The sequence below is a fragment of the Chiloscyllium plagiosum genome, unplaced genomic scaffold (genome assembly GCF_037043375.1).
Source record: "Chiloscyllium plagiosum isolate Xiang-an unplaced genomic scaffold, Cpla_swu_hap1 HiC_scaffold_16, whole genome shotgun sequence".
NCBI lineage: Eukaryota > Metazoa > Chordata > Chondrichthyes > Orectolobiformes > Hemiscylliidae > Chiloscyllium > Chiloscyllium plagiosum.
This window is the reverse complement of record NW_028270154.1, coordinates 71,866,387-71,938,475: the sequence shown is the minus strand read 5'-3', so window position 1 is coordinate 71,938,475 and position 72,089 is coordinate 71,866,387. Positions and strand designations below refer to the sequence as shown.

The following is a 72,089-nucleotide window of genomic DNA, read 5'->3' as shown; positions in this document are numbered from 1 at the left end:
GTCTGTACAAGCTTTATAGTATTTTTCACTCTAGTTGCTTTAAGTTCCTTCAGACAGACTTAGCACTGGCATTGTTTTGCAGCCTGTTAAAATTGTTTTTAAATTGTCTCTTCTAGTGCCACACCTTTTGACTCAAAATTGTTTTTAAATCAGCCTGTTCAGAGATATTATGGCAGAGCTCTGAACAGGGAGGACTTGTATCCAGGGCTCCTTGCTCAAATATAAGGATATGACCACTGTGCCACACAAATTTCTTGCAGCTTATTTAACTGCTGTCTGCTGCATTCACAGTAGCTGACTGGCTCTGTGAGATTTGGAACTGCTAAATATTTAATGATACACCCAGTTTTTTGACTGGATAGTTTTCTTCCTCAATAACTGTGGCTTTTGTAGGTCTAAAAATTTCCTTAGAAAATCACCAGCATCCATATATTGTACAAGGCAGTGGTGTCCCTTGCAGTTTCTGTGGAATATGAGGCTAAATTCACCCCTCCGTCAATATGGCATACATTGTGATCATGGTTAAAAATCACACAACACCAGGTTATAGTCCAACAGGTTTAATTGGAAGCACACTAGCTTTCGGAGCGATGCTCCTTCATCAGGTGATTGTGGAGGGCTCGATCGTAACACAGAATTTATAGCAAAAATTTGCAGTGTGATGTAACTGAAATTATACATTGAAGAATTGATTGTCTGTTAAGCCTTTCATCTGTTAGAATACAGTGATAGTTTCACTTCTTTCATGTGTAAATCACAAAACCCTTTTTTTAAAGTTGCATTCTCGGGTTAGCTGTTAACAATGATGATAGCTAGACAATATGTTGAAGGTGTTAGCTCCCTGTGTTCTCTGTCTATGACCTGATGTTTAGATTGATTCCAATCTAAAAAGTGAAATAACAGAGTTTTACATAAATTCATGCAGTTTTTGAGCTCAGAGTTCGACATGAATCTATGTGGTTTTTGAGCAAAGTGCAATGTAACTCTGAAAGTACCAAAAAAAATTCACCACACACAATATATACGTGTGCATGTGGGTCTTTGTCTGTCTGTGTGTGTGTCTGTCTGGGGTGGGGGTTGTGAGTGTGAGAAAGTGTGTGTGTGTGTGTGTGTGTGTGTGTGTAGTGAGTCCAGAGTGTCTTAAGTCTGTGAGGGGGTGCATGTGTGGGAGTCTGTGTGTCTATAAGGGTGTGTGTGGGTGTCTGTGTCCATGTGCATGTGAGAGTGTGTGTGTGTGTAGGAATATCTGTGTGTGTGTGTGTAGTGCAATGGTGATCACCTGTAATGTGACATGAACCCAAGGTCCCGGTTGAGGCCCTCTCTATGGGTACCGAACTTAGCTATCAGCCTCTGCTCGGCCACTTTCCTCTGCTGCCTGTCCCGAAGTCCACCTTGAAGGATGGTCACCCGAAGGTCCGAGGCTGAATGTCCTGGACCACTGAAGTGTTCCCCAACTGGGAGGGAACCCTCCTGTCTGTTGATTGTTGTGCGGTGCCCATTCATCCGTTGTCGTAGTCTCAAAACCATCTCAGATGCCTTGGATAGATTAGATTAGATTAGATTACAGTGTGGAAACAGGCCCTTTGGCCCAACAAGTCCACTCCGACCCGCCGAAGCGCAACCCACCCATACCCCTACATTTACCCCTTACCTAACACTACGTGCAATTTAGCATGGCCAATTCACCTGACCTGCACATCTTTGGACTGTGGGAGGAAACCGGAGCACCCGGAGGAAACCCACGCAGACACGGGGAGAACGTGCAAACTCCATAGTCAGTCGCCTGAGGCGGGAATTGAACCCGGTCTCCAGCGCTGTGAGGCAGCAGTGCTAACCACTGTGCCACCATGCCGCCCACTAATTCACTACCACTAATCCTTCTTTTAGGTATTTGTGGCAATACCAAGTAGGGAAGGATGTGCAGATGACAGACCTGATTTTGTTAAACAATATAGTTACATCATGCCTGTCTTTCTTTATTCATTCATGGGATTTGAGCAACTGGCTGAGCCAGTATTTCTTGCCCATCCCTAAATGAACAAATAGTGAACCCCGCTGCTATGTGGGTGTGGAGTTACATGGGGCAAGACTAGGTAAGGGTGGCAGATTTCCTTCCTTAAAGGGTGTTAATGAACTGGGTGGATGATAACAACAATTGACATGGTCACCATTAGCCCAGCTGCAGCTTCTAGATTTTTTATTGAATTCAGGTTTCACCATCTGTGGGATTTGAATCCAAGTCTTTAGTTAGATTACTTACAGTGTGAAAACAGGCCCTTCGGCCTAACAAGTCCACACCGACGCGCAACCCACCCAGACCCATTCCCCTACATGTACCCCTTCACCTAACACTGCGGGCAATTTAGCGTGGCCAATTCACCTAACCTGCACGTTTTGTTTTGTTTTGGACTGTGGGAGGAAACTGGAGCACCCGGAGGAAACCCACGCAGGCACGGGGAGAATGTGCAAACTCCACACAGTCCCCTGAGGTGGGAATTGAACCCGGGTCTCTGGCGCTGTGAGGCAGCAGTGCTGACCACTGAGCTGCCGGCTGAACATAAGCCTGAGTCTCTGGATTAATAAAGTCAAAGGTCACAAGACACCAGGTTATAGTCTAATAGGTCTATTTGAAATTATGGGCTGATGAAGGGACAGCACACAGAAAGCTTGTGATTTCAAATAAACCTGTTGGATGTCATGTGATGTCATGTGACTTTTGGTCTTGCTCACCCCAGTCCAACACCAGTACCTCCAAATCTGGATTAATTCAGTGATATTGCACTACTCCACCATCTCCTTAAGAGTAAATACACAATATTATAATACACAGATTTAGCACCATATTGGAAACCAACTGAACTAGAACTAGAACTCCTTCTTTAGAGACTGCAACTTCCCTTCCTATGTGGTTAAAGATGCCCTCCAATGCATCTCATCCACATCCCGCACCTCCGCCCTCAGACCCCACCCCTCCAACCATAACAAGGACAGAACCCCCCTGGTGCTAACCTTCCACCCTACCAACCTTCGCATAAACCAAATCATCCGCCGACATTTCCGCCACCTCCAAACGGACCCCACCACCAGGGATATATTTCCCTTTCCACCTTCCGCAAAGACCATTCCCTCCGTGTCTACCTGGTCAGGTCCACGCCCCCCTACAACCCTCCTATCCTGGCACCTTCCCCTGCCACCGCAGGAATTGCAAACCCTGCGCCCACACCTCCTCCCTCACCTCCATCCAAGGCCCTAAAGGAGCCTTCCACATCAATCAAAGTTTTACCTGCACATCCACCAATATCATTTATTGTATCTGTCGCTCCCAATGCGGTCTCCTCTACATTGGGGAGACTGGACGCCTCCTAGCAGAGCGCTTGAGGGAACATCTCTGGTACACCCACACCAATCAACCACACCACCCTATGGCCCAACATTTCAACTCCCCCCTCCCACTCTGCCGAGGACACGGAGGTCCTGGGCCTCCTTCACCGCCGCTCCTTCATCACCCAACGCCTGGAGGAAGAACGCCACATCTTCCGCCTTGGAACACTTTAACCCCAGCGCATCAATGTGGACTTCAACAGTTTCCTCATTTCCCCTTCCCCCACCTCACCCCAGTTCCAAACTTCCAGCTCAGCACTGTCCCCATGTGATGTCATGTGACTTTTGGTCATGCTCACCCCAGTCCAACACCAGTACCTCCAAATCTGGATTAATTTAATGATATTGCACTACCTGTCCTACCTGTCTATCTTCTTTTCCACCTATCCACTCCACCCTCCTCTCTGACCTATCACCTTCATCCCCTCCCCCACTCACCTATTGGACTCTATGATACTTTTTCCCCACCCCCACCCTCCTCTCATTTATCTCTCCACCCTTCAGGCATTCTGCCTGTATTCCTGATGAAGGGCTTTTGCCCGAAACGTCAATTTTACTGCTCCTCAGATGTTGCCTGAACTGCTGTGCTTTTCCAGCACCACTAATCCAGAATCTGGTTTCCAGCATCTGCAGTCATTGTTTTTACCAGCTAGAACTTGGGTTGGAACAGGGTAGCTTCTCCCAGAGAAACAAAAATCTATATTCTCAATGACAGAGTTTATCTTACAATGTCAGTTCTGAAGAAGGTTCACTGGATACAAAAAGTTGACTCTGCTTTCTGTCGACAGATGCTGCCACACTGCTGAGTTTCTCTAGCAATTTCTGTTTTGTTTTGGACCAACTGCAAAAGATATTTTGCTCCAAAACCTTGCCAGGTCAGGAGCAAGGTTACAGTGTAGATTATGGATCTTAAGGATTGTGCAATCATTCAACATATACCAAATCAGCGATAGTCACATCTCATTAACACCACAGTAAGAATGTTGCTTTGTAACCACAGATGCTTTGCTTTATAAAAGAATGATAAGCATTACTGCTGCAGTTGGATGAACCTAATAAACAGAACCAAAAGCCTGAGAAGCCACCATCAACTCAACCGCAAGACCAGGAGAAAGTGAGGACTGCAGATGCTGGAGATCAGATTTAAAAAGTGTGTCGCTGGAAAAGCACAGCTGCTCAGGCAGCATCTAAGGAGCAGTAGAGTTGACATTTCGAGCATAAGCTTTTCATCGGGAATGTCAGTCGACTCTCCTCAGATGCTGCCTGACAAGCTGTGCTTTTCCAGCACCACCCTATTTGACTCAACTACAAGACCAACAACTAAATTAAGTATCCACAAATGACCAAAGAATCAGACCTCCCTGTCCAACGTATACTTGATCAGGAAGGAAAGTTGAGTTCCAGATTGGCCACAGTGATAAAGCCAGAGACTTGAATGAGCTAGAATTATGGTTAACGTACTTGAATCGTTTGAATCAACTGCATTTTTTAAAAAAATCATGAACCAGAAAATAAATTTGGGGAAGGGGAGATGTTACATATGGGAGAGAGTCCCTAAGAGGAGACCAAATCTAATGCCAGTTTTTACTCTTTGATAAGAGAACCAAAACTCTTCATAATGCTCCAGCTGTGTCTGTTCAGTGTCTTGTGTAGTTTTAGCATATGCATGCACAAAGACTCCCAAATCCCTCTGTGCTGCAGATTCCTGCAGACTTTCTCCATTCAAATAATACTCAGCTCCTCAATTCTTCCCACCAAAGTGCATAATCTCACATTTTCCTCACACTACATTCCATTTGCCAAGTTTTTGCTACTCACTTAGCCTGGCTATATCGCTCTGCAGATTCCTTATATCATCCTCACCACTTGCCTTCCCACCTATTTTTGTGTCATCCTCAAACCTAGCTATAGTACATTCACTTCCCTCATCAAAATCATTAATGAGTATTATGAAAGAGTTGTGGCCCCAGCACTGATCCCTGTGGTGCTCCATTGGTCACAGGTTGCTATCCTGAAAATACCCCCTGATCCCAACTCTCTGTCATCTATTAGTTAGCCAATCCTTGACCTACTCTAATATACAAGCCCATACACAATGTGCTCTTATTATGTACAGTACTTTATCAAATGCTTTTTGGAAATCAAAATGTATTCTATCCACTGATTCCCCTTTGTCTCCTGAAAGAACTGCAATAAATGTATCAGGCATGATTTACCCTTCACAAAGCCATACTCTGCTTGATCATTTCATTTTTACATGCTGTGTTGTTATATTCCTTAGTGTACTTTTTTCTCAGTCACAGATACTTAGCTCCTTTCAAAGTCTCCCTTTTAGCTCAGCTGTAATGTAACTAGCAATTAGGTGGTATGTAATAAATGTAATCTGCTAACTCTCAACATTTGCTCAGAATTTCATGTGGGCATCCCTTCCAAATGGCAGCTGTAATTTAGACTAAAACCAATAAAAAGAATTGATGGCAAGGAGTCTGCCCAAGGCATCCCAGATGATTCTATTAGTCACAATGACAACAGATACTATGCTGGCAGTGCTGGGATTCAATAATATACTGTGTGGTCATCCCTCAGTACTGACCAACCAACAGCACAGTGCACCCACAGTACTAACTCTTCAATACTGACAGTCTGACAGTGCAGTACTTCCTCACACTGAATCTGATACTGCAGCACTCCCTCAGTACTGACACTCCAACAATACAGCATTCCCTCAGCACTGACATTCCAACTATATGTCACTCCCTCAGTACTGACCCTCCAACAGTGCAGAATTCCCTCAGCACTGTCCCTCCAACAGTGTGACAATCCCTCAGTATTGATCCTCGGGGAGTGCAGCACTCTCTCAACTGGTTGTACATTTTGGAAAAGCAAATCAAAGCAGGACATGTGCACTTTATGGTAAGGTCCTAGGGAGTGTTGCTGAACAAAGAGACCTTGGAGTGCAGGTTCATTGCTCCTTGAAAGTAGAGTCGCAGGTAGATGGGATAGTGAAGAAGATGTTTGGTATGTTTTCCTTTATTGGTCAGAGTATTGAGTACAGGAGTTGGGACATCTTGGTACAGAACATTGGTTAGGCATTGCTGGAATATTGTGTGCAATTCTGGTCTCCTTCGAATAGGAAAGATTCTGTGAAACTTGAAAGGGTTCAGAAAAGATTTACAAGGATGTTGCCAGAGTTGGAGGATTTGAGCTATAGGGAGAGGCTGAATAGGCTGGGGCTGTTTTCCCTGGAACGTCGGTGGCTGAGGGGTGACCTTTTAGTGGTTTATAAAATCATGAGAGGCATTGATAGGATAAATAGACAAAGTCTTTTCCCTGGGTGGGGGAGTCCAGAATTAGAGCGCATAAGTTTAGAGCGAGAGGGGAAAACTTTAAAAGGGACCTAAGGGATAACTTTTTCAAGCAGAGGGTGGTGCATGTGTGGATTGAGCTGCCAAAGAAAGTGGTGGAGGCTAGTACAATTACAACATTGAAAAGGCATCTGGATAGATATATGAATAGGAATGGTTTAGACAGATATGGGCCAAGTGCTGGCAAATGGGGCTAAATTTGGCTGTGATATCTGGTCAGCATAGACAAGTTGCATCAATGTGTTTGTTTCCGTGCTGTATATCTCTATGACCCTCTGAAGTACAGCTTTCCCTCAGTACCAATCCCCTGACAGTGCACCGCGCTTTCTGTAATGAACCTCTATACATGCAACACTCTCTTCATTCTGAGCATATGACAGCATAGCACTTGTTTAGCACTGAATGTCTGATAATTCAGCTTTCCCATAGTACTTACTCTGCGAGAGTGTGGAAACCCTCAGTACTGAGCCTCAGGCAGCGCTTCCTCAGTCTTGCCTGCCAACATTTCCTCTGTACTGATATTCCAACAGCATACCATTCTCCCAGTACTGACAAACTGACACTGCAACATTTCCTCAGTACTGACCCTCTGACAGCGTGGTACACGCTCAGTGCTGATCATCTGACAGTACAGTACATTTTCACTACTGATCCTCCAACACTACAGTGCTTCCTCAGCACTGATCCCCTGACAGAACCACACTTCTGCAGCATTGACCATCCAACAGTGCCACACTCCCTTAGTATTGATCCTTTGATAGAGCAGCAGTTCCTTATTACTGACCTCTTCACAGTGCAGCACTCCCTCAGTATTTTGCCCCTAACAGAGTAGCACTCCCTCAGCACTGATGCTCTGCCAGAGCAGCACTCCCTCAGTTCTGACCCTCGAACTGTGCAGCATTCCCTCTGTAATGACCCTCTGACAGCGCAGCACTTCCTTCAGTAGTGACCCTCTGACAGTACAGAGCTTCTACAGCACTGATCCTGACAATGTGGCACTCCCTCAATGCTGACTGTCCCAGTCCTCAGTACTGAAGCACCAACAATGCAACATTCCCTTGTACTGACCAATCAACAGTGTAGCACTTCCTCAGTATTGACTCATTGACAGTGCATCACTCCCTCAGTTATAACCATCTGACAGTGCATCACTCCCTCAGTTATGACCATCTGACAGTGCAGCACTTCCTCAGTATTGACTCATTGACAGTGCATCACTCCCTCAGTTATGACCATCTGACAGTGCGGCACTCCCTCAGATACTGACCATATGTCACCATAGAACTAACCTAGTCTAACAGTGCAGCTTTATGCCAGTACTGACTTTCTGACAGTGTAGCCACTGAGCTTCCAGAAGAGCACCACTTTCTCAGTGCTCACCCCCAACAGTTCATCATTCTTTCCGTACTGACGCTCCGATTATGTAGCATTCTTTCAGTACTGACAAGACTGATACTGCAACAATTCCTCAGTATTGACCTTCCAAACTGCAGCACTCTCTAGTACTGACTCTCAGGTATTGCAGTATTCACATACTACTGAATCTCTGACAATGCCATTTTCCTTCAGTACTGACCCTCCAATAGTGTGGGACACCCTCAGTACTGAGTATCAGACAGGACAGCACTTCTTCAGTATTAACTTTCTGACAGTACAGCACTCCCTCAGTACTGACCCTCTGTCAGTGCAGTACTCCGTCAGTACAGAACCTCAAAGTTTGTACCATGACAAAGTCTTTTCAATGGATGCCCACTTTGAAGAAGTTCTCTGCCTCCCTAAGACGTGAGTCCCTTTCTCACTGAGACAGTGCTGTGACCTCTTCAACCCTTCAGCTCTTCCAGCTGCCAACCGCCTTCATTCCTCCCATCGACCAACCAAGTAGTACCCACCACCTGTATTCACCTATCCTTACCTCATCACTCCGCCTCTCTCTGCATAACCCTTCCCCACCTACCTTTATGTGGAGCTCCTCTTACCCCCACCTTCATTCCTGAAGAAAGATTATAACCCAAACGTCGACTTCTCCACCTCCTGATGCTACCTGGCTTGCTGTGTTGTTCCAGGCTCCTGCTTGTCTGCTTTGGATTCCAGCATCTGCAGTATTTTTGCCCTTATCAGAGCAGCATTCAGTAGTTGCTGATAAACTGATGTCGAAGAATCATGCACAAATGGAGCTTTGGTTGACAACAAGTAGCTGATTGGTCTGTGGACTTGTGACAATGACAAAGGTCCTCTCCTTGTCAATAGCTAGATGATTGGTTCTCATGTAGCTGAACTGCTTGGGTCTGTGAAGAAGATACAGAGAAGCATCTACTGTTCTGAGACTCACTCTCTGCTCTGCGCTGTATGCCACTTTAAGCCAGAACAAAAAGTCAAACTTACTTTCTGCAGTTGATGTTAAGCTATGATATTTAATTACTGAACCAAAAAGCTTTTATAAGTGAACAAACCACCTGTGCCTCTAGCAAACCAGCAGTAGCATCTGAGAAGGACAGTGGGAAAGCAGCATTCTGACCACCACAAGAATCATAAGAATTGTCTCTTGTGAATGAGAACCACTGAAGTGTGTGTGTGTCTGCGTATGTCTGTGCCTGTGGATGTATTTGAAAGGGGATTAGAGTTTTAATTAGTGTTTTTTGCCAATGGTTTATAAATGTATATCTGTAATTAGAATTAATTTACTTGTAAAAAGTAGTAATTCTAATTAAGTACAGAAACCTGATCAGTGCTTTCTGTCAACTTGGGTCTGAAAGTCAGGTGAACTCGGCAATTTTCTGAACTTTAAAAACCTTTAACTTAGAATCATAGAGATATACAGCACGGAAACAGGCCTCTCGGTCCAACTTGTCCATGTCGGCCAGATGTTCTAATTTAATCTAGTCCCATTTGCCAGCATTTGACTCATATCCCTTTAAAACCTGCCTATTGATATACCCATCCAGATGCCTTTTGAATGTTGCAATTATACCAGCCTCCACCACTTCCTGTGGTAGCTCATTCCATAATACACACACCACCCTCTGCATGAAAAGGTTGTCCCTTAAATCCCTGTTATATCTTTCCCCACTCATTTCAATCCTATGCCCTCTAGTTTAGGACTCCGCCATCCCTGGGAAAAAACCTTGTCTATTTAACCTATCCATGCCTCTCATGATTTTGTAAACCTCTATAAGGCCACCCCTCAGCTCCTGATGCTCCAGGAAAAATAGCCCCAGCCTGTTCAGCCTCTCCCTATAGCTCAAACCCTCCAATTCTGGCAACATCTTTGTATATCTTTTCTGAACCCTTTTAAGTTTCATAACATTCTTCCTATATCAGGGAAACCAGAATTGTACACTAATGTTCTGTACACGTGCAACATGACCTCCCAACTCCTGTAATCAATGCTCTGACCAATAAAGGCAAGCATGCCAACGCCTTCTTCATTATCCAGTTTACCTGCGACTCCACTTTCAAGGAACTATGAACCTGCACTCCAAGATCTCTTTGTTCAGCAACACTCCCCAGGACCTTACCATTAAATGTATAAATCCTGGCCTTTCCAAAGTGCAGCTCCTCGCATCTATCTAAATTAAACTCCATCTGCCACTCCTTGGCCCATTTGCCCAACTGATGAAGGTCCCTTTATAATCTGAGATAACCTTTGTCGCTGTCCATTACACCTCCAATTTTGACGTCATCTGTAAGCTTACTAACCATATCTCCTATGTTTACATCCAACTCATTTAGAAAAATAACAAAAAGCAGTGGACCCAGCATTGATTCTTGTGGCACAAGGATCTAGTTTGAAAAACAACTCTCCACCACGACCTTCTGTCTTCTACCTTTGAGCCAGTTCTGTATCCAAATGGCTAATTCTCCCTGTATTCCATGAGATCTAACCTTGCTAATCAGTGTATCATGCTGAACCTTGTCAAATGCCTTTCTGAAGTCCAAATAGATCACATCCACTGCTCTTCCCTCATCAAACCTCTTTGTTAAATCTTCAAAAAATTCAATCAAGTTAGTGAGACATGATTTCCCATGCATAAAGGTATGTTAGCTATCCCTAATCAGTCCTTGCCTTTCCAGATACATGTAGTTCCTGTCCCTCAGGATTCCATCCAACAACTTGCCCATCACTGATGTCAGGCTCATCGGTCTATGGTTCCCTGGCTTTTCCTTACCACCTTTCTTAGCCAATCTCCAGCCTTCCAGCACCTCACATGTGACTATCAATGCTAGAAATATCTCAGCAAAGGGCCCATCAATCACTTCCCTAGCTTCCCATAGAGTTCTAGGGTATACCTGATCAGGTCCTGGAGTCGCAGGTAAACTGGATAGTGAAGGAGGCGTTGGCATGCTTGCCTTTATTGGTCAGAGCATTGAGTACAGGAGTTGGGAGGTCATGTTGCACGTGTACAGAACATTAGTGTTCAATTCTGGTTTCCCTGCTATAGGAAGAATGTTATGAAACTTGAACTTTTATGCATTTAATACATCCAGTATCTCCTCCTCTGTAATATGGACATTTTTCAAGATGTCAGTATTTATTTCCCCATGTCCTCTAACTTCCATATCCTTCTCCACAGTAAACACTAAAATCTCTTTGGATTCTCCTTAACCCTATTTGCCAAAGCTAGCTTATGTCCCCTTTTTGCCCTTTTAAGTATATTCCTATTGCCTTTATACTCTTCACTTGATCTCTTCTGTCTATACCTGACATATGCTTCCTTCTTATTCTTAACTAAATCCTCAATGTCCCTAGTCATCCAGCATTTTCTACATCTACCAGCCTTGCCTTTCAGCCTAACACACACTGTCTCTGGACCCTTGTTATCTCATTTTTGAAGGTTTCCCATTTTCCAGCCGCCCCTTTGCTGTGAACGTCTGCCCCAATCAACTTCTGAAAGTTCTTGCCTCACACTGTCAAAATTGACCTTCCTTATATTTAGAACTTCATATGGATATTGGCTCTAAAGTGCTCCCCCACTGACCCGTCAGCCACTTGTCATGCCTTATTTCCCAAGCGTAGGTCAGGTTTTGCACCTTCTCTAGTAGATGCATCCACAGACTGCATAAAACATTTCTTGTGCACACTTAACAAATTCCTCTCTGTCCAAGCCCTTAACACTATGGCAGTCCCAGTCTATGTTTGGAAAGTTAAAATCCCCTACCATAACTACCCTGTTATTCTTCCAGATAACTGAGATCTCCTTACAAATTTATTTCTCAGGAGCTGATGAAGGATTCCTGATGAAGGGCTTTTGCCTGAAATGTCGATGTTCCAACTCCTCGGATGATGCCTGACCTGCTGTGCTTTTTCAGCACCACTATAATTAGTGTTCCCAAGAATATCCTCGCTAAGTGCAGCTGTAATGTTATCCCTTATCAAAAGTGCCACTCCCCCTCCTTTCTTGACCCCTTGCCTATCCTTCCCATTGCATGTATACACTGGAACATTAAGCTGCCAGTCCTGTCCATCCCTGAGCCATGTCTCTGTAATGGCTATGATATCCAAGTCCCATGTTTCCAACCATGCCCTGAGTTAATCTGCCTTACCTGTTATGCTTCTTGCATTCTATGACAACTCCAAGAATTGTATGGATTGATTTTCAGCACATTACCCCAGTAAGGCTTGACAAAACTAGTGATGAAACTTAATAAGGCCATTAGGACACACAAGGTGAATTTCTGAAAGAGAAGGGAAGGTTTTGCTGAACTTGTTCTTAACCTTGGTTACAACATATGCACAGTATTCTGTCCAGTTCCGTTCACCATGTTGTAAAAAAGATAAAAGGCCCTGCAGAGAGTGTGAAATAGATTGACAAGAGTGATATCAGAGCCTAGGTAAAAACAATGACTGCAGATGCTGGAAACTAGATTCTGGATTAGTGGTGCTGGAAGAGCACAGCAGTTCAGGCAGCATCCAAGGAGCAGTAAAGTCCAGGTTTCAGGCAAAAGCCCTTCATCAGGAATAAAGGCAGAGAGCCTGAAGCGTGGAGAGATAAGCTAGAGGGGGGTGGGGGTGGGGAGAAAGTAGCATAGAGTACAATAGGTGAGTGGGGGAGGGGATGAAGGTGATAGGTCGGGGGTGGGGGGAGGGTGGAGTGGATAGGTGAAAAAGATGATAGGCAGGTAGGACAAGTCATGGGGACAGTGCTGAGCTGGAAGTTTGGAACTAGGGTGAGGTGGGGGAAGGGGAAATGAGGAAACTGTTGAAGTCTACATTGATGCCTTGGGGTTAAAGTGTTCCGAGGCGGAAGATGAAGCGTTCTTCCTCCAGGCGTCTGGTGGTGAGGGAGCGGCGGTGAAGGCGGCCCAGGACCTCCATGTCCTCAGCAGAGTGGGAATGGGAGTTGAAATGTTGGGCCACGGGGCGGTGTGGTTGATTGGTGCAGGTGTCCCGGAGATGTTCCCTAAAGCGCTCTGCTAGGAGGCGTCCAGTCTCCCCAATGTAGAGGAGACTGCATTGGGAGCAACGGATATAATAAATGATATTAGTGGATGTGCAGGTAAAACCTTGATGGATGTGGAAGGCTCCTTTAGAGCCTTGGATGGAGTTGAGGGAGGAGGTGTGGGCGCAGGTTTTGCAGTTCCTGCGGTGGCAGGGAAAAGTGCCAGGATGGGAGGGTGAGTTGTAGGGGGGCGTGGACCTGACCAGGTAGTCACGGAGGGAATAGTCTTTGCGGAAGGCGGAAAGGGGTGGGGAGGGAAATATATCCCTGGTGGTGGGATCTTTTTGGAGGTGGCGGAAATGTCGGCAGATGATTTGGTTTATGCGAATGTTGGTAGGGTGGAAGGTGAGCACCAGGGGCGTTCTGTCCTTGTTACAGTTGGAGGGGTGGGGTCTGAGGGCGGAGGTGCAGGATGTGGACGAGATGCGTTGGAGGGCATCTTTAACCACGTGGGAAGGGAAATTGCGGTCTCGAAAGAAGGAGGCCATCTGGTGTGTTCTGCGGTGGAACTGGTCCTCCTGGGAGCAGATACGGCGGAGGCGGAGGAATTGGGAATCTGGGATGGCATTTTTGCAAGAGGTAGGGTGGGAAGAGGTGTAATCCAGGTAGCTGTGGGAGTCAGTGGGTTTGTAAAAAATGTCAGTGTCAAGTCTATTGTCATTAATGGAGATGGAGAGGTCCAGGAAGGGGAGGGAGGTGTCAGAGATGGTCCAGGTAAATTTAAGGTCAGGGTGGAAAGTGTTGGTGAAGTGGATGAATTGCTCAACCTCCTCGCGGGAGCATGAGGTGGCGCCAATGCAGTCATCAATGTAGTGGAGGAAGAGGTGGGGAGTGGTGCCGGGTAATTACAGAAGATCGACTGTTCTACATAGCCAACATAGAGACAGGCATAGCTGGGGCCCATACGTGTGCCCATGGCCACCCCTCTGGTCTGGAGGAAGTGGGAGGATTTGAAGGAGAAATTGTTACGGGTGAGGACCAGTTCAGCCAAATGAATGAGAGTATCGGTGGAAGGGTACTGTTGGGGACGTTGGGAGAGGAAAAAATGAGGAGCTTGGAGGCCCTGGTCATGGCGGATGGAAGTGTAGAGAGATTGGATATCCTTGGTGAAGGTGAGGCGTTGGAGGCTGGGGAAACGGAAGTCTTGGAGGAGGTGGAGGGCGTGGGTGGTGTCTCAAACATATGTTCCTGGACTAGGGGGGGATAGGACAGTGTCGAGGTAGGTAGAGATGAGTTCAGTGGGGCAGGAGCATGCTGAGACAATGGGTCGGCCAGGGTGGTCAGGCTTGTGGATCTTGAGAAGGAGGTAGAACCAGGCAGTGTGGGGTTCCCAGACTATGAGGTTGGAAGCTGTGGGTGGGAGATCTCCTGAGATGATGAGGTTCTGTGTGGTCTGGGAGATGATGGTTTGGTGATGAGGGGTGGGGTCATGGTCGAGGGGGCGGTAGGAAGAGGTGTCCTCGAGTTGGCGTTTGCCTTCAGCGGTGTAGAGGTCAGTGCGCCAGACGACCACTGCGCCCCCTTTATCTGCTGGCTTGATGGTGAGGTTGGGATTGGAGCAGAGGGATTGGAGGGCTGCACGTTGTGAGGGTGAGAGGTTGGAGTGGGGGAGGGGGGTTGACAGGTTGAGGCGGTTAATGTCCCGGCAGCAGTTGGAAATGAAAAGGTCGAGGGCAGGTAATAGGCCAGCGTGGGCTGTCCAGGTGGATGCAGTGTGTTGGAGGTGGGCGAAGGGGTCCTTGGAACGTGGGCGGGAGTCCTGATTGTGAAAGTAAGCTCGGAGGCGGAGGCAGCGGAAGAAGTGTTCGACGTCACGGCGTGTATTAAATTCATTGATGCGTGGACGGAGGGGGATGAAGGTGAGTCCTTTGCTGAGGGGAAGGTCTGGAGGGATGGTGAAAACTCGGCAGGGCTGGGAGCTGGGATCTGGTGTGGGTGTGGAGCTGGGAGTGGGGGCGGAGCCAGTAACTGGAGTGGGTGTGATGGTGGGGAAATGGGGGTGGAGTCATGAGCAGGGATGGTGAACCCCTCAGGGTTCTGGGGGCTGGGAATGGTGACAGTGGGATCTGTGGGGGGCGTGTCAGCAGAATGCAGGTGAGTGGCGTTGGTGGGGGCGGAAGTGGTGGCAGACACGGCAGTAGGGGTGGCAGAAGTCACTGAGCGTGTGACATCAGCGATGATAACAGAGCCTGTCAAAAATGATTAAATCAGTTTGGTCTCTTTTTCTCTTGGAAAGAGAAGGTTGATGGGTGACAAATTAGAGATATTTAAAATATTTTGTAATGAGTTGGTCCTGCTGGGCTGAATAGCCTCATTATGTACAAGATTTCTGGTATTATATATAACTTAGACACACTCAGGGTCAGTGTGTGTTCTTTACAATCTCCAATATGCAGACTGAGTAATCAGAGTCATTAAGCCATATATCTATGGGATGAATAAGAGAAACTGTGATCAAGGACACTCATAAAGTCAATATGACACAGAGATGAGGATAGTTGTCATGTACGCAATAGATGATAGTATCGTAAATTAGCTCAAAGTTTGTTTCAATAACCAACTGGGAAGAAGCAGTTGTGATGAAATGGAGAGGTATAGCATTATCTGTGTGAGGGGAGCTATTTCTGTTTGATATACACACTTGATCATCTGTCACACACTGAACACCTGGAGAGGTGGGCCGAGGGAGACTTCTGCTTTTTGCTTCTTGAGAAACTGCAATGAAGATGTTTGCTGACTGAAAGACTCCAACTTTATCCTCTGCTGATGTTTCCACGATCTCCGTGAAACTATCTTTCTACACAAGGTAAGACTTCCTTTCATGTAGAGCCTGCCATATCTAGCGGTCATCATTTGAAATCTCAGAACTAAAAGTTATTCGTGAATGACAGTTTCACCTTCAATTAGGAGACACAGCAACTCATTTATATAGAGCAAGATCCCTAAAACAGACTCTTGCTTTATTTTGACAATGGCGGAACATTGTAAAACACAGCATTAGCTCACTGCTTTTCCAACAGTGTGGTACTCCATCAGTACTGACCTCTAACGGTGCTGCACACACTCAGTACTGATTGTTCAACAGTGCAGTGCTCCCTCAATGTTAGCGCTCTAAACATTTCATTCCTAATTGGTCTGAGGTAAAGCCCTAGCCTCCTGATGGACAGTGGAGGTTGCTCCCACTGTCTGGGCTTGTCTGTCTGTTACTCTATGGGTTTACATGCAATGTGCTACATGTTGAGTTATCCAGAATTCCAGGCTAATGCTCTGGGAACCTGATTTTGAATCTCTCTATGGCAAATGGTGAAACTTGAATTTATTAAAAATCTGGAATTAAAGGCTAAAAGACCTCAGTGTGCAATTCTGGACTCCTTCCTATAGGAAAGATGTTGTGAAACTTGAAAGGGTTCACAAATGATTTACAAGGCTGTTGCTAGAGTTGGAGGATTTGAGCTATAGGGAGAGGTTGAATAAGCTAGGGCTGTTTTCCCTGGAACGTCAGAGGCTGAGGGGTGACGTTACAGAAGTTTATAGAGGGGCATGGAGAGGATAAATAGACAAGGTCTTTTCCCTGGAGTGGGGGAGTCCAGAACTAGAGGGCATAGGTTTTGGGTGAGAGGAGAAAGATATAAAAGAGACCTAAGGCGCAACTTTTTCACACAGAGGATGGTACGTATATAGAACGAGCTGCCAGAGGAAGTGGTGGAGGCTAGTACAATTGCAACATTTAAAAGGCATCTGGATGGGTATATGAATGGGAAAGGTTTGGAGGGATATGAGCCAAGTGTTGGCAGGTGGGACTAGATTGGGTTGAGATATCTGGTCGGCATGGATGTGTTGGACCAAAGGGTCTGTTTCGGTACTATGCATCCCTATGACTCTATGTAACCACTGTTGATTGTTGTAAAAACTCATCTGGTTCACTAATGTCCTTTGGAAAAGGAAGTCTGCTGTCTTTCTTTAGCCTACATGTGACTTTAGACCCACTGCAACACGGTTGCCCCTTCTCTGTAGAGATAGCCAATTAATGCTAGTCTAATCAGTGATGCCTGTATGTCATAAGCAAATAAAGTCTTGAACATTGCCCCATGTTAAAGTTGAAATGTTGTTCTGTTACAGGAATGCCACTAATGTTTAATGTCTGATCTTCTCACCTGAGAGCGGGAGATAGTTCAGTAAAAACAGTGTCAGTTCACCGAATTATCAAGTCATACAGTAGACATTCAGCCCATCGAGAGTGTGCTGCCTTTCTGAATCAACTGCTGAATGAATCCCATCCTCATATTTGGTCTTCACAACATGAACTAGGGAACTATTTTAATGAAACAAAGAACTGCAGATGTTCAAAATCTGAACGGAAAACAGAAATTTCTGGAGAAACTCAGCAGATCTGACAGCGTTGTGGAGAGAGAAACGGAGTTAACATTTTGAGTCCAGTGATCCTTCCTCAGAAACTGATGCTGCCAACCATGCTGAGCTTCTTTAGTTATTCCTGTTTTGGTTCAGAGCTACTTTACCTTTGGCACCGGCACTTTCAGGGCAAGAGAATTTTTTGTCTCTCAGAGCGACTTTGGAACTCTCTGCTTCAGAAAGTGGCGGGTCATTGAATATGTTGAAGATACAGATAGATTGATTCTTGTAAGGCAGGAAATCAAGAGTTATCAGGGCTAGAGGGGAATGTGGGATTTCAAGCACAAACTGATCAGACATGACCTTTATGAATGGTGGAGCAGTCTCAAGGTGCTGAATGAACTAATTAGCTCCGAATTTGCATGTTCATAAACCAATAAATGCAGCAGTGAAAGGAAATAAGGCCATAAGAACACAAACTAAGGAGAAGGTGAATTTTTGGAGGAATAGAATTGATAGGTTTGTTCTGACCCTTGGTTAGAGCATGCTTGGAGCATTTTGTCCATGTTGTAAACAGGATATAAGGACCCTGCAGGAAGTGTGAAATAGATTGGCAAGAGTGATAACAGAGCCAATCAAAAATGAATGAATTAATTTGGTCTCATTTTCCTTGGAAAGAAGTTGCAAATTGACCAATTACTGATATTTAAAATTATGAAATGTTTGTCATGAGTAGGGTCAAGTGGGCGGAATAGCCTCACTGTATGAAGTCTATCTAATAGTATTAGATATAACTCATACAATAGATGCATCCAGTGTGTGTACTTTACAATCAAATATGTAGACTGAGTAATCAGAGTAATTAAACCACATATCTGTGAGATGAATTACAGAAACTCTGATCAAGGGCACTCAAAGTCAATATGACCCAGGGAAGAGGATCACTGTCATCTATTCAATAGATTTATTCAATGACAGTGTCAGTAAATCAGCTGAAAGTTTGATTCAATAGCCAATTGGAGAAGAAGCAGTTGTAATAAAACAGAGGTAAAGGAATGTATGTGGAAGGGAAGCCGTGTCTGTTTGACACTCCACACATCTAATATCAGTTGGACATAAATTTCAAAACTGGGGAATTCCTCCTGCTTTTTGGCTCCCTCCCTCCTCTCTCCAATTACCTCACCTTCAGGCAAAAGGCTATTAGGTTTGAGAGATTTGCAGAAGTCTGCAGCCTCTGAATGGGACATGGCCCATTACCATCTGCACTGGTTTGAACAGTAACACTGAATGAGGTGTGGCAACATTGAGTGTCTCTGTTACATATGAGACTTCACATTGGCCCAAATGAATAATCCCTCAACGTGGGCCAGATACAGAGAGGCCTGTGAGTGCTGTAATAAGGTTGATGCAGTGGTAATCAGTCCCATGTCACAGTGTAATGGTCACTAACCTTGTCAACCACTGAAGAATAATGTGACACTACAGCTTCTTCCATGTGTTCCTGTTTCTTCACTGAGTAAGCACACACTGCATAGAACCATTAACTACTCCTAAAGAAACTTTAGGAGAGGAGAGCACCTCAGTGACTCCCCATGAGGGTCAAAGGGATATTTGGGACACAATTCAAAAGTTCATTGGGAAGCTGAAAGAGGAATGAGCTTCATCCTCATATCAGTAAATGAAACATTCAGTGAACGTTCCTGTCCCAAATGAAAGGTAAAGTTCCTCATCAAAGCATCAAACAGTCTTACCATTTAACCAGCTTCCTGAATGTGTTGGGGAGAGTTGCATATTGAAGAATGTTTGAGAGGTAGACAGTCGGATATTGAGAAGTTGGGGAGGCAGAGCGTCGGATATTGGGGAGTGAAAGAATCAGATCTTGGAGCGTATTGACGGCACGTTCGGATATTGGAGTTTAAGGGACACAGAGTCAGATGTTGGGAAGTGAGAGACGTGGATACTGGATCATGTTGGCAAGGCACAGTCGGATATTGGAGTGTCGGGGAGACAGAGGGTCAGACGTTGGGAAGTGAGAGAGTTGGATATTGGATCATGTTGGCAAGGGAGAATCAGACATTGGACAGTGTTGGGTAGTGACAGAGTCAGATATTAAGAGAGTAGGAGAGTCAGGTATGGGAATTGCTTCTTTGGGTCCCCAGCAGTTTCCTGGGTTCCCAGCTAAACTTTGACCAACAGCTGAAACAAAAACAGCTTGCGAAGACCAAACCAAACCAAACCAAACCCTGAACCTGGAGAGCTGGCCACACCCCTTTCATTGTTTAAAAAACACTTAAAAGCTTTTTCAAGTAGAAACCTCCAGACATATCAGAACCTCTGCTGTTATAACCCCATTAAAAATAAACAAGGACAACATAATCTTGTTACAGGAGCAGTTTCGTCACAGATTTTGGGAGTGAGAGAGGTGGCTATTAGAGAGTGTCGAGACAGTGAATCAGATATTGGGGAGTGAGAGAGTCTAGATACTGGTATACCTGGTCTGCAGACCCACAGCAACATGGTTGACTCTTAACTGCTCTCTGGGCAATTAGGGATGGGCAATAAATGTAGGTTGAGCTAGCAACGACCTCATGCTGTGAGTGAATAATAAATTAAAAGATATTGGTGAGGTTAGCCAAGGCAGTGTCAGATATTGGTGAGTAAAAGAGTTGGATAATGAGAGTGAGAGGTGGATACTAGGGCATGTTTGAGAGGCAGGGAATCAGATATTTGGAGTGTGAGAGCTAGATATTTGAGAGTGTAGGGGAGACAAAAAGCCAGATACTCGGGAACCAGATGGTCAGACAATGGGGTAGTGAGAGTATCAGTTTTGGGAAATGAGAGAGTCAGATATTGGAGAGGTAGAGAGTCAGATAATGGAGAGTGAGAGAGTTGGATATAGGGAGTGAAAGAGTTGGATATTGGGGAGTGTTGAGACGCAGAAAGTTGGAGTTTTGAGAGTGAAATTCTTGGATATAGGGGAGTGAGAGAGTCAGATATTGTGAAAAGAGAGAGACTGATATTGGAGACTGCTCGTGAGGTAGGGTCAGAGTTTGGGGAGTGTTGGGTAGACAGAGAGTCGGATATTAGGGAATGAGAAAATTGGATGTTGGATAGTATTGGGGAGACAAAAACTCAGATATTTTGGAGTGTTGGGAGTGGGAGTGTCAGATTATTGGAAACATTTGGTATTGGAGAATGTAGGGGAAGCAGAGTCAGATGTTGGGAATTGTTGGGGAGGCAGAGAGTTTGATATTATGGGTGAGAGAGTTGGATACTGGAGAGTGCTTGTGAGACAGAGAGTCTGACATATGGCAGAAATAGAGTAAGATATTGTAGTGATTTCTGGTTAGTGGGTAGATTGTGGCTGTGAGGGAAAGTGCCATGTTGGATGTAGATGATACAGAAGCCAGTGATCAGAAGGTAGAGTGTGGGAGGAGGGTTTATTCCAGTTGAAGATGGTCACAAATACTTCAACTTTATCATTTACACTGATGTGCTGTGCTCCCCCATCACTGAAATGGGCTGTCTCCTCTCCTGAATTATTCAATTGTCCACTATCATTTACTATTGGAGGACTGCAGAGTTTAGATTTCTTGGTTGTGGGGTCACTTACCTCTGTCCCTTTAAAGCTACTTATGTTACTTGGCGAGTAAATCATCCTGTTTTGTAGCTTATTTTAGGCATACCCGGTGCAGCTTCTAGTATGTCTCTCCATTGAACCAGGGTTCAATGTGCACTCCATAGTATGTGCACTCTCCATTGAACCAGGGTTAATTCCCTGGCTTGATGATAATGGCAGAGAATGGAATATCCCAGATCATGTGCTGGAATTCTGCTGGTGCTGATGGCCCACAGCACCAAATAAAGGAGAATGTTCTCAATGTAAAGACAAGACATTATCCCCACAAGGACTGTGTATTTGATTCTATTGTCCTGTGTAATAGAATATAGAACAGTACAGCACAGGAACAGGCCCTTCTGCTCATTATGTCTGCTGACCATGATGCTGTTCTAAACTAATCCCTTCTGCCATGTAGTCCACATCCCTCAATTCTCTGTCTGCTCAGATGTCTGTCTGAATACCTCTTAAACTTTGCTTCAACAACCTCCCTTTTCTGAGTCTTCCAGGCACTTGCAAATCACTATGTTAAAAAAACTTTCCTCGCACATCTCCTTTAAACGTCCTCCCTCTCACCAATGCCCCATAGTATTTGACGTTTCCACCCTGGAAAAGAGATTCTGATTATCCATCCTATTCATGCCTCTCTTAATTTTATATACTTCTGTCAGGTCGCCCCCTCAGCCTCTGACTCCCTAGCAAAAATAATCCAAGTTTGCTTAACCTCTCCTAATAGCTGACAAACTATAAACTAAGCAGCATCCAGGGAACCTCTTCTGCACCATCTCCAAAGCCACCACATCAATCCTATAGTGTAGTGACCAGACTTTGTACAGTACTCCAATTGTGACATGACCAAAATCTAACAGTTGCAAAACGACTTGCCAACTTTTATACTCAGTGCCCTGACTGATGAAATCAAGCATGCCATATGCTATTTTGAAAGTTGCTTGTGATGCCACTGTTGGGGAACTATGGACTTGGACCCTGAGATCCCTGCTGTATCAATGTCCCTAAGCATCCTGCCATTTACAGAATACTTTCCTCTTGCATTTGTCCTCCCATCATGCATCATCTCACATTTGTCCAGATCAAATTCCATCTGCCATTTCTCCATCCAGTTTTCCAGCTGATCTATATCCTGCTACATCCTTTTATATCCTTCCTCACTATCCACAACTCCACCAATTTTTATGCCACCTGCAGACCTATTACTCAGACCACCAATTTTTCATTCAAATCATTTATATACATTACGAACAACAGAGGTCCCAGCACTGATCATTGAGGAACATAACTGGTCTCCAGTCAGAAAAACAATCCTTTTTAACTATCCTCTGTCTTTAATGGCCAAACCAATCTTGTATCCAAATTTCAAACTTACCATAGATCCCGTGCAATTTGATCTTCTGGAACAGCCTACCATAATGGACCTTGTCAAATGCTTCAGTAAAGTCCATGTAGACAATATCCATTATCTTCTCCACATCAGTCATCTTCATAACTTCTTCAAACAACTCAATCATTTGTGAGATAAGACCCCTCCTGCATAAAATCATGCTGACTTTCCCTAATATGTCCATTCATCTCAAAATACAAGTAAATTCTGTCCCTAAGATTTTTCTCCAATAATTTCCATACCACTGATGTAACACTCATCTGCCTATAATTTTCTGGATTATCCCAGATGCGCTTCTTAAACAAAAGGAAAAGATTAGTTAATCTCCAGTCTTGTGGGACCTCACCTGTGGCTAAAGAGGCTACAAAGATCTCTGTCAAGGCCTTGGCATTCTCCTCCTTTGCTTTCCTCTGTATCCTGGGATAGGTCCCATCAGACCCTGTAACGCATCTATCTTAATTTTTATCAAAACACTGAATACCTTCTTCCTAATATTGACATGCCAGAGAAGATCAACATGCTCTTTTCAAACGTTACCATCATCAATGATTTTCTCCTTGGTGAATGCAAAGTAGTCATGAAAGACCTCACCTAATTCCTCTTGCTTCACACATAAATTTCCTCCTTTAAACTTGAATGGAGTTACCCTATTTTATTTGGTTAGAGGACATGGGTTTCACTGGCTGGCCAGCATTTACTGCCAGTCCCTACTTGTCCTTGAGAAGGTGATAGTGAGCTGCCTTCTTGAACCACTGCAATCCACATGCTGTAGGTTGAACCATAATGCTATTAGGGAGGGAATTCCAAAATTTTGACCCAGTGACAGTGAAGAAGTGATTATATATTTCCAAATCAGGATGGTGAGTGGCTTGGAGGGGAACTTGCAGATGGCAGTGTTCCCATGTAACTGCTACCTTTGTCCTTATAGATGGAAGTAATCATGGGTTTGGAAGGTACTATCTAAGGATAGTTGGTGAATTTCTGCAGTGCACCTTGCAGATTGTACACACTGTTGCTGCTGAACATTGGTGGTGGAGGGAGGGAATTTGACCCTTTCCCTACTTACCCTCTTGCTCCTAATATATGTATAAAATATCTTGAGATTCTCCTTAATCTAACTTGCCAAGGACATTTCATAGCCCCTTCTTGCCCTCCTAATTTCTTGTTTACGTTATAGAGTCATAGAGTCACAGAGATGTACAGCATGTAAACAGACCCTTCGGTCCAACCTGTCCATGCCGACCAGATATCCCAACCCAATCTAGTCCCGCTGCCAGCACCTGGCCCATATTCCTCCAAACCCTTCCTATTCATATACCCATCCAAATCCCTTTTAAATGTTGCAATTGTACCAACCTCCACCACATCCTCTGGCAGCTCATTCCATTCACATACCATCCTCTGTGTGAAAAAGTTGCCCCTTAGGTCCCTTTTATATCTTTCCCCTCTCAACCTAAACCTATGTCCTCTAGTTCTGGACTCCCCCAACCCAGGGAAAAGACTTTGCCTATTTATCCTATCCACGCCCCTCATAATTTTGTAAACCTCTATAAGGTCACCCTTCAGTCTCCGACACTCCAGGGAAAACAGCCCCAGCCTGTCAGCCTCTCCCTGTAATTCAAATCCTCCAACCCTGGCAGCATCCTTGTAAATCTTTTCTGGACCCTTTCAAGTTTCACAACATCTTTCCGATAGGAAGGAGACCAGAATTGCACGCAATATTCCAAAAGTGGCCTAACCAATGTCCTGTACAGCCGCAACATGACCTCCCAACTCCTGTATTCAATACTCTGACCAATAAAGGAAAGCATACCAAACGCCTTCTTCACTATCCTATCTACCTGCAACTCCACTTTCAAGGAGCTATGAACTTGCACTCCAAGGTCTTTTTGTTCAGCAACACTCCCTAGGACCTTAACATTAAGTGTATAAATCCTGCTTACATTTGCTTTCCCAAAGTGCAGCACCTCTATTTCCATCATTCTCCTTAAGGGCTTTGTTTGATTTTTTTTCCCTGAACCTCACACATACTTCCTTATTTTTTTCTCTCATCATCCAAGTTTCCCAAATCTTGCCATCCTTATCTTTCATCCTCACATGAACATACTAGTCCTGAACTCTGGTCAACTAGCTTTCAAAAGACTCCCACAAGTCATATATGGATTTAATCTGAAATAGCTGCCCCCTCTCCAATTTTTCCAGTTCCTGCCTAACACTATTGTGATTAGCCTTACCCCAATTTATCACTTTCACCTGTGGACCAGACATATCTTTTTCCATTACTATCTTAAGACTTCAGGTATTATGATCACTCTTCCCAAAATGCTCCTTCCCTGAAACTTTGATCTCTTGGCCAAGCTCATTCACCAATACTGTACAAAGTCTATTATGGCCCCTTCCTGAGTTGGACTATCAACATATTGTTTCAAAAATCCCTCCTGGGTACACTAAATAAATTCTGCCCCTATCTATACCCCTGGCACTAAGGGATTCTCAGTGAATATTGGGGGAATTAAAATCACCCACTACCACAGCCATGTTTATTTAACTTCTTTTGTGATCTGCTTACATATCTGTCCCTCTATCTCTAACTGACTATTGAGAGACCTAAAGTTTAACCCTTTTGAGAGTCATTACACCTCTCTTATTCCTGAATTCTACCCATAGTGCCTTGTTGGATGCTCCCTCAAAAATGTGCTCTTTTAGTTCAACTGTGACATCTTTCTTAACCAGTAATGCAACTTCTCCACCCTTTTATATCCCTCTCTATTTTGCCTGAAGCATGTTAACCCTGGAATGGTGAGCTGCCAGTCCTGCCCTTCTCTCAACCAAGTTTCTGTAATGGTTACCACATTGTACTCCCATGTACTAATCCAGGTTCTAAGCTCATCTGCCTTATCTGTTATCTTCCTTGCATTAAAATAAGTATACACCAGACTGCTAGTCCTGCTGTGATCATTAAACTGGCCCTGCTTTTTCTTCCTCCTTGATTTACTTGATTTAGCCCTTTACACTGCATGCTGATCTATTGCACTGGTTCCTACCCCCCTGCCACACTAGTTAGTGGCACTAACAAACCTTACTGCAAGGATATTGGTACCCTTCCTGTCTAGGTGCAAGCCATCATTCTTGTACAGACTGCACCTGCCCTGGAAGAGATCCCAATGATTCAGATAACTGAATCTCTTCATCTCTACACCAGCTCTTTAGTCATGCATTCAACTGTATTATATTCCTATTTCTGGCCTTGTCATTCAATCATGTCAAAGTGCTGCAAGAAATAATGAAATTCAGCATTCAGCAGGAAATAATGAATAATGAAATAGTGAAATTCAGCTGCACGGCATTGTCCCCCGGATAAATATTGCTTTCCTGGTTCAGAATAAAGGAAGTAAAAGTTCTTGCAACTGCCTCTTTGGTGATGCAGTCATGCAGCCGATGTTATTGTTGAAGAAATGGTTTGAAACCTTGTTTTTGTTCCAGGTTCTCACACAACCTGATAGCTGCCTGCACACACAGGACACCGGATTACAGCCTGAGGATTTAGATTCCCCATTTCCAACTGGGCCACTTTCATGGCGATGACCATGAGCTGTGGAGATACCACTGTGCACCCTGAGGTTGACCGAATCCTCAGTCTGTTCCAAGTGAGCAAGGAGCAGCTACATCTGGTGATGCACAGGCTGAGGGAGGAAATGGAGAGAGGCCTGAGCAGAAACACTTACCAGGAGGCATCGGTCCGCATGTTGCCCACCTTCATACGCTCACTGCCTGCTGGTAAAGGTGAGTTCCAGCCACCCTGAGGAGATGGTGCAGATGAGACTGAGGAATGGATGATGCTGGAGCAAAGAGCAATTCTGTTCAGGGACTTGGGGAGGGTTTACCCTGTCAACTCATAACCAACATTGGTTCAACACAGACTGTGATTTGGGGCGGTGAGAGAGGGCAATCATTGGGAAGTGAAGGTGATGAGAGGGTGAGGGTGATTGAGGGGATCAGGATAATTGAGGAGGACTGAGGGTGATGGCAGTAAGGGTGATTGAGGGGAAATGATGGTGGTCAAGGAGGTGAAGGTGATCAAGGGTTTTTGAAGCATTGAGGATGATTGAGAGGGAGGAAGGGTGCTTGAGAGGGTCAGAGTGATCTGGAGATGATCTGAGGGTCGTGGGCATATCTGGGCTGGTGCAGCCAATCGGAGAGCAAGGCCTAGGGTTGGTCACTGCATTCAGGGACTCTGAGCTGACCCATGACCCTGGCAATGGGTGGAGGAGAGATGCAGACCCAGAGTTGGTACAGACTTCAATTTCTCTCTTTGATCTCCAGTAAATGGCAGCTTCCTGGCCTTGGACCTTGGTGGCACTAATTTTCGAGTCTTACTGGTGAGGTTTGGTTCTGCATGTGAAGATGCTGAGCACATGGTGTCTGAGAGTTACAGAATCCCCCACAAACTGATGCAGGCTTCGGGACAGCAGGTATTCCTGAGAACAACGTCATGACTGTTAATTAGATGACTGGAGATCAATAACATCAAACCGGTAATTTACTGGAACCAATGACAAGAGATGTATTCAACCAGTAATGTATTAAAATTAAAGAATTCAGACCAGCAGTAGACCATTCTGCCCCTTGAGCCTGCTTTGCCAATGAGGAAGACTGTGGCACTCTTGACTCCATTTTCTCGCTGACCCCCCAACCCTTGACTCCCTCATCAATCAAAATTATTGAATTTCAGCCTTGACCCTACACTAAGTGCCACTACACGTTGAGGATATGAATTCCAGAGACTTAAGACCCTCTGTGAGAAGAAATGTCTCCTCACCTCCACCTTAAGTGGGTGACCCTTTATCTTGACACACTGTGCCTCCTAGTTCGAGACTTTCACTTGAGAGGAAGCACCCACTCTGTCAAGCCTTGTCAGAATCCTGTAGGGTTCAATAAGATCTCCTCTCAGTTTTCTAAATTGAATTAATGTTGGCCCAAACTACTCAACCTCTCCTTGTAAGAATGATCCTTAAAAGATTGAAGGATCGAGATAATCAGTTCTGACAAAACCGAAAAACAGAAAGCAGAAGCAAATGTTTGTGGGATTTGTTTATAGAAATAGTAGAGAGAATGTTGGGCACAGTATACATCAGGAAATTAGAGCTTTATGTAATGTGAGTAATACAGTACTAATGGCTGACTTCAATAAAATTGCCTTTTGATTTTAGCAATTATGACATTATGTCAAGCAAATTCTTTGATTTGAGAATTGATCAAGTGGACATCAGACTTTTAATCTATTAGAATTCCTTCTTTGACATTTCTTTTACATTTTATCTTTTCACTCAGTCAGTGAGAAGGGAGAAAGATTTTTTTTTTGGCTCTGGATGGTTCTAGCTGCACTGCTCCTACCAACCTGAAGCAAACTGCAGCTCAACCATTCTAAGGACCATTGTCAGGCAGTTTCTCCACAACTCAAATGTTTCTGGTGTGGTATGTTTTTTATTCACTCGTGGGATGCAGGCATCACTGCCTGGCAGAGGGGTTTTAAGGAGAAACCTTCTCGTCCAGAGGAAGGTGGAGATGTGAAATTGTTATGAAGATGTGGGTGTACGGTACCTTTAAGAGAGTTCACAGCTGGTACAGCTACTTGACACAGCACCAAGTGTTCTCAATAAGGTAACAATGTAATACTTGGTCAAAAGCTAAATTAGCTGGTTGCCTGGAAGCGATAAAACAGATTCAAATTAGGCCAATCAGTTTCAGGGTAAATTATACCCCCCAAAAATACCAATTTCCAAACCAGTTTGAATTGTTTATATTGACAATCTTAAAGGCCAATGACACAATCCAATGATTTGGGGAGAAAAGACCAGGGAAATTTGAATAGTTGAGAGGAGAACAGCCGAACCCCAGCAGGTAAAAAGACTGCCTGAAAATTAGCTCTCTTAAAAGATACCTTTATCAATCAGTAATCTGTGAAGCAGAAATCCCTAAGAAGGAGAAAAGAAGACTAGAATTCAGAGGAAATGAAAGCTGCATGGATTTGAGATAAGAAGTTTTGTTTCATAGATCGTAATCTGGAGTTTTATTGGACTAGTATTAGAGAAGGGAAGGTAAAAGATAGGTTAGAGGAAAGAATTGTAAATAGTCGTTAGTTAATTATTTTCTCTTATACTTTAAGAAATAAAGTTGTTAACTTTTACTTTACGTAGTTCTTGGCCTATCGAATTTTCACAGATTACTGCATGGGATAAAATTAAGCAGGAGGGTTTACCTGTGTGGAGTATAGATGAGGCAGGAAACTTCACAACCTTTAAAAATTATTTGGATGAGCACTTGAAATATTGTAGCATTCAAGGCTATGAGCTCAGCTCAGGGAAATGGGGTATGTATAGGTCATATGTATCTCTGGTGGTGCAGACTTGATGGGCCACAAACACTCTGCTGTACTCTATGATTCTAAGAAAGTGATTATATCTTATTAAGAGAGCTTGACAGGGCAGATACTGACAAGATGTTTTAATTGGATGAAGGGTCTAAAACTGGTTATGATAGTGAGGGGATGAATTCATTGTAAAATGTTTTCTAATCAACCTATTGTTGCAAATCTGTGACTAAGTGGGATTTGAACTTGGGCTTCCTGGCTCAAAGATAGGGGTACCTACCACTATACCACAAGAGCCCTTTTTTCAACTGCAAAGTAGCAGCATGAAAGAACTAAATTCCCTGGTACCTAAAACCTTTGGCATATCTTACTTTTCCAGGATAATTGGAGGGACTTTTCAGGACCAAGAGTTGAGTTTGAGTATTATACAGTAAGAAATTATCTGATCAGGGCATCCATTAACTAACAAAATGGTTTTGACATCCCTATTTCATCATCAAGTTTGTACAGTGGAAAATTAACTAATTGATTCCCAATATGCTTGTTCCCTTCAGCATCTAAGAATTTAACATCGTACTAACAGGATTAGATATTAACAGATTGCTGCCTTTTCTTCTTAACAAAATTTAAGAAAAACAATTCGAAGGAAAAGATGGAAAAAGATAATACATTGATAGTGTAATTATGCAAAATATATGTTTAATAAACTTCATGTTCCATCCTGTCCTGACAAAACTCAAATAAGATTATAACATGAACATTTCTTTGTTCTTCATTAGAACACAAGACATCCCTCTTTAGGGTCAAGTAACCATTTGTTTGGACAAACACTTCCTTTTGCAAAATAATCCAATGACTGATGACTTGCATTGGCTTCATGCTGAGGTGATTCATTTTGTTTGAAGCTAGCCTTATTCTGGGACAGACTAATCTCTGCTCTTTTGTAGCTCTTTGATTACATTGTGGACTGTATCATAAAGTTCCTGTCAAACCGAAACATCAAGGAGCCTCCTCCTCTGGGATTCACTTTCTCCTTCCCCTACCAACAGACTGGCCTAGATCAGGTGAGAACTCAAGTGACTGATGTGTCTGCCTCATTTCTGTCTCACTCAGTACATTCCGACCTGTATCAAGTTATACTCAGAGCTTTACGTACACCCTCTAGGGTGGTGAACATCACATTTCAGATCAGGCTGTAATTAATTTCAACTCTGCTCAACTCTGTAGGGGATCCTGCTAAACTGGACCAAGGGATTCGATATTCCAGACTGTGTAGGAAAGGATGTTGTACAGCTGTTGCGAGAAGCTATTCAACGTCGGCAGGTAATAACTTTCAGTTCAGGTGCTCAGGGTGACAGACCCAGACTCTCTGACCCGGTATCTAACTGACCAGCCACCCTGGTAACTGACTGACCTGATGTCTAACTGACCAGCCACCCTGGTCACTGACTGACCCAATATTTAACTGACCAGCCACCCTGGTAACTGACTGACCCAATATCTAACTGACCAGCCACCCTGGTAGCTGACTGACCTGATAACTGACTGACAGTGTTAACTGACTGATCCATTACCCTCGTAACTGACTGACCTGGTAACTAACTGGTCCAGTAAGTGACTGACCTTCCTAACTGACTGATTGCCTACTCTGATAACAGGCTGACCTAATAACTGACTAACCTACTAACTGACAGACCCTGGCAACTCACCGATAGCTGACTGACTGACCCTGGTAACTGACAGACATAGTATCTGGCAGACTTGCTAACTGATAGACACAGTAACTAACTGACATGCAAACTGACGGACCCAATAACTTAGAGAACTGCTAACTGATTGATCTACTATCCTGATAACTGACTAACCCAGTAATGGAATGACCTTGCTATCTGACTAACCTGGTAACTGACTGACACGGGTAACTCACTGACCCACTATTCTGGTATGACTGATATGTTTCTCTGGTAATTGGATGATATTTTCCTTGTAATAAGTGTGCTTTGCAGGAATTCGACCTGGATGTAGCTGTCATTATAAATGATACTGTTGGGACACTGATGTCATGTGCTTATGAGGATCCAAAGTGTGAAATTGGTCTCATTGTAGGTGAGTGTTGGCTTGAATGTGTCCCAGAGTGCAAGGAGTGATTGATAATACAGATTAGTCAAAGCTCAGGATACAAACAATAGGTGTGTTGGGTGATACTGTGCTGTGTGTGTTGAGTGACACTGGGCTGTGGGTGTTGGGTGACACTGGGCTGTGGATATTGGGTGACACTAGGCTGTGGGAGTGGGTGACACTGGGCTGTGGGTGTTGGGTGACACTGGGCTGTGGGTGTTGGGTGACACTGGGCTGTGAGTGTTGGGTGACACTGGGCTGTGGGTGTTGGGTGACACTGGGCTGTGAGTGTTGGGTGACACTGGGCTGTGAGTGTTGGGTGACACTGGGCTGTGAGTGTTGGGTGACACTGGGCTGTGAGTGTTGGGTGACACTGGGCTGTGAGTGTTGGGTGACACTGGGCTGTGAGTGTTGGGTGACACTGGGCTGTGAGTGTTGGGTGACACTGGGCTGTGAGTGTTGGGTGACACTGGGCTGTGAGTGTTGGGTGAGACTGGGCGGTGAGTGTTGGGTGAGACTAGGCGGTGAGTGTTGGGTGAGACTGGGCTGTGAGTGTTGGGTGAGACTGGGCTGTGAGTGTTGGGTGAGACTGGGCTGTGAGTGTTGGGTGAGACTGGGCTGTGAGTGTTGGGTGATACTGGTCTATGTGTGTTGGGTGAGATTGGGAGTGGGTGTTGGGTGATACTGGTCTGTGGATGTTGGGTGATACTGGTCTATGTGTGTTGGGTGATACTGTGCTGTGTGTGTTGAGTGACACTGGGCTGTGGGTGTTGGGTGACACTGGGCTGTGGATATTGGGTGACACTAGGCTGTGGGAGTGGGTGACACTGGGCTGTGGGTGTTGGGTGACACTGGGCTATGAGTGTTGGGTGACACTGGGCTGTGAGTGTTGGGTGAGACTGGGCTGTGAGTGTTGGGTGAGACTGGGCTGTGAGTGTTGGGTGAGACTGGGCTGTGAGTGTTGGGTGAGACTGGGCTGTGAGTGTTGGGTGAGACTGGGCTGTGAGTGTTGGGTGAGACTGGGCTGTGAGTGTTGGGTGAGACTGGGCTGTGAGTGTTGGGTGAGACTGGGCTGTGAGTGTTGGGTGAGACTGGGCTGTGAGTGTTGGGTGAGACTGGGCTGTGAGTGTTGGGTGAGACTGGGCTGTGAGTGTTGGGTGAGACTGGGCTGTGAGTGTTGGGTGAGACTGGGCTGTGAGTGTTGGGTGAGACTGGGCTGTGAGTGTTGGGTGAGACTGGGCTGTGAGTGTTGGGTGAGACTGGGCTGTGAGTGTTGGGTGAGACTGGGCTGTGAGTGTTGGGTGAGACTGGGCTGTGAGTGTTGGGTGAGACTGGGCTGTGAGTGTTGGGTGAGACTGGGCTGTGAGTGTTGGGTGAGACTGGGCTGTGAGTGTTGGGTGAGACTGGGCTGTGAGTGTTGGGTGAGACTGGGCTGTGAGTGTTGGGTGAGACTGGGCTGTGAGTGTTGGGTGAGACTGGGCTGTGAGTGTTGGGTGAGACTGGGCTGTGAGTGTTGGGTGAGACTGGGCTGTGAGTGTTGGGTGAGACTGGGCTGTGAGTGTTGGGTGAGACTGGGCTGTGAGTGTTGGGTGACACTGGGCTGTGAGTGTTGGGTGACACTGGGCTGTGAGTGTTGGGTGACACTGGGCTGTGAGTGTTGGGTGACACTGGGCTGTGAGTGTTGGGTGACACTGGGCTGTGAGTGTTGGGTGACACTGGGCTGTGAGTGTTGGGTGACACTGGGCTGTGAGTGTTGGGTGACACTGGGCTGTGAGTGTTGGGTGACACTGGGCTGTGAGTGTTGGGTGACACTGGGCTGTGAGTGTTGGGTGAGACTGGGCTGTGAGTGTTGGGTGAGACTGGGCTGTGAGTGTTGGGTGAGACTGGGCTGTGAGTGTTGGGTGAGACTGGGCTGTGAGTGTTGGGTGAGACTGGGCTGTGAGTGTTGGGTGAGACTGGGCTGTGAGTGTTGGGTGAGACTGGGCTGTGAGTGTTGGGTGAGACTGGGCTGTGAGTGTTGGGTTACACTAGGCTGTCGGTGGTGGGTGACACTAGGCTGTCGGTGGTGGGTGACACTGGGCTATGAGTGTTGGGTGACACTGGGCTGTGGGTGTTGAGTGATACTGGATTGTGGGTGTTGTGTGATACTGGGCTGTGGGTGTTGGATGAGACTGGGCTGTGAGGGTTGGGTGACACTGGGCTGTGGGAGTGGGTGACACTGGGCTGTGAGTGTTGGGTGACACTGGACTGTGAGTGTTGGATGACACTGGACTGTGAGTGTTGGGTGACACTGGGCTGTGGGTGTTAGATGACACTGGGCTATGGGTGTTGGGTGACACTGGGCTATGAGTGTTGGGTGACACTGGATTGTGAGTGTTGGGTGACACTGGATTGTGAGTGTTGGATGACACTGGATTGTGAGTGTTGGATGACACTGGGTTGTGAGTGTTGGATGACACTGGATTGTGAGTGTTGGATGACACTGGATTGTGAGTGTTGGATGACACTGGATTGTGAGTGTTGGGTGACACTGGATTGTGAGTGTGGGTGACACTGGGTTGTGAGTGTTGGGTGACACTGGGTTGTGAGTGTTGGGTGACACTGGGTTGTGAGTGTTGCGTGACACTGGGTTGTGAGTGTTGGGTGACACTGGGTTGTGAGTGTTGGGTGACACTGGGTTGTGAGTGTTGGGTGACACTGGGTTGTGAGTGTTGGGTGACACTGGGTTGTGAGTGTTGGGTGACACTGGGTTGTGAGTGTTGGGTGAGACTGGGCTGTGAGTGTTGGGTGAGACTGGGCTGTGAGTGTTGGGTGAGACTGGGCTGTGAGTGTTGGGTGAGACTGGGCTGTGAGTGTTGGGTGAGACTGGGCTGTGAGTGTTGGGTGAGACTGGGCTGTGAGTGTTGGGTGAGACTGGGCTGTGAGTGTTGGGTGACACTGGGCTGTGAGTGTTGGGTGACACTGGGCTGTGAGTGTTGGGTGACACTGGGCTGTAGGTGTTGAGTGACACTGGGCTATGGGTGTTGGGTGACACTGGGCTGTGAGTGTTGGGTGACACTGGGCTGTGAGTGTTGGGTGACACTGGGCTGTGAGTGTTTGGTGACACTGGGCTGTAGGTGTTGAGTGACACTGGGCTATGGGTGTTGGGTGATAATAGGGGTTGTGGGTGTTGGGAGACACTGGGCTATGAGTGTTGGGTGACACTGGGCTGTGAGTGTTTGGTGACACTGGGCTGTAGGTGTTGAGTGACACTGGGCTATGGGTGTTGGGTGATAATAGGGGTTGTGGGTGTTGGGAGACACTGGGCTATGAGTGTTTGGTGACACTGGGCTGTGGGTGTTGAGTGACACTGGGCTATGGGTGTTGGGTGATAATAGGGGTTGTGGGTGTTGGGAGACACTGGGCTATGAGTGTTGGGTGACACTGGGCTGTGAGTGTTGGGTGACACTGGGCTGTGAGTGTTTGGTGACACTGGGCTGTTGGTGTTGAGTGACACTGGGCTATGGGTGTTGGGTGATAATAGGGGTTGTGGGTGTTGGGAGACACTGGGCTATGAGTGTTTGGTGACACTGGGCTGTGGGTGTTGAGTGACACTGGGCTATGGGTGTTGGGTGATAATAGGGGTTGTGGGTGTTGGGAGACACTGGGCTATGAGTGTTTGGTGACACTGGGCTGTGGGTGTTGAGTGACACTGGGCTATGGGTGTTGGGTGATAATAGGGGTTGTGGGTGTTGGGTGATACTGGGCTGTGGGTGCTGGGTCAGATTGGGGGTGTTTATTGGGTAATACCTGGCTGTGGGTGTATGACGATACTGGGTTGTGAGTGTTGGGTGACACTGGGCTGTGGGTATTGGGTGACCCTGGGCTGTGGGTGTTGAGTGACACTGGGCTGTGGGTGTTGAGTGATACTGTAATGTGAGTGTTGGGTGAGACTGGGCTGTGCGTGTTGGGTGACACTGGGCTGTGGGTGTTGGGTGGTATGTGGCGGTGGGTGATTGTGTGCTGTGGGTGTTGGGTTATACTGACTTGTGTGTGTAGGCTGATACTGGGCTGTGGGGGTTGGGTGATAATGTGCTGTGGGTGTTGAGTGATACTGTAATGTGAGTGTTGGGTGACACTGGGCTGTGAGTGTTGGGTGACACTGGGCTGTGAGTGTTGGGTGACACTGGGCTGTGAGTGTTGGGTGACACTGGGCTGTGAGTGTTGGGTGACACTGGGCTGTGAGTGTTGGGTGACACTGGGCTGTGAGTGTTGGGTGACACTGGGCTGTGAGTGTTGGGTGACACTGGGCTGTGAGCGTTGGGTGACACTGGGCTGTGAGCGTTGGGTGACACTGGGCTGTGAGCGTTGGGTGACACTGGGCTGTGAGCGTTGGGTGACACTGGGCTGTGAGCGTTGGGTGACACTGGGCTGTGAGCGTTGGGTGACACTGGGCTGTGGATGTTGGGTGATACTGGTCTATGTGTGTTGGGTGATATTGTGCTGTGTGTGTTGAGTGACACTGGGCTGTGGGTGTTGGGTGACACTGGGCTGTGGATATTGGGTGACACTAGGCTGTGGGAGTGGGTGACACTGGGCTGTGAGTGTTGGGTGAGACTGGGCTGTGGGTGTTGGGTGACACTGGGCTGTGAGTGTTGGGTGAGACTGGGCTGTGAGTGTTGGGTGAGACTGGGCTATGAGTGTTAGGTGAGACTGGGCTGTGAGTGTTGGGTGAGACTGGGCTGTGAGTGTTGGGTGAGACTGGGCTGTGAGTGTTGGGTGAGACTGGGCTGTGAGTGTTGGGTGAGACTGGGCTGTGAGTGTTGGGTGAGACTGGGCTGTGAGTGTTGGGTGAGACTGGGCTGTGAGTGTTGGGTGAGACTGGGCTGTGAGTGTTGGGTGAGACTGGGCTGTGAGTGTTGGGTGAGACTGGGCTGTGAGTGTTGGGTGAGACTGGGCTGTGAGTGTTGGGTGAGACTGGGCTGTGAGTGTTGGGTGAGACTGGGCTGTGAGTGTTGGGTGAGACTGGGCTGTGAGTGTTGGGTGAGACTGGGCTGTGAGTGTTGGGTGAGACTGGGCTGTGAGTGTTGGGTGAGACTGGGCTGTGAGTGTTGGGTGAGACTGGGCTGTGAGTGTTGGGTGAGACTGGGCTGTGAGTGTTGGGTGAGACTGGGCTGTGAGTGTTGGGTGAGACTGGGCTGTGAGTGTTGGGTGAGACTGGGCTGTGAGTGTTGGGTGAGACTGGGCTGTGAGTGTTGGGTGAGACTGGGCTGTGAGTGTTGGGTGAGACTGGGCTGTGAGTGTTGGGTGAGACTGGGCTGTGAGTGTTGGGTGAGACTGGGCTGTGAGTGTTGGGTGAGACTGGGCTGTGAGTGTTGGGTGACACTGGGCTGTGAGTGTTGGGTGACACTGGGCTGTGAGTGTTGGGTGACACTGGGCTGTGAGTGTTGGGTGAGACTGGGCTGTGAGTGTTGGGTGTTACTGGGCTGTGGGTGTTGGGTGATACGGGGCTGTGGGTGATGGGTGATACGGGGCTGTGGGTGTTGGGTGTTACTGGCCTGTTGGGTGTTGGGTGTTACTGGGCTGTGGGTGTTGGGTGATATGGGGTTGTGGGTGATGGGTGTTACTGGGCTGTGGGTGTTGGGTGTTACTGGGCTGTGGGTGTTGGGTGATACGGGGCTGTGGGTGTTGGGTGTTACTGGCCTGTTGGTTGTTGGGTGTTACTGGGCTGTGGGTGTTGGGTGATATGGGGTTGTGGGTGATGGGTGTTACTGGGCTGTGGGTGTTGGGTGTTACTGGGCTGTGGGTGTTGGGTGATACGGGGCTGTGGGTGATGGGTGATACGTGGCTGTGGGTGTTGGGTGTTACTGGCCTGTTGGGTGTTGGGTGTTACTGGGCTGTTGGGTGTTGGGTGTTACTGGGCTGTGGGTGTTGGGTGATATGGGGTTGTGGGTGATGGGTGTTACTGGGCTGTGGGTGTTGGGTGATACGGGGTTGTGGGTGATGGGTGTTACTGGGCTGTGGGTGTTGGGTGTTACTGGGCTGTGGGTGTTGCGTGATATGGGGTTGTGGGTGATGGGTGTTACTGGGCTGTGGGTGTTGGGTGATACGGGGTTGTGGGTGTTGTTGATACTGGACTGTGGGTCCCCATTTATGTGATCCTGATTTTGTGCTCTCCCTGGCTCTATACAGGGACTGGCACCAACGTGTGTTACATGGAGCAGATGAGGAACATTGACAAATTGGATGGTGATGATGGATTCATGTGCATAAATGCAGAATGGGGAGCATTCGGAGACAGTGCGAAGAGACCACTTCAGGACATTATGAATGAATTTGACGAGCTGGCAGATAAACGGTCTCAGCATCCAGGACAGCAGATGTAAGGATTGGATCTTTAGTGAGGGTTTGGAATGATTGCACAGCTGCTGTGTACTCTACACTTTGCTGAGTTATCCCAGCTGATTAACCTCCCCCCACAGTCCACATACACGCTTCTCTCTCAGTCATCTCAATAAAGGTGATAGATGTCACTTTTACCACAATCCCATTCGGTCACAGCATTTACAGTGAGTGTTTCCACCCCTAGCATACTCACATCAGGGAGAACATTTCACTCTGGATGAAACACTTCCGAAATGTTGCTCAGTTACTCAATACAAATCCTTCACTGCACTGCTAATCCTCATTTCCTTCATTTCTGTCACTAGCCACAAGTAGTCTTTCCACGACCACTCGTTCCCACCCTCAGATTTCCTATTGGGGCAATGGTGACACTATCTCAATCTAATGTTCTACCTGTTCCAAGGTGAGGATCTCCCCTGTTTCAGGGTTAGTGTCTCTCCTGTTTAGTGGAGAGGGTCTCCCCTGTTACAGAATGAGGGGCTCTCCTGTTCCAGGTCAATGCTGCCACCTTGTTTCAGGGTGACAGTCTCTCATGCTTGAGGGTGAGGGTCTCCCCGTTTCAGGGTGAGGGTCTACCCATTTCAGAGAGGAGGTCTCCACTGTTTCAGGATGAGGGCCTCCCGTGTTTCAGGGTGAGGGTCCCCCCTGTTTCAGGGTGAGGGTCTCCTGTGTTTCAGGGTGAAGGTTTCCTGTGTTTCAGGGAGAGGATCTCCCCTGTTTCAGACTGAGGGTCTCCCATGTTTCAGGTTGAGAGTCTCCTGTGTTTCAGGGTGGGGGTCTCCTGTGTTTCAGGGTGAGGGTTTCCTGTGTTTCAGGGTGGGGGTCTCCTGTGTTTCAGGGTGGGGGTCTCCTGTGTTTCAGGGTGAAGGTTTCCTGTGTTTCAGGGAGAGGATCTCCCCTGTTTCAGACTGGGGGTCTCCTGTGTTTCAGGGTGGGGGTCTCCTGTGTTTCAGGGTGAGGGTCTCCTGTGTTTCAGGGTGAGGGTTTCCTGTGTTTCAGGGTGAGGGTCTCCTGTGTTTCAGGGTGGGGGTCTCCTGTGTTTCAGGGTGGGGGTCTCCTGTGTTTCAGGGTGAGGGTTTCCTGTGTTTCAGGGTGAGGGTCTCCTGTGTTACAGGGAGAGGATCTCCCCTGTTTCAGGGTGAGGGTCTCCTGTGTTTCAGGGTGAGGGTCTCCTGTGTTTCAGGTTGAGAGTCTCCTCTATTTCAGGATGAGAGTCTCCTGTGTTTCAGGATGAGAGTCTCCTGTGTTTCAGGGTGGGGGTCTCCTGTGTTTCAGGGTGGGGGTCTCCTGTGTTTCAGGGTGAGGGTCTCCTGTGTTTCAGGGTGAGGGTCTCCTGTGTTTCAGGGTGAGGGTTTCCTGTGTTTCAGGGTGAGGGTCTCCTGTGTTTCAGGGTGGGGGTCTCCTGTGTTTCAGGGTGGGGGTCTCCTGTGTTTCAGGGTGAGGGTCTCCTGTGTTACAGGGAGAGGATCTCCCCTGTTTCAGACTGAGGGTCTCCTGTGTTTCAGGGTGAGGGTCTCCTGTGTTTCAGGGTGAGGGTCTCCTGTGTTTCAGGATGAGAGTCTCCTCTATTTCAGGATGAGAGTCTCCTGTGTTTCAGGATGAGAGTCTCCTGTGTTTCAGGGTGGGGGTCTCCTGTGTTTCAGGGTGGGGGTCTCCTGTGTTTCAGGGTGGGGGTCTCCTGTGTTTCAGGGTGAGGGTCTCCTGTGTTTCAGGGTGGGGGTCTCCCCTGTGAGATTCTCTCCTGTTCCAGGATCAATGTCTCCCCTGTTCCATGTTGAGATTCTGTCCCGGTTCAGAGCAAGGGTCTCTCTTGTTCAAGATTTTTCATGCCCTCTCTTATCTCTCCTAATCCCTTTCTGCAGCTCCCTTCTGGCTATCCTGTATCCCTCCACTGCTCTGTCTGAACCTTGTTTCCTCAATCTTATGTAAGCCTCCTTCTTACTCTTTACAAGACATTCAACCTCCCTCGTCAACCAAGGTTCCCTCACACGACCATCTCTTTCCTGCCTGACAGGTACACACATATCAAGGACACGTCGTATCTGTTCCTTGAAAAAGTTCCACATTTCCACGACATCCTTCCCTGACAGCCTATGCTCCCAACTTATACTCCTCAGATCCTGTCTTACAGCATCGTATTTACCCTTCCCCCAATTGTAAAACCTACCCTGTTGCACGCACCTATCTCTCTCCATAGCCAAGGTGAAAGTCACAGAATTGTGGTCACCATCACCAAAATGTTCACCCACTAACAAGCCCATCACTTGTCCCGGTTCGTTACCAAGTACCAAATCCAATATGGCCTCCCCTCTGGTCGGACAATCTACACACTGAGTTAGAAAAGCTTCCTGGACACACTGCACAAACACCACCCCATCAATCTACTTGATCTAAAGAGCTTCCAATCAATATTTGGGAAGATGAAATCGCCCATGACTACTACCCTGTGGCTTCTGCACCTTTCCAAAATCTGTTTCCCAATCTGTTTCTCCACATCTCTGCTGCTATTGGGGGGCCTATAGTAAACACCCAACAAGGTGACTGCTCCTTTCCTATTTCTGATTTCAGCCCATACTACCTCCAAAGGCAATCCCCCTCGAACTGACTTTCTGCAGCCGTTATACCATTTCTAATTAGCAACGCCACCCTCCCTCCTTTTTTACCACCCTCCCTAATCTTACTGAAACATCTGTAACCAGGAACCTCCAACAACCATTCCTGTCCCTCTTCTATCCATGTTTCCGTGATGGCCACAACATCGTAGTCCCAGGTTCAGGACAGAATCCACGCCTTAAGTTCACCCACCTTATTTCTGATACTCCTTGCATTGAAGTATACACACTTGAACCCATCTCTGTGTCCGCAAGTATTCCTGTCAGTGTTACCTTCTCCACAGCCTCCCTACGTACTTGGACATCCTGACAAACAGCTAACCTACTTGCTGGACTACAAGTCCAGATCCCATCCCCCTGCCAAATTAGTTTAAACCCCCCCCAAAGAGTGCTAGCAAACCTACCCCCCAGGATATTGGTGCCCTTCTGGTTCAGGTGCAACCCGTCCTGCTTGTACAGGTCCCACCTTCCCGAGAATGCAGTCCGATTGTTCAAATACCTGAAGCCCTCCCTCCTACACCATCCTTGCAGCCACGTGTTCAACTGCACTCTCTCCCTATTCCTTGCCTCACTGTCACGTGGCACCGGCAACAACCCAGAGATGATGACTCTGTCCGTCCTAGCTTTTAGCTTCCAGCCTAACTCCCTGAGCTCTTGAATGACCTCCCCATCCCTCTTCCTACTTATGTCGTTGGTGCCAAAGTGCACCACGACTTCTGGCTGCACACCCTTCCCCTTAAGGATTCTGAAGACACGGTCCGAGACGTCTCGGACCCTGGCACCCGGGAGGCAACAAACCATCCGAGAGTCTCACCCATATCCACAGAACCGCCTGTCTGTCCCTCTAACTATAGAGTCTCCTATAACTAGCGCTCTCCTCCTCTCCCCCTTTCCCTTCTGAGCCTCAGAGCCGGACCTCGTGCCAGAGACCCGGTCACTGCAGCTTACCCCTGCTAGGCCTTCCCCCCCCAACAGTATCCAAACCGGTATACTTATTGTTGAGGGGAACGACCACAGGGGATCCCTGCACTGCCTGCTTCCTCCCCTTCCCACCTCTAACTATTACCCAGCTACCTCTGTTCTCTGGCGTAACTATGTCCCTGTAGCTTCTATCTATCACTCTCTCAGCCTCTCGAATAATCCTCAGTTCATCCAACTCCAGCTCCAGTTCCCTAACGGGGTCTGTGAGGAGCTGGAGCTGGCTGCATTTCCTGCAGATGAAGTCGGCAGGAGCATCGGTGGTCACCCCTCCCTCAATCATCCTGCAGGAGGAACATTCTGCGCTGCCGTTACTCTACACTTAGTCACCAAAACAAGAACACTGAGTAGCTTACCTGTGAACTTTTAAGTGAGGTTAGAGGAAGAGGATGGGAGGGAGGCCCTACATTGTGGGCCTGGAGTCTAGAACATACCCACTCAAATATCAATCACTTACCTTCCCGACCAGCTCTGCGCTCCAACTTCACTTCCGCCCAGCTCGCGCTGCTCTCTGCTGTGAAAAGAAAAGACCGTTGGCGTCGAGGTAAGTTCTTAAATATCAATCACTTACCTTCCCAACCAGCTCTGCGCTCCAACTTCACTTCCGCCCAGCTCGCGCTGCTCTCTGCTGTGAAAAGAAAAGACCGTTGGCGTCGAGGTAAGTTCTTAAATATCAATCACTTACCTTCCCAACCAGCTCTGCGCTCCAACTTCACTTCCGCCCAGCTCGCGCTGCTCTCTGCTGTGAAAAGCTAATGCGTATGTGAGAAACATGAGAATGACGAGAACGAGGGTAGGTCCGATCAAGATAAGTAGTGGGAGACTGTGTATTGAGTCGGAAGAGATAGGAGAGGTCTTGAATGAATACTTTTCTTCAGTATTTACAAACAAGAGGGACCGTATTGTTGAAGAGGAGAGTGCGAAACGGACTGGTAAGCTATAAGAGATACTTGTTAGGAAGGAAGATATGTTGGGTATTTTTAACAACTTGAGGATAGACAAGTCCCCTGGGCCTTACGGGATATATTCTAGGATTATGTGGGAAGCAAGAGAGGAAATTGCAGAGCCGTTGGCAATGATCTTTTCGTCTTCACTGTCAACGGGGGTGGTACCAGAGAACTGGAGAGTGGCGAATGTTGTGCCCCTGTTCAAAAAAGGGAATAGGGATAACCCCGGGAATTACAGGCCTGTTAGTCTTACTTCGGTGGTAGGCAAAGTAATGGAAAGGGTACTGAGGGATAGGATTTATGAGTATCTGGAAAGACACTGCTTGATTAGGGACAGCCAGCACGGATTTGTGAAGGGTAGGTCTTGCCTTACAAGTCTTATTGAATTATTTGAGGAGGTGACCAAGCATATGGATGAGGGTAGAGCAGTGGATGTAGTGTACATGGATTTTAGTAAGGCATTTGTTAAGGTTCCCCATGGTAGGCTTATGCGGAAAGTCAGGAGGCATGGGATAGAGGGAAATTTTGCCAGTTGGATAGAAAACTGGCTAACCGGTCGAAGTCAGAGAGTGGTGGTAGATGGTAAATATTCAGCCTGGAGCCCAGTTACAAGTGGAGTTCCGCAGGGATCAGTTCTGGGTCCTATGCTGTTTGTAATTTTTATTAATGACTTAGAAGAGGGAGTTGAAGGATGGGTCAGTAAATTTGCAGATGATACGAAGATTGGTGGAGTTGTGGATAGTGAGGAGGGCTGTTGTCGGCTGCAAAGGGACTTAGATATGATGCAGAGCTCGGCTGAGGAGTGGCAGATGGAGTTCAACCCTGCCAAGTGTGAGGTTGTCCATTTTGGAAGGACAAATAAGAATGCGGAACAGGGTTAACAGTAGGGTTTTTAGTAAGGTGGAGGAGCAGAGGGATCTTGGGGTCTATGTTCATAGATCTTTGAAAGTTGCCACTCAGGTGGATAGAGCTTGTAAGAAGGCCTATGGTGTATTAGCGTTCATTAGCAGAGTCGTGAATTCAAGAGTCGTGAGGTGATGTTGCAGCTGTACAGGACCTTGGTTAGGCCACATTTGGAGTACTGTGTGCAGTTCTGGTCGCCTCACTTTAGGAAAGATGTGTAAGCTTTGGAAAGGGTGCAGAGAAGACTTACCAGGATGTTGCCTGGAATGGAGAATAGGTCGTACGAGGATAGGTTGAGAGTGCTAGGCCTTTTCTCATTGGAACGGCGAAGGATGAGGGGTGACTTGATAGAGATTTATAAGATGATCAGAGGAATAGATAGAGTAGACAGTCAGAAACTTTTTCCCCGGGTACAACAGAGTGTTACAAGGGGACATAAATTTAAGGTGAAGGGTGGAAGGTATAGGGGGATGTCAGGGGTAGGTTCTTTACCCAGAGAGTGGTGGGGGCATGGAATGCGCTGCCTGTGGGAGTGGTAGAGTCAGAATCATTGGCGACGTTTAAGCGGCAATTGGATAGGTACATGGATGGGTGCTTAAGCTAGGACAAATATTCGGCACAACATCGTGGGCCGAAGGGCCTGTTCTGTGCTGTATTGTTCTATGTTCTATGTTGTTCCCAGGTGAGGGTTTCTCCTGTTTCAAGGTCAGTATCTTCCCAGTTTCAGGGCAGGGTCTCACCAGAGTTTGCATCTCACCTCTCTCTCTGTCTCCTATCCCATCCACAGCTTTGAGAAGATGATCAGTGGGTTGCTCCTGGGTACGATTGTTCAACATATTCTGTTGAAGCTCAAGGAGAAAGGAGTTATCTTCTCGGGAATCAAACAACATCGACTCGATCATCACGGCCTCTTTGAAACAAAGTACCTGTCAGTGATAGAAAGGTAGAGGAATCATCTGACCATTGGTGTTTTATATTCACACCAACTCTGTATCTCAGAGTCATGCTGTGTTCTCTGCCTGGTTATTTCACTGTACCTTCTAGCTCAAAAACCCACTGTGGTCCTCTGTCTCAGAATTAACACGTAACCATGTGAGTATGTGTGTCGCTCTAAAATCTCACTATTCTTTTCTCCCTCTCAGTGATACTGATGACCTGCTGAATGTGAAATCTATTCTGGAAAAGTTTGATCTGTCCTCTGGGATTGAGGACCGCCGTTTGGTGCAGAAAGTTTGTGAGGCAGTCACGCAGAGAGCAGCTCGGCTGTGTGCGGCTGGGCTCGCTACTGTGCTTGAGAAAATGAGGGAAGCCCAGCAACAGGATCACATGATGACCATCGGGGTGGAGGGGTCCTTGTACAGACTACATCCTCAGTAAGTCTCAGAGTGCTCCATTTACAATTAGCTTACCAACACACACTGTCCCCACTCGGTCAACCCGTAAGACCATTGGAAATAGGAACAGGAGTAGGCCATTCATCTCCTTAAGTCTGCTCTGTCATTCATTAGGATCATGGTTGTCCAACATTTGTCATGTCTTACTTCCCTGCCCTTTTCCCTTGATCTTTTGATTTGGATCAATCTCAGCTGTAAATATACACAAGGACTTTACCCTACAGCTCTCTGTGGCAAAGACTCACAATACTCAAAGAAATTCCTCCTCATCTGAGTCTTTAAGTTGGTCCTCCTTAATTCTGAGATTATGCTAGACATGCAGGAACCATCCTTTCAACATTTACTCTGTCAAGCCCCTTAAGAATCCTTTATGTTTCAATGAGATCATCTCTCATTTTTTCAAACTCTAGTCAGTAGAGTCCGTTACACCATAAGATATAGGAGCAGTGTTACACTATTTGAGTGATTGAGTCTGGTCCGACATTTGATCATGGCTGGTATGTTTCTTAACCCCATTCCCTGGCCTTCTCCCTGTAACCCTTGATCTCTTTACCAATAAACAGCCTATCCATCTCTGTCTGAAACACACTCAATGACTTGGCCTCCATAACTTTCTGTGGCAATGAGTTCCACAGATTAACTACCCGCTGGTTGAAGAAATTCCTCCTCATCTCATTTCTAAAGATTCATCCCTTCACTGTGAGGCTGTGCCCTCAGGTCCTAGTCTCTCTTACTGATAGAAACATCTGTTCCATGTCCACTCTCTCTCAGTCTTGCAGTACATTTCATCCCTCCAAACTCTATCAAGTACAGACCCAGTGTCCTCAACTGCTCCTCATATGACAAGCCCTTCATTGCCAGTATGATTTTCATAAACCTCTTCTGGGCCCCTCCAATGCCAGGACAAAGTTCCTTAGATTCAGGACCCAAAACTGCTCACAATATTCCACATAAAGTTTCATCTACAGCCTCAGCAAGTACATCTCTGCTCTTGTATTCTAGCCCTCTTGAAATGAATGCTAACATTAGAGTCATAGAGCCATAGAGATACACAGCACAGAAACACATCCTTCGATCCAACTCGTCCATGCCGCCCAGATATCCTAACCTAATCTAGTCCCATTTGCCAGCACTTGGCCCATATTCCGCTGAACCCTTCCTATGCATATAGCCATCCAGATGCCTTTTAAATGCTGTAATTGTATCAGCCTCCACCACTTCCTCTGGCAGCTCATTCCATATACCCACCACCCTCTCCATGACAAAGTTGTCCCTTAGGTCCCTTTTATATCTTCCCCCTCTCACCCTAAACCTATGTCGTCTAGTTCTGGACTCCTCCACCCCAGAGAAGAGACCTTGTCTACTTATACTATCCATGCCCCTCATGATTTTATAAACCTCTAGAAGGTCATCCCTCAGTCTCCGATGCTCCAGGGAAAATGGCCCCAGCCTATTCAGCCTCTTCCTATAGCTCAAATCCTCCAACCCTGGCGACATCCTTGTAAATCTTTTCTGAATCCTTTCAAGTTTCACAACATCCTTCCAATAGGAAGGAGACCAGAATTGCACACATATTCCAACAGTGGCATAACCAATGTCCTGTACAGCAGCAACACGACCTCCCAACTCCTGTAGTCAATACTCTGACCAATAAAGGAAAGCATACCAAATGCCTTCTTCACTATCCTATCTACCTGCAAATCCACTTTCAAGGAACTATGAATCTGCACTCCATTGAGACCTTGGATGGCAGGTTCATAGTTCCTTGAAAGTAGAGTCACAGGTAGATAGAATAGTGAAGAAGGCATTTGGTATACTTTCCTTTATTGTTCAGCAACATTCTGTAGGACCTTACCATTAATTGTATAAGCTTTGATTTGCTGTTCCAAAATGCAGCACCTCACATTTATCTAAATTAAATTCCCATCTGCCACTCCTCAGCCGTTTGGCCCATCTGATCAAGATCCCATTGTACTCTGAGATAACCTTCTTCGTCCTTTGTTGGAGCCTTTGTCCACTACACCTCCAATTTTGGTGTCATCTGCAAATGTGTTCACATCCAAATTATTTATATAAATGACTTGCATTTACCTCCCTAACCACCAAGTGACCTGCATGCTAACCCTCAGAGAATTCTGAAAAAGGACTCCTAAGTCCCTTTGTACTTCAGATTTCCAAAGCCTTTCCCCACTTGGAAAATACTCTATGTTCATGTTTTTGGATTGAGTTTTCAGGAATGTTATTTGCCAGCATTTTCAAAAGATCTTTCATAACATTTCTTTCTGGAGAAGAATCAATGAGTTCAAAGAAAATTGAGTCAGGACAAGTAGCTGAATGGATTTCTTGCTTGGCTTTGAGACGGGATCAGAAATTAGGAGTTACCACAATCCTGATAGGAGGAGTGGCCTGCTAATCAACAATCCATGATGTGTCACATGTATAAATTAGCAATTGAATACCTGAGATGGTATTAAATCTCAACACACATTTATTCACAAGTAGGGCAGATTGGTCTGCAGAACTCTTTTGGGTGGAGAATATAGATAAGATGGAACAATTCCTGTGGATTCGGAGTGCAAACCACAAGGGTCAATGATGTGCCTTTTTCCACAGTGGCAATGATAACACATGGTTGTCCACCACAAAAAGAACCTCAATTCAGTAGCCAGTCAGTTGCATCAAGATTTTAGCTCTAGTTGGAAGATTTTCTTTGACTGCTGAAAAATGTATTGCTGGAAAAGCGCAGCAGGTCAGGCAGCAGGAGCAGGAGAATTGACGTTTCGGGCATAAGCCCTTCTTTAAGAGTTATGATATGTTATTCATTTGTTTACCCTCACATTGTGGGTGGCACGGTGGCACAGTGGTTAGCACTGCTGCCTCACAGCGCCAGAGACCCGGGTTCAATTCCCGACTCAGGCGACTGACTGTGTGGAGTTTGCACGTTCTCCCCATGTCTGCATGGGTTTCCTCCGGGTGCTCCGGTTTCCTCCCACAGTCCAAAGATGTGCAGGGTCAGGTGAATTGGCCATACTAAATTGCCCGAAGTTTTAGGTAAGGGGTAAATGTAGGGGAATGGGTGGGTTTCGCTTCGGCGGGTTGGTGTGGACTTGTTGGGCCGAAGGGCCTGTTTCCACACTGTAATCTAATCTAATCTAATCTAATCTGAAGGAGAGACACAGAAACTGAAAACAAAAATGCTGGAGATCACATGGGGTCAGGCAGCATCCAGGGAGCCAAAGCAAGTTAAGGTTTTGAGTCTAGATGACTCTTCATCAGAGCTCTGGGGAGTGCCGAAGAATGGAAACGTAGTCAGTATTTTTTCACTCACGCCACTCACTCCACTCGGCAAAAGAGAGGACTGCAGATGCTGGAAACCAGAGTTTAGATCAGAGTGGTGCTGGAAAAGCACAGCAGGTCAGGCAGCATCCGAGGAGCAGGAAAATCGATGTTTTGGGCAAATGCCCTTCATCAGGAATGGAGGCAGGGAGCTTCCAGGATGGAGAGATAAGTTGGGGGGGGTTGGGGAGAAGGTAGCAAAGAGTACACTGGGTGGATGAAGGTGGGGATGAAGGTGATAGGTCAGAGGGGAGGGTAGAGTGGATCAGTGGGAAGGGAGATAGACAGGTAGGACAGGTCACGAGGATGGTGCTGAGCTGGAAGGTTGAAACTGGGGTGAGGTTGGGGAGGGGAAATGAGGAAACTGGTGAAGTCCACATTGATGCCCTGGGGTTGAAGTGTTCGGAAGCGGAGGATGAGGTGTTCTTCCTCCAGGCGGGTGGTGAGGGAGCGGCGGTGGAGGAGGCCCAGGACCTGCATGTCCTTGGCAGAGTGGGAGAGGGAGTTGAAATGTTGGGCCACTCTTACCTGCCAATCTCCCTTCCCACCTATCTGTTTACCCTCCCCTCTGACCTATCACCTTCATCCCCACCTCCATCCACCCATAGTACTCTTTGCTACCTTCCCCCACCCTCCTCTCTGAACTATCACCTCCATCCCCACCCCCATTCACCTATTGTACTCTTTGCTACCTTCTCCCCAGCCCCCCTGTCTCCCCCCCTCCAATTTATCTCTCCACCCTGAAGGCTCCCTGCCTCCATTCCTGGTGAAGCGCTTTTGCCCGAGACATCGATTTTCCTGCTCCTCGGATGCTGCCTGACCTGCTGCGCTTTTCCAGCACCACTCTGATCTAATCACTCACTCACTCCACTTGTTCATTCACTCCACTCACTCACTCACTCCACTCACTCGCTCGCTCCACTCACTCACCAACTCATTCCATTCCAGATGTGAGATCATCCTTTGTGACAACCCAGTACAGTGGATTGGTTGCTTTATACTGTTTTGAAACCCCCTAATTCAATTTTAAAACTTACAGCCCCTTAAAGGGCATTCTCACTTTATATGTGTTAAAGTTAACAGCTATGGCTTCCACCCGAATGTGCTTACCTTCAATTGATAAAATTGGTACGTACACCAGGGTTGTTTTCTTTAATAGGAGGCTGACGGGAGCGTTAATTGAGCTTTTAGCAAATGCCTCCTTTAGCAAGGAGGACATTAACCGAAGAGTAGAGATTTAAAGTAACTGTGGAGGATTAGAGGGACAAGAATAATACTTCCATCTGGAGGGTGGTTGGAGTTTGAAAGGTTGTTATGAGCTCCAACAGTATTTGAAGACCTTTTGAAAGATAGGAAACATAATGTGGCAAAGATTAGTGATAAACTAGAGAATTGGGAAAGTTTTAAAAGGCAACAAAAAGTGATGAAAAATACAATGTAGAGGGAGAACTATATAAACAATGAAGGTAAACTTCCAAATCATATAAAGAGTTCAGATTCAGTCAAGAACTATTCCCACAAAGGGGAAAGACAGGACCAACAATTCCAGAACTCCCTGGATGAAAAGGTACATAGAGATTTAAGATGAAGACAAGAATGTGTACATATTACAGGTGTCAAGTGGGTAAAAGTCTGTTTACCATCTACCAGTACAAATTTTGGGAGAAGATTTGTAGCTCAGATGCTCGTTGTTGTGGTTCTGTTCGCCGAGCTGGGAATTTGCGTTGCAGACATTTCGTCCCCTGTCTAGGTGACATCCTCAGTGCTTGGGAGCCTCCTGTGAAGCGCTTCTGTGATGTTTCCTCCAGCATTTATAGTGATTTGTATCTGCCGCTTCCCGTTGTCAGTTCTAGCTGTAACTGACAACCGGAAGCGGCAGATACAAATCACTATAAATGCTGGAGGAAACATCACAGAAGCGCTTCACAGGAGACTCCCAAGCACTGAGGATGTCACCTAGACAGGGGACGAAATGTCTGCAACGCAAATTCCCAGCTCGGCGAACAGAACCACAACAACCAGTACAAGACAGATTGTGATGGAATATTCCCCACTTCCCTGCTTGTAGCCCTAACAACATTCAAGAAGCTTGACATCATCCAGGGCAAAGCAACTGCTTCGTTGGCACAATATCCACAAACATTTCCTCCCTCCTCCACCTGTAGCAGCAGATTGTACCATTGACAAGATGCACTGCAGAAATTCACCAATGCTCCTCAGACAGCAACTCCCAAACCTGTGACCATTACCATCTAAAAGGACAAAGGCAGCAGTTACATGAAGGTTTGTAGAGGGGTTTCTCAGGATCAGTATTAGCACCTAAGCTCTTCCTTATGTATAAAAATGATCTTGACCTTGGAGTATAGTATTAAGATATGCAAATTGTAGAAATCTATGAGGAAGAAAGTGTACAACTTGAAAAGGACATTGACAAATTGGTGAAGTGGGTAGGCAAGAGGAGGTTCAATGCAGAGGAATATGACATGATTTATTTTGTTGAAAGAACAAAGAAGGGCTGCAAAGAAAAGCCTGGGAACAATAGCCCTGTCAGCCTAACATCTGTGGTAGGCAAGTTGCTTGAGAAGCTCAGAGAGATGAGATATACATACATTTGGAAAGGCAAAGTTTGCTCAGGAATAGTCAGCATGGCCTTGTGCTTGGAAATCATGCCTCTCAAATTTGATGAAGTGGCCAGGAAGATTGACAAAGGCAGGCGGTAGACATAGTCTATAAGGATTTTGGAAAGACGTTTGATAATGTTCCACATGGTAGGCTGCTCTGGGAGGTTAGCTCACATGGAATCCATGGGGGGCTGGAAAATTGCGTACAAAATTAGCTTGATGGTTGGAACAGAGGGTAATAGTGGAAGGATGCTTGTCAGACTGGAGGCCTATGACTAATAGTGTGCCTCAGGGGTCGGTGCTGGGCTCATTACTGTTTGTTACCTATATCAGTGATTTGGATGAGAATGTACAAGGCATGATTAGAAAGTTAGCTGATGACACTAAAATAGATGGTAATGTGGACAGTGAAGATTATCAGAAACTGCAGCAGGACCTTGGTCAGCTGGGGACATGGGCTGAGAAATAGAAAATGGAGTTTAATATAGATAAGTGTGAGGTCTTGCATTTTGGAAAGTCAAATCAAGGTAGGAGTTTCATAGTGAATGGTAGGGCCTTAGGAAGTGAAGTGGAACAGAGGGACCTTGGAGTTCAGGTTCACAGTTCTCTGAAAGTGGAGTCACAGGTAGACAGGCCAGTGAAGAAGGCTTTTAACACACTGGCCTTCATCAGTCAGGGCATTGAGTACAGAAGTTGGGAAATTATGGTGCAGTTGTACAGCACATTGGTGAGGCTGCTCTTGGAGTATTATGTTCAGTTTTGGTCACCTTGCTATAGGAAAGATGTTGCTAAACTGGAAAGAGTGCAGAAGAAATTTACAAGCATGGTGTCAGCACTCAAGGGTCTGAGTTATAGGGAGAGGTTGGACAAGATAGAACTTTTTTTCTTTAGATCATAGGAGAATGAGGTGGGAATCTTATAGAAATGTGAAAAATCATGTGAGGCATGATAGGGTGAATGCACTCAGTCTTTTTCCCAGGGTTGGGAAATCAAGGACTGGAGGCCATCAGTTTAAGGTCAGAGGGGAAAGAATAAAAGGGGACCTGAGGGGCAATTTTTTTACACAGAATATGGCAGGCATATGGAATGAGCTGCTTGCGGAAGTGGATGAGGCGGGTACATTAACAACGTTTAAAAGGCATTTGGAACGCAGGTGGATAGGAAAGGATTAGAAGGATATGGGCCAAGTGCAGGAAATGGGGCTAGCATGGATGGACATTTTGGGCCAAAGGGCATGTCTCCATGCTGTAGGACTCTGACTCTATGACTAACATGGAGGGACAGTACAAAACAAAGGATGTGACACAAAAGGGCATGGACAGATATCTGGCTATATATGTAACTAAACATGACCAGACAAGTGGAGAAAGTAGTTAATAAAACAAATAGTATCCTAAGCTTCACTAAGGCGTGCACAGAATAGAAGAGCAAAGTGGTGATGCTGACCTGGTATAAATCAGTGGTTAGATATCATTGGACTATTGTGTATAGTCGAAAGTGCAGTGCTGGAAAAGAAGAGCAGGTCATGCAGCATCCAAGGAGCAGGAGAATCGATGTTTCAGGCATAAGCCCTTCATCAGGAATCTTGATTCCTGATTCCTGATGAAGGGCTTATGCCAGAAAGATCAATTCTCCTGCTCCTCAGATGCTGTGCTTTTCCAGCACCATACTCTCGACTCTGATCTCCAGCATCTGCAGTCCTCACCTTTCTCCTACCCGAAAATCATGTATAGTTTTACACAGCACAGGAGAGGAAGGATGTGAACACTTTGAAAAGAATGCAGAAGAGGTTTACCAAATGACATCCAGGAATGAACAAGGCTCACTCGATGATTAGGTTCTGGAATGCACTGTCTGAGGGTGTGTGGTGGAGGCAGGTTCATTTGAAGCAATCGAAAGGGAAACAGATTTCTCGGAAAAGGAAGAATGTGCAGAATTAAAGGGAGAAGACAGGAGAATGAACTAAAGTGGTAAATTCCTGCAGAGACATAACATAGGTATGAGGGGCAGAATGGTCTAATTCTTTACTGAAAACATTGTGTAATTCACTGATTGCTGCTCTGACTTTGGTTTCTCTCAACAGTTTTTCCAGGATTCTTGAGGACACAGTGAAGGATTTGGCTCCACAGTGTCAAGTGTCTTTCCGACATTCAAAAGATGGCTCAGGGAGGGGGGCAGCTGTAGTTGCTGCCATGAACAGGTGCTAAATACCATGGCAACATAGAAATATTCCAGCCTGTGGAACACAGTCACACTGTAACACAACACACACTGTGCAGTCTGTGACACGCGGTCACCCAGTAACACAGGCACACACTGCAGTCTGTGACACGCGGTCACCCAGTAACACAGGCACACACTGCAGTCTGTGACACGCAGTCACCCAGTAACACAGACACACACTGCAGTGTGTGACACGCAGTCACCCAGTAACACAGACACACACTGCAGTGTGTGACACGCAGTCACCCAGTAACACAGGCATACACTGCAGTCTGTGACACACAGTCACCTAGTAACATACAGTCATCCAGTAACACAGACGTTCATTCCAGTCTATGAGAGATAGTTACCCAGGAACACAGACGTTCATTGCAGTCTGTGACAGATAGTCAACCTGTGACACAGACATTCATGCCAGTCTGTGACTGTCTGAAAAATATGTTGCTGGAAAAGCATAGCAGGTCAGGCAGCATCCAAGGAGCAGGAGAATCGACGTTTTAGGCATATGCCCTTCTTCAGGAACCTCACTTTCTCCCTGTGACAGATAGTCACCCAATAACACAGACATTTATTCCAGTCTGTGACAGATAGTCACCCAGTAACACAGCACACTGTAGTCTGTGACACACAGTCACACTGCAATGTAGACACACAGTCAGACTGTAATGCAGACACACACTGCAGTCTGTGTCACACAGACCGACTTTTAAACACAGATTGTTTCCAGTTTGTGAGAGACAGTCTAACTCTAAGATGCAAGCACATATTACAAGTATTTGGAATCAGTATCAGTGGAGCAAGACTTGAGAAATGAACTGAGAGCTACTGTATGATCCACAGAGATTTCACAACCAGCAATGTTATTGTAAATGTCTTTGTGCACAGTATTCACCAGACACCAAGGAAATCTCCAGACAATAAGGTTTTGTGAAGGGTGAAATGATCAGGAGCAGTTTAATTGACTAGGCTTGGAATTGCCACTAATGTAGATGTTGAAAGAACATTGTTATCAAGATGATTAGATAATTGATGGAGTTGATAGTGACATCATCATAAGTCTCCCGTGCGCCAGAGCCAATCCATTGCCACAGGGTTGTGCATGGATCTAGACTTTTGATAATACACCTACTCCCTCACAATTAAAAGATTATCAATGGGCACTAAATGCTGCTTTACCATTGACACCCACATCCCATGAAAGCCAAGAGCATTTCAATATTGTGGCATGGACGCATTTTTACCTGTGGAAAAGACAAATTTGGTTGGGAATTTTAATGGATGTTGGAGAGGTCTGGGAGGTAGATGATCAACATTACATCATCTGTTAATCTTCTGAAAGGAGTCCAGATCTAGACTGGAAGACCTCACCTCATCATTAAACCTGTTTAACCAGTCTCATCCTGAATGAATCTGTTTAACCACTCCTGGACTCACACCTCCTTCTTGAGATTGGTCTATATGTTTTTCTGAAATCTGCAAGGTGCCCTGGTGCCTGGTGTCAGAAGCTCACATCAATCTACACCACCACCCTCCCTCACCCTTGTCACGCCAGTCCAACAAACCCGGGCTCAGTCATTATTTCTTATTCTTACTGAAGACTGTGTCAATTGTAATATTGTTCGTGTATACTTTGAAATAAAGTGTTATGAGTGTGATGATCAGAGTGATTCTTGCTGCAATCTGTATTTATCCATCTCTATCATAACCAGCCAGCTGGAAGCTTGGTTCTGTTAGTTATCACAAACAGCTGACTGAATCAATCCATATTGACCATATCTGTCCATGACACTCCCAGATGGTATGTTCCTTTTAGGGTGAAAGGCAAGGCTGGTATGTGTAGGGAATGCTGGGTGACTACAGAAATTGAAGTTTTGGTTAAGAAAAAGAAGGAAGCATATGTAAGGCATGGACAGGAGAGATCAAGTGAATCCTTACAAGGGTAATAAGGCATTAGGAGCATATTTAAGAGGGAAATCAGGAGGGCAAAAAGGGGACATAGATAGGTTTGGCAAATAGGGTTAAGGATAATCCAAAAGAATTCTATCAATGCATTAAGGACAAAAGGGTAACTAGGGAGAGAATAGGCCCATCAAAGATTAACAATGAAGCCTATGTGTGAAATCGCAGGAGATGTAGGAGATACTAAACAAATATTTTGCATCAGTGTTTACTGTGGAGAAGGACATGGAAGATAGAGGATATGGGAAAATGAATAGCTACATCTTGAAAAATGTTCATATTACAGAGGAGGAAGTGCTGGACATCTTAAAGTACATAAAGGTGGACAAATCCCCAAGACCTGATCAGGTGTACCCGAGAACTCTGTGGGAAGCTAGAGAAGTGATTGCTCAGCCCTTTGCTGAGATATTTGCATCATCGATAACATAGGTGAAGTGCTGGAAGACTGAAGGTTGGCTAACGTGGTGCCACTATTTAAGAAAGGTGGTAAGGAAAATCAGGGAGCTATAGACCAGTGAGTCTGACATCAATGGTGGACAAGTTATTGGAGGGAATCCTGAGGGACAGGATTTACATGTATTTGGAAAGGCAAGGACTGAGTAGGGATAGTCAGCAGGCTTTGTGCGTGGGAAATCATGTCTCACAAACTTGATTGAGTGTTTTGAAGAAGTAACAAAGAGGATTGATGAAGGCAGAGTGGTGGACGTGATCTATATGGACATCAGTAAGGCGTTCAGCTAGGTTCCTTGTGGGAGACTGGTTAACAAGGTTAGATCACACGGAATGCAAGGAGAACTACCCATTTGGATACAGAAAGGGGTAGAGGGATGAAGACAGAAAGTAGTGGTAGAGGGTTGTTTTTCAGACTGGAAGCCTGTGACCAGTGGAGTGCCATGAGGATCAATGCTGGGTTCAATACTTTCGTCATTTATGTAAATAATTTGGATGTGAGCATAAGAGGTATAGTTAGTAAATTTGCAGATGACATCAAAATTGGAGGTGTAGTGGACAGCGAAGAAGGCTACCTCAGATTAAACGGGATCTTGATCAGATGGGCCAATGGGCTGAGGACTGGCAGATGGAGTTTAATTTAGATAAATGTGAGAACATAGAAGAATACAGCGCAGTACAGGCCCTTCGGCCCTCGATGTTGCGCCGATCCAAGCCCACCTAACCTACACTAGCCCACTATCCTCCATATGCCTATCCAATGCCCGCTTAAATGCCCATAATGAGGGAGAGTCCACCACTGCTACTGGCAGGGCATTCCATTAACTCACGACTCGCTGAGTAAAGAACCTACCCCTAACATCTGTCCTATACCTACCCCCCCTTAATTTAAAGCTATGCCCCCTTGTAATAGCTGACTCCATACGTGGAAAAAGATTCTCACTGTCAACCCTATCTAAACCCCTAATCATCTTGTACACCTCTATCAAGTCACCCCTAAACCTTCTTTTCTCCAATGAAAATAACCCCAAGTGCCTCAGCCTTTCCTCATACGATCTTCCTACCATACCAGGCAACATCCTGGTAAACCTTCTCTGCACCCGTTCCAGTGCCTCCACATCCTTCCTATAGTATGGCGACCAAAACTGCACACAATACTCCAGATGTGGCCGCACCAGAGTCTTATACAACTGCAACATGACCTCAGTACTCCGGAACTCAATTCCTCTGCCAATAAAAGCCAGTACGCCATATGTCTTCTTCACCGCACTATTTACCTGGGTGGCAACTTTCAAAGATCTGTGTACATGGACACCAAGATCCCTCTGCTCATCCACACTACCAAGTATCCGACCATTAGCCCAGTACCCCATCTTTTTGTTACTCTTAAATGAGGTGCTGCATTTTGGAAAAACAAATCAGGACAAGACTTATACAAGATTTTCAATGATATTGCCAAGGTTGGAGGATTTGAGCTATAGGGAGAGGCTGAATAGGCTGGCGCTGTTTTCCCTGGAGCGTCGGAGGCTGCCTTATAGAGGTTTATAAAATCATGAGGGGCATGGATAGACAAGGTCAAGATTAGAGTGGTGCTGGAAAAGCACAGCAGGTTAGGCAGCATCCGAGGAACAGGAAAATCGATGTTTCTTTCAGGAGCCCTTCATCAGGAATCCTGCCCGAAATGTTGATTTTCCTCCTCCTCGGATTCTGCCTCACCTGTTGTGCTTTTCCAGCAGCACTATAATCTTGACTCTAATCTCCAATGTCTGCAGTCCTCACTTTCGCCTAAATAGAGAAAGTCTTTTCCCTGGAGTGGGAAAGACATAGGTTTAGGGTGAGAGGGGAAAGATATAAAAGAGATCTAAGGGACAACTTTTTCATGCAGAGGGTGGTATGTGTATGGAATAAGCTGCCAGAGGAACTGGTGGAGGCTGGTGCAATTGCAGCATTTAAAAGGCATCTGGATGGGTACATGAATAAGAAGGCCAAATGCTGGCAAATGGGACTAGATTAGGTTGGGATATCTGGTCGGCACGGACGAGTTGAATGGGTCTGTTTCTGTGCTATATGTCTCTATGACTCTATGTACCATGGTCCTAGCACTGTTCCCAAAGCACAGACTTCTAAAGCGTGTATTGATTATAACGTGATTCCGGCTCATTAGTTTAAATGGTATTGCTATTACACGATTTTCTTATAATACAGGGTTGCACGAGAACGGGACTATCATGTTATAGCAGAACAAACTGTACTTGAGTATACTACCCATTGTACACAGTCCTCAAGACCTGTAATAATCTCCATTTAACCCCACTACAGATGCTGTTTTTACACCTCAATAATCTGATTTCCTCTACAGATTATGATACTCAGTACCCATTGACAGAATTTTAACATCATTTGGTGGGATCATAATTGAATCAAATATTGTTACGATTCCTGTCAAGACCAAATTTATGTTATGTTAATTCTGTTAAGTTTTACTTTACAAAAACAAAATGTTATTAATCCTCAAACAGATCACGACCTAAATTCTGGTCTTTTCCAGGATCATTATATTGTTTGGGCTCTCATGCAGAATTACAAACATCAAGGTTTAAGGGCAGAAGAACAGGAGGGAGGCATTTAGCCCATCACCTTTGATCCACAATTCAATATGTTCATGGCTGATCTGTAGCCTAACTCCATGTGTCTGCTTTGATACCTTGTTTGAAGTCCAGGTGTCATCATTGTAAATCTGCATCAAACTCCCTCCAGGGCCGAAGTATCCTTTCCTAGATGTACCCAGGTCTGTAGTTCTAACCTGAGTTTTGTATAACTGCAGCATGATGTCTGCGTTTTTGTACACCAGCCCTTTAGGTATGATGGCCTAAAGTCTGCTAGCCTTTTTGACTATTTTCTGCAGCTTTTCCTGGCATTTTAAAGAGCTCTGAATCTGAAACCACAACTCTTGTTGGACATCCATTGGATTTAACTTTATGCTTTCTAAAATAAAACCCTGATCTATCTTCTTACAGTCTGAAATGGATAACCTCACCCTTGCTTATATTAAGATCCATTTGCCACAGCTTTGCCCATTCACCCAATTAATATCTTGTTGTAGTTTGATGCTGTGATCAACACTGTCTACGATATTGCCCAAGTTTGTGTCATCAGCAAATTTAGATATTTGACTTTTAATGCCATTACCCAGGTCATAGAATCCCTACGGTGTGGAAGCAGGCTATTTGGTCAGTCCTGACCCTCCACAGAGCATCCCACAAAGACCCCACCTCCCTCCCTGTAACCCTGTATTTCCCATGCCTAATCCATCTAGCCCGCACAATTTAGTATGGCCAATCCACCCAAACCTGCACATCTTTGGATCCTGGGAGGAAACCAGAGCACTCAGAAGAAACCCACGGAGACACAGGGAGAATCTGCAAACAGTTGCCTGAAAGTGGAATTGACCCCATCTTCCCTTGTGCTGTGAGGCAGCAGTGCTAACCACCTGAGCCACCATCCTGCCCAAACATTGGGCTGCTGTCAATAATTAACATTGTGAATAATTGAGACCTGTCCCTACGTGACACCGCTACTCACATCCTGCCAATTTACTTAGAGCATGGATCAATACTTGGGATAATAATGTTGTGGCCAAAATGGAGACGTGGGTTTCACAGGGGCAGGAATGGTTGCTAGATGATCCAGGGTTTAGAACATTTAAAAATAACAGGGAGGGTGGAAAAAGAGGAGGGGGTGTAGTATTGCTAATCAGAGAGTGCATCACAGCTACAGAAATGAAGGTTGTTGAAGAAGGTTTGTCTACTGAGTCAGTGTGGGTGGAGGTTAGGAACAGCAAGAGAGCAACCACCTCATAGGTGGTCTGTAGAAAACCCCCAAATAGCAGTAGAGAGGTTGAAGAACTGATAGGCAGGCAGGTTTTGGAATAATGCAGATGTAGCAGGGTTGTTGTATGGGTGACTTCAATTTTTCCAATATTGACTGGAATCTCCTTAATGCAGATGGTTTCAATGGAGCCGTTTTTGTCAGCATGTTCAGGAGGGTTTTCTTATTCAGTATGTAGACAGACTGACAAGGGAGAGGCTATTTTGGATTTGGTGCTTGACAATGAACCAGGACAAGTGTCAGATTTCGCGGTGGGAGAATGCTTTGGTGACAGTGACCACAACTGCCTCACATTTACCATAACCTTGGAGAGGGAAAGGAGCAGTTACCAATGGAAGATATTTAATTGGGGAAAAGGAAATTATGACGCTATCAGACAGACGTTGGGAAGTATGGATTGGGAGCAATTGTTCCACAGAAAGGGCACAGCAAACATGTGGAGACTGTTTAAGGAACAGTTATTGTGCCTGATGCATAAATTTGTTCCTCTGAGACAGGCAAGAAGGGGTAAAATTAAGGAGCCTTGGATGACGAGAACAGAGGAGCTTCTCTTCAAAAGGAAGAAGACAGCTTACGTAAGATGGAGGAAGCAAGGATCTAGCACAGTTTTAGAGGATTACAGGCAATTTAGCACAGCCAATTCACCTAACCTGCACATCTTTGGACTGTGGAGGAAACCCATGCAACACGGGGAGAATGTGCAAACTCCACACAGACAGTTGACCGAGGTGGGAATTGAACCCCGGTCTCTGGCGCTGTGAGGCATCAGTGCTAACCACTGAGCCACCATGCTGCAGAGCCATTAGGGACATTTAAGTGACTGCTGGACATGCACATGGACAGCAGTGAATTGAGGGGTGTGTAGGTTTGGTTATTTTATTTTAGGTTAGGAATAATCCATGGCACAACATCGTGGGCTGAAGGGCCTGTTCTCTGCTGTACTTTTCTCTGTTCTATGTTCTAATTTGAATACTTATCAGTAATTTCAACTTTGTTTCCTGCCACTCATCCAATTTTCTATCCATGTCAGTAATGTGCTCTCAATTCTGCAGGCTTCCACCTTAGGTGGTGGGGACTTTATCAAAAGCCTTCTGGAAGTTGATATAAACAGCATCCTTTGACCACAATCTTTATCGCCACTTCAAATAACTCTACGAGATTTGTCATGCATGATATATTCTTCATCAATCCATCTTAACGCTCCCTGATTAACTGAAAATTTTCAAGATGATCATTACCCTATCCTTGACTCTGACAATTTCCCCACCTGACTGACCTGTCATGCCCTGATTTCCTTCTGACACCCTTCCAAAAAAGCAGAATGCCATGAGCAAATTTCCAGTCAAGATGTACAACTTCTGAATCCAGGGAAATCTGAAATATTATGACAAGGGCATTGTCAATGTGCTCTCCTACCTCCTTTAACACCCATGTAGTCTTGTAGTTTTCTCATACTTTAGTTCCATTAGTTTCCCCCTTATTGATGATTTCCTTAAGCTAATTTTACCTAGACCCTATCCTTGATCCTCTGTTAAATTCTTTGGGACTTCTTGGCAAGTTATTTCTTTTCTGCTGTGATTGCTGAAGCAAAGTAATCATTCAGCATGTCTACCATTTCCCCATGGTCATTGAGAATAATTTCACTGCCAGCATCAAGTGGGCCAATAGTACTCTTAAACAGCCGGCTTGCCCTTTATATAACTATAAAATCTCTTCTTAATGTCTTTTATGCCTCTTGTAAGTTTCCTGCCATAATCCTTTCCAGCCACTCTTCTAAACTACTTTCCAGCCCTTCGTTGTCCCATTCTGTGGGCTCTGTGATGTTCTTTGCATTTTTGAAAGCCCTTGCCTTTAATTTTCTGCTGTCCCTTAGATGCCCTTGTCTTTTTTTTATGCACTGCGTACGGGTACAATCTTCTTCTCAATAGCATTGAATGTTTCTTTGAACACCCTCCGCTGTTCCTCGTTGTTTTACCAATTAGCAAAACTTCCTAGTTTACTGTAGGCAGTCTCTGCCTCATCTCATTACAGTTCCTCAGTTCCACTCATAAGGTCTCACCTGGGTGCTTTCCCCTCATTACATCCTCACACTCCATAGAAGCTTTTATTGATCAGTGTATCAAGTGTAGGAGTTGGGAGGTCATGTTGCAGCTGTGCAGGACATTGGTGAGGCCACTTTTAGAATATTGTGTTCAATTCTGTCTCTCTGCTAAAAGATGTTGTTACACTTGAAAGGGTTCAGAAAAGACTTACAAGGATGTTGCCAGGGTTGGAGGGTTTGAGCTATAGAGACAGGCCGAATAGACTGGTACTGTTTTCCTTGGAGCGTCAGAGGATCAGAGGTGACCTTATAAACTTCTATAAAATCATGAGGAGGGTGGATAGGATGAATAGTCAAGACCTATTCCCCAGCATAGGGGAGCGCAGAATGAGACAGCATAAGTTTAAGGTGAGAGAGGAAAGATTTCAAAGGCACTTAAGGGTCAGCATTTTCACACAGACAGTGGTGCCTCTCTGGAATGAGCCGCCGGAGGAGGTGGTGGAAGCTGGTACAATTACAGCATTTAAAAGGCATCTGGATGGGGAAATGAACAGGAAGGGTTTAGAGAGACATGGGCCAAATGTTGGCAAATGGGACTAGATTAATGTCGAATATCTGGTCAGCATGGACGAGTTGGACTGAAGGGTCTTTTTTCTGTGCTATATCTCTCTATGATGCTCAGTGATTCTGTTTCCAATCAGTAATGTTACTCCCTCTGCTGTTTTCTGTATCCCTCCTGTTAACCTTATAACCTGATATGTTTAGTTCCCAGTCCTGACCACCCTGCAGCTATGTCTCCATAATGGTTACGATATCATCATTTCCAATTTGAATCTGTGCCTGCAGCTCATTTAATTTCTTGCCTGATTGGTTAACAGACATAGATAGTCATTTCTACGTACTTCAATATAGCTTACAGAGGTCAAATTCTCAAATCCATTGATGCATCATACTGTTGCGCCTGACACACTCTGTGTTTGAACTCTTTTATCTAGCAAAGAAACTGCAAGTTGACTCTTAATGTTAATTGTGTTAAATAAATAAATATTTATTATGATAACAAAATACACTACAAACTAACAATTTACACGATAAATCTAATCAACTATCTTGAGCTTTCACTTAATTCTGGATGATCGTATTCCACCACATGAAATCTTCACCTTGATCCAGGTGGTGATAATCTTTTCCCTGCGCTCCCAGGGATGTTTTCTCTTCTCACTGGTTGGTCTCGAGTTACCGCTCCTGAGGATGGTATTGCGGACATTCTGATACTTAGAAGTCTTCGTGCCCTTTTGGGAGGGTCTTTGTTGTGCACCAATGGCTCATTCACCCAGATCGATTGGACCAAACCAAGTGTTGACATGTTGATGGTGGTCCTTGGGCATCCATCCCTGGAGGTGTTGGGAGCACATAGGCCAGGTAGCCCTTTCCAAATAAGGGTGTGAGGTGCCCCTTTGTCTGGTAAACAACTCAATGTTTCCTATTGTCCCAGGGATGGCATTCGGATCAATTCCAATTCAAGTGTATATTGTATGGTCTGCAGCTGCTGAGTCAGTTGTAAACTGTCTGGATTCTGCAGCACGTTTATTTCAGAGTCTTTGAGCACGGCATGCCTCAATTTCCCAGCACACCTCACTTATTGTCCCTTTTTTTCATAAGTCCATCATTTTGAGCGGCCTGTCTGGCCACACTATTGTTGGGGAATTGGATATAAGTTGGATTTAGTAACTCTATTAATCTTCTGGTAGTCGATCTCCGACCCTTCATTGTGGAACTTCTGTTAATGTGACTTGGGTCAATGATGTTGTTGACTAGCTAAAATCTCATTCTCATTTTAAATTGAGCTGATGATCCAGGGTTAAGCTGTAGTATTTCTCACATGTTGAGCTCATGGTGTTCACCCTGGTTTATTATGACATAACGCCATATATTTCACAAGCAGCTTGGCCATGACTCCACGGACCTCCTCTTGAAGTGGGGGAACATTCTATGCATATTTTGCTACATCCCATTGTTGGCTGACTTTGGGAGATTCAATTGTAGAACCATCCAGATCTATCTCTCCACCAATGTCCTCCAGTGGGCTCATTTCCCCTTTCCTTACCCATAACTCATTAATGGACTAGCTTCCCAGTGATTGTACGGTTTTATCAAATGGACACAGTGCACTGATTGGTGTTTTCTGTCTGGGGTGCTTTTACATCATTGAGTATTGTTCTGACTTCAGAAGATCCACTGAACCTCAGCAGGGTTATGGAAGAACCCAAATGAAAACATTCAGATTCTGTGCCTTTCCTGCTTAACTTTTAATTATTTCTTGCAAAACTCCAGGATGTTTCCAAACTACACCACAAGCTTTCAAGTGTTTTATTAAACATTGGACAAATGTTGGGCTCTTTCCTTCACGGCCATGAATCTTTTGTTCCCACATTTCATGCCCATGGACTCACTCAAAGCGAGTGGATCTAATTCTTTCTAACAATAAAATCCAGACTCCTTTTCCCCAATCCTCAGAACCTTCCAGGCAATCATTCAATCATTTTTAAGAAGGATTTATGGAATCTTTCGAAGCTCCTTGAGAATGGGATTGATATGCAGTCTGCTTTACTTCCACATACATGGCCTCCTTTAACATGATTTGGAGATGCCGGTGTTGGACTGGGGTGTACAAAGTTAAAAATCACACAACACCAGGTTATAGTCCAACAGGTTTAATTGGAAGCACACCAGCTTTCGGAGCGACACTCCTTCATCAGGTGCTAGTGCTTTCGGTTATAACCTGGTGTTGTGTGATTTTTAACTCCTTAAATACGATTTGCCATAAAATGTGATCCCTAATCTGACCGAACCTTCCTAGGTAACCCATTCCTAGTGAAAAACTGTGAAAACTCAGTGATTATCACCTTCATAGTGCATAGGGAAATTTAACATAAAACAAGTGGTTAGCACTGTTGCTTCACAGCGCCATGGATCTGGGTTCAATTCCAGCCTTGGGCGACTGTGTGTGGAGTTTGCACATTCTCCCCGTGTCTTCCACAATCCAAAGATGTGCAGTTTAGGTTGAATTGGTCATGCTAAATTACCCATAGCATTCAGGGATGCGTAGGTTAGCTGCATTAGTAGAATAATAGCGGTCTGGGTGGGTTGCTCTTGGGAGGGTTGGTGTGGACTTGTTGGGCCGAAGGGCCTGTTTCCACACTGTAGGTGATCTATTCTAATATCACATAAATTTGGTGTCCACAAGAAACCTAATATCATATGGCATGCTGGCCCTGCTTGGGTCGTAGCAGATTCAAATGTGATGGTAGTTAAAATCCTATCACTGAGTTCTGAGCATGACATGCTGAAATGGAATGCAGGTTAATGAAATGTATAGACATCAGCTATAGTGGAGTTGTGTAAAGATGGTGCAGACTATAATGTTAATACGGGAAATGTGGATTCCTTCAGGATATTGCCTCTGGGAAATGAGTGGATGAATATAAAATAGTCGGAGGGCTGATGCCCTGTTTTAATTCTATGTAGGAATCCTACTCAATCTAGATTAGATTACTTACAGTGTGGAAACAGGCCCTTCGGCCCAACAATCCTGGACTATACTAAATGTTTCAACAAAAGTGGGAATTGAGATTAATAGTGGATGGTTTAACTGATTGCTGGGACTCTCTGTCTCTCTCTCTCTCTCCACCCCCCACCACCGACAGAGTATTATGATATTCCCAGGTGATCTCATAAGAACCCCCAGTGATGCTCAGAAGAAAGATCTTGATGAACTATAGTCCAGCCCCTATCGAGGTGTCTTTGAGCAGCTCTCCATTTCCTTATGAAGAGGCTATCTTGATGATAGGTACATTGTGAGACATTGTCACTCTTCAACATACACCCACTGTGACAGCTCTGTAAAAGAGGGTCTGCCTTTTATCCAGTAACCAGGGAAGTCATGATACATAATTCTGCTTCACTCTGGTCTGAATCTTTATTGTCATTCACCTTCCCAGAAATGCCCCGTTAAATTGAGTACTTGAAGCATCTTCCTGCTCCTCCCATTTAACCTTACAAGATTGACCGCTGGCTATCACACACGTAAGTGAGGATTATTTCAGGATGGTCCTCATAAAGAATTGCTTTTTCTCCCAGCTCATGTTGCTATCCTGAAATTCTCAGATACATGGTCACTTTAAAACCTGCCAAACTCTGCCCAGAATGAAACCCATTCATTCAATAGGTTACTTTAGAACAATCCCACTTATTTAAGAGTGACTTAATAACTTTGCCATGGTAACAGGTTCATCAGTCCCTTCCTTACCCACGCTTAACACTTCCGTAGACTCTCTGGGAAATCATGTTCATTGACCACCACCAGCCCATGTCCCATAAAATTTTAAATTGTTTTCTGGTGGTAAGATCCATCTTTACCCTCCTGTACCTTTGCTCACTCCATTTGTACTCCCGGAGGGGCAAAAATGCTGACCCAACCAGTAACATTTGCATCCAGGAATGTATAAAACTTTAGGTTGAATGAATAAAAGATTTCACCCTTGGGTGCCTGTCTGTGTCAGATGGGCAAATGGTATTTTACCCTTATGTGGAATCCGGTGTTGGACTGGGCTGGACAAAGTTAAAATCTTTTCTGAAGACTCCTTCCACATTCTTGGCACCGGTCTATTATTCTGCTTTCAGTAATTTGCTTTTATGGACTCAAACAGTTAACTCTGATTTCTCTCCTCAGAGACTCCAGCTGTTTAATAGACAATGCATGAAGGGATGCTCGGAGCAACACCAGGCATTCCTGAAAATCTGGTGTCAAGCAGGTTAAACTAACAAACAGGACTATTTGCATGTCATAACAGTATAAGTAACAAGTGATAGACAGAGCTAAGTGATCCCATAACTAATGGATTAGATGTAAGCTCTGCAGTCCCTCCACATGCAGTTGTGAATGGTGGTGGACAATTGAACAAATATCTTCATCCTCAATGCTGGAAGAGTATAGCACATCAATGCAAAAGATAAGGCTGAAACATTTGAGTCAAGATTAGAGTGGTGCTGGAAAAGCACAGCAGGTCTGGCAGCATCCGAGGAGCAGGAAAATTGACGTTTCGGGCAGGAGCCCTTCATCAGGAATGAGGCTGGGAACTTCCGGGGTGGAGAGATAAAGCATTTGAAGCAATCTTCAGCCAGAAGACCACATGATTGTTCTGTGGCCAGCACTGTTGCCTCACAATGCCTGGGACCCAGGTTTGATTCCAGCTTTGGGCGACTATCCGTGTTGGAGTTGGTCAGATGGGCAAATGGTATTTAACCCTTATGTGGAGGAGCCGGTGTTGGACTGGGGTGGACAAAGTTAAAAATCACACACCAGGTTATAGCCCAACAGGTTTATTTGGTAATACAAGCTTTTGGAGTACAGTCCCACAACCACCTGATGAAGGAGCAGTGCTCTGAAAGCTAGTGCTTCCAAATAAACCGGTTAGAATATAACCTGGCGTTGTATGATTTTTAACCTTATTTAATCCTAATAAGTGTCAGGTGATGTACTTTGGAAGAAGAAACAAGATGAGTGACTATTTAATGAATGGCAGGACACAGGGCAGCTTAGGAGAACAGAGGGATACTGGGGTAACTTTACACACATCCCTGAAGTCAGCAGAGCAGGTGAGTAGGATAGTTAAGGTGGCATATAGGATACTTGCTTTCATCAGTCAAGGCAATAAGAAGGTATGTTGGAATTGTACAGTGTAGGTATTTGTACTCCACAACTGGAGTACTCTATGCATTCTGCTCACCTCACAATGGGACAGATGTAATTGCACTGGAGGGAGTATAGAGTACGTTTCCTAGGATGGAGAAATTGTGCTGTATGGCCAGACTCGATAGGTGTGGATTGGCATCTTTACAGAAGACAGAGGGGGCACATGATTGGGGCAGCACAATGGCTCAGTGATTCTCACTGCTGCCTCGCAGTAGCAGGGACCTGGGTTCGTTTCTACACTCCGGTGACGGTCTGTATGGAGTTTGCATGCTCTCCCAGTGTCTGCGTGGGTTTTCTCTGGGCACTCTGGTTTCCTCTAAACTCCAAAGCTGTGCAGGTTGGGTGGATTGGCCAGGCTAAAGTGCCCATAGTGTCCAGGGATGTGTGGGATAGGTGGGTTAGCGATGGGAACTGCACGTTTACAGGTATAGGGTAGGGATGGGTCTGGGTGAGATGCTCTTTGAAGAGTGGCTGTGTACTTGATGGGTCAAATTGCCTGCTTCCACACTGTGAGGATTATATGATGCTATAAAGTGCTGAATGGATGGTCCACAGCACTACAGTTACCAGTCTTCAGCCAATTCAATTCATTCCCTGTGATATTAAGAAAGTGTTGGGGATACTGGATATTGCAAAGACGACAGGCCCTGACAACATTCCGGCAATAGTGCCGAAGACATGTGCTCCAGAACTTGCTGCTCTGCTAGTCAAGCTCTTCCAGGACAGTTACAACACTGGCATCTACCTGATAATGTGGAAAATTGCCCAGGTATGTCCTGTATATAAGAAGCAGGACAAATCCAATCCAGCCAATTACTGCCCCAGTCTATGCTCGGTCATCAGTAATCAACAGTGCAATCAAGCAGGGCTTGCTCAGCAACAACCTATTCATTGACACCCAGTTTGTGTTCCACCAGGGCCACTCAGCTCCTGACCTCATTACAGACTTGGTTCAAATGTGGAAATGTGTTGCTGGAAAAGCGCAGCAGGTCAGGCAGCATCTAGGGAACAGGAGAATCGACGTTTCGGGCATTAGCCCTTCTTCAGGATCATTCCTGAAGAAGGGCTAATGCCCGAAACGTCGATTCTCCTGTTCCCTAGATGCTGCCTGACCTGCTGCGCTTTTCCAGCAACACATTTCCATCTCTGATCTCCAGCATCTGCAGACCTCACTTTCTCCTTGGTTCAAATGTGGACAATCAAACAGAATTCCTCAGGTAAGGTTACAGTGACAGCCCTTAACATCAAGGGCATTCAACCAAATGTGGCATCAAACAGCCCTGGTATAACTGGAATCAGTGGGTATCAGGTGGCAAATTCTCCACCGGGTGGAGTCATACCTGGCACATTGGAGGATGGTCGTGATTGTTGGTGGTCAGTCATCCTAGCTCCAGGACATCTCTGCAGGAGTTCCTCAGGGCAGTGTCTTAGGCTCAAATCATCTTCAGCTGCTTCATCAGTGACCTTCCCCCATCATAAACTGAGAAGTGGGGATGTTCACCGATAATTGCACAACGTTCTGCACCATTCACAACTCCTCAGATACTGAAGCAGACCGTATACAAATGCAACGACAAGTGGACAATATGTAGGCTTGGGCTGACAAGTGGCAAGTAACAGTCATGCCACACCATCACCAATGAGTGACAATCTAACCGCCATCTCTTGACATTAAATAGTGTTACCATCACAGTTTCCCCCACTATCAACATCGTGGGGGTTACCATTGACCAGAAATTGGACTCAGCATATAAACACACTAGCTACAAGAGCAGGTCAAAGGCGAATCCTGACACCACAAAATATGCCCACAAAGCGTAAGGCAGGAGTGTGATGGATTACCCCCTCCCCTTGCTTGGATGAGTGCAGTCCCAATAGCACTCAAGAAGCTTGACACCATCCGGGACAAAACAGCCTGCTTTATTGGCACTACAACCATAAGCATTCACTCCCTGCACCACCGATGCTCAGTAGCAGCAGTGTGTACAATCTACAAGGCGCACTGCAGAAATTCACCAAAGATCCTCAGATGGCACCTTCCAAACCCACAACCACTTCCATCTAGAAGGACAAGGGCAGCAGATATATGGGAACTACCACCTTCAAGTTCCCCTCCAAGTCACTCACCACCCTGACTTGGAAATATAATCACTGTTCCTTCACTGTCGCTGCGTCAAAATCCTGGAATTCTCTCCCTCATGGAATTGTGGGTCAACCCGCAGAAGGTGGACTGCAGTTGTTCAGGAAGGGAACTCACCTTCTCAAGGGGCAACTAGGGACAGGCAATAAATGCCGGTCAGAGAGTGACACCCACATCAGACAAATTAATTTTTAAAAAAGCTGCCAGACCTGCTGAGTTTCTCTAGCAGTTTCAGATTTTGTTTCTTCTTACGAGCCCTGTCTTTCATCAATACAAAATTCTGTTTTTTCTCTAATTCTTTAATTTGAATCTCCTTATTAACTGGAATAGCTTCTACCATCTCCTGAAAGACGGATTCTCATTTGTTCCTCCACAGTTTGCAATCATTTGCACACTTTAAAATGCTTATTGTCAGTGAGAAATATCATATGAATCTGTCTGAGTTTCTGCCTCTGACTTCAGACACATAGAACATAGAAACGTACAGCACAGAACAGGCCCTTTGGCCCACGATGTTGTGCCGAGATTTAATCCTAACGTAAAATATAATAACTTAACCTACACACCCCTCAACTCATTGCTACATCCATGTCCAGCAGTTGCTTAAATGTCCCCAATGACTCTGCTTCCACCACCACAGCTGGCAACGCGTTCCATGTATTCACAACACATGATGGTCAACCAAGTCTTAACTATTACTGGAATACTGTTCCTGAATTTTTCTGTAATCATGATTTGCTTCACATTTTCAAACATTTGTGTTTCAATTGAACTGTTATAGGATTTCTAACAGAAACAACAATCCCTTTTCCTAGCTACTATCAATACTGAAGAAGGGTCTCGGGACTTGAACGTGAACTCTGTTTGTCTCTTCACAGATGCTGCCAGACCTGCTATGTTTCTCCAGCAATTTGTTTTTTTTAGAAAAGCAATCATAGAACATAGAACAGGGCCCTTGTGCCCACGATGTTGTGCCGAACATTTGTCCTAGCTTAAGCACCTATCCATGTACCTATACAATTGCCACTTAAAGGTCACCAATGATTCTGACTCTGCCACTCCCACAGGCAGCGCATTCCATGCCCCCACCACTCTCTGGGTAAAGAACCTACCCCTGACATCCCCCCATTCCTTCCACCCTTCACCTTAAATTTATGTCCCCTTGTAACACTCTGTTGTACCCAGGGAAAAAGTCTCTGACTGTCTACTCTATCTATTCCCCTGATCATCTTATAAACCTCTATCAAGTCACCCCTCATCCTTCGCCGTTCCAATGAGAAAAGGCCAAGGCCTCTCAACCTATCCTCGTATGACCTATTCTCCATTCCAGGCAACATCCTGGTAAATCTCCTCTGCACCCTCTCCAAAGCTTACACATCTTTCCTAAAATAAGGCACATAGTACTCCAAATGTGGCCTTACCAACGTCCTATACAGCTGCAACATCACCTCACGACTCTTGAATTCAATCCCTCTGCTAATGAACGCTAATATACCATAGGCCTTCTTACAAGCTCTATCCACCTGAGTGGCAACTTTCAAAGATCTATGAGCATAGACCCCAAGATCCCTCTGTGTCTCCACCTTATTAAGAACCCTACTGTTAACCCTGTATTCCGCATTCTTATTTGTCCTTCCAAAATGGACAACCTCACACTTGGCAGGGTTGAACTCCATCTGCCACTCCTCAGCCCAGCTCTGCATCATATCTAAGTCCCTTTGCAGCCGACAACAGCCGTCTTCACTATCCACAACTCCACCAATCTTCGTATCGTCTGCAAATTTACTGACCCACCCTTCGACTCCCTCTTCCAAGTCATTAATAAAAATTACAAACAGCAGAGGATCCAGAATTGATCCCTGCGGAACTCCACTTGTAACTGGGCTCCATGCTGAATATTTACCATCTACCACCACTCTCTGACTTCGACCGGTTAGCCAGTTTTCTATCCAACTGGCAAAATTTCCCACTATCCCATGCCTCCTGACTTTCCGCATAAGCCTACCATGGGGAACCTTAACAAATGCCTTACTAAAATCCATGTACACTACATCCACTGCTCTACCCTCATCCATATGCTTGGTCACCTCCTCAAATAATTCAATAAGACTTGTAAGGCAAGACCTACCCTTCACAAATCCGTGCTGGCTGTCCCTAATCAAGCAGTGTCTTTCCAGATACTCATAAATCCTATCCCTCAGTACCCTTTCCATTACTTTGCCTACCACCGAAGTAAGACTAACTGGCCTGTAATTCCTGGGGTTATCCCTATTCCCTTTTTTGAACAGGGGCACAACATTCACCCCTCTCCAGTCCCCTGGCACCACCCCCATTGACAGTGAAGATGATCAGATCATTGCCAACAGTTCTGTAATTTCCTCTCTTGCTTCCCACATAATCCTAGGATATATCCTGTCAGGCCCGGGGAGATTGTCTATCCTCAAGTTGTTAAAAATGCCCAACACATCTTCCTTCCTAACAAGTAGCTTACCGGTCTGTTTCATACTCTCCTCTTCAACAATATGGTCCCTCTCATTTGTAAATACTGAAGAAAAGTATTCATTCAAGACCTCTCCTATCTCTTCCAACTCAATACACAGTCTCCCACTACTGTCTTTGATCGGATCTACCCTCGTTCTCGTCATTCTCATGTTTCTCACATACGCATAAAAGTCCTTGGGGTTATCCTTGATCCTACCCGCCAATCCTATAACATTTCTTTTTCTCTGGTAAAGCTAACAAATTGGGTTTGCCCTGTCTTGAATTAATAAACTACAGAATGTTGAATGAAGGATGTTGCTTTGGATGGAGCGTTCAGCAATGAAAAGATCCTGGATAAGGTTGGATTATTTCCTTTGGAGCAGGGAAGGACAAGGAGGGGAAGCAGAGAGAGGTATAGAAGATTACGAGGGGCATGGACAGCAGAAAACAGCTGCTATCCTTATTCGAAGTGTCAAGAACAAGGAAGCATAATTTTCATGTGAAAGGCAGGAGGTTTAGAGAGGATTTGAAGAAAAAAAAACTTTTTACTCAGGTGGTGTTGGGGATCTGGAATGCTCTGTCCGAGAGGGTACTTGAGATAGGAAACCTCACAACCTTGGAAAAGGTATTTGGATGAACATGTTAAGTGTGAATAACATTCAAGGCTAAGGTCTGGTGCTGGAAAGTGGGACCAGTGTTGCTATTAGTGCATTTTTGACAGGACAGATGCAAAGGGCTTCTTTGGCATTGAATAATTGTATGAGAACAAGCTCATAGCTGTCAAGTATCACAGTTTTAACAGCCTGCTCTTAACGAAACCATTTTAACTAAATTGTTTTAATTCTGTTTCAACTTAAGCTGAGGTTTATTCTTCTGAAAGACCAGGAGAAACTGAGGACTGCAGATGCTAGAGATCAGAGTTGAAAATACATTGCTGA

General features: G+C 45.7%; 1 protein-coding gene across 1 annotated transcript; it reads left to right on the top strand.

Moving 5' to 3' along the window:
• The first annotated feature begins 15,787 nt into the window (after positions 1-15,787).
• LOC122556769 (hexokinase-1-like) lies at positions 15,788-54,092 on the top strand. Its single transcript, XM_043703907.2, has 10 exons — positions 15,788-15,989; positions 26,035-26,334; positions 26,875-27,023; positions 29,869-29,985; positions 30,149-30,244; positions 30,928-31,027; positions 37,211-37,400; positions 43,651-43,806; positions 44,006-44,236; positions 52,298-54,092. The coding sequence occupies exons 2-10, from the start codon at positions 26,127-26,129 to the stop codon at positions 52,419-52,421; spliced, it is 1,371 nt and encodes a 456-aa protein (XP_043559842.2). The 5' UTR covers positions 15,788-15,989; positions 26,035-26,126; the 3' UTR covers positions 52,422-54,092.
• Positions 54,093-72,089: the final 17,997 nt, after the last annotated feature.

Coding starts and splice junctions, on each gene's coding strand:
- LOC122556769 (XM_043703907.2), top strand. CDS start 26,127: ATGGCGATGACCATGAGCTGTGGAGATACCACTGTGCACCCTGAGGTT. Junction 29,986..30,148: donor AACAGACTGGCCTAGATCAG/GTGAGAACTCAA, acceptor TCAACTCTGTAG/GGGATCCTGCTAAACTGGAC. Junction 44,237..52,297: donor TTGTACAGACTACATCCTCA/GTAAGTCTCAGA, acceptor TTCTCTCAACAG/TTTTTCCAGGATTCTTGAGG.